Source organism: Protopterus annectens, chromosome 10.part0, assembly GCF_019279795.1.
Source record: "Protopterus annectens isolate FY-2018-M chromosome 10.part0, PAN1.0, whole genome shotgun sequence".
Classification (NCBI taxonomy): Eukaryota; Metazoa; Chordata; order Ceratodontiformes; family Protopteridae; genus Protopterus; species Protopterus annectens.
In genome coordinates this window covers 1,050,211,882-1,050,283,970 of record NC_056744.1, presented here as the reverse complement: position 1 = coordinate 1,050,283,970, position 72,089 = coordinate 1,050,211,882, and positions in this window count along the sequence as shown.

Genomic DNA, 72,089 nt, shown 5'->3' with positions numbered 1-72,089 from the left:
CTTCCATGCAGCCACCCCATCAGGAAATATCATCAATATAACCCCTCCAACTGTCACTAGGGAGCAGGTCCTTAATGCATTTTCCAAGGCCAGGAATACCACATTGATGGACCTCAATAATATCACAGGATGCCTTCTAAGTAGCATGAAACATGACCTATCTGGACCACTAGAGTCACTACTTAACATTAACCACAAGACAGGCATCATGCCACATGAATGGAGAACTGCAATAGTAATCCCTCTACACAGGGGTGGGCCATTTATGATCCCCAGTAAGTGCAGACCCATAATTTTGAACAATATCATATGAAAAGCCATGGAAAGAGTTATGATGGAAATGATTAACACTGATATAGGAAATTTTTATACATTAAATCCAGCCCAGTTTGGTTTTGTCTAGGGCAGAGAATGCCTCCTAACCCTGATGGACGCCTTTGAGAAGGTCACCAAAGCAATGGATGAGGGCAAAATGGTACATAATATATACCTTGACCTGGTAAAGGAACTTAATACTATACCTCACTCAGGAATTGTAAACAAACTTGTGGAATAAGATATAAACCCATCTGTCACTCTCTGGATAGCTAGGTGGCTCTCAGGATCCAAGATATTAGGATAGGGGAGTCCACCTTCACAAAGTGGCCAGTTGCTAGCGCATTCCTCAGGGTTCTGTGTTGGGTCCACTCCTTTTTGTCATCTACTTCTATGAAGTCAAGTCTAATGTCAAAAGATTCTGGCTGATCATGTTTGCAGATGATTGCAAATTACGTGAAGTCATAGAATCCCCTCAAGACACTAATACCATCTAAGAAGAGCTGACAAAATTTAACAACTGGTCCCAGAGACACAGTCTTAAACTCATTGCCAAGAACTGCATAATAGCATCCTTGGACAAGTTGGCTCCCACTGGAAACTCCATCACTGATGAGTCAACCTTACTAGTCAGGGATTTGGGCATGCATGTAGATAGAAATCTGGCCTTCAACCATCATGTGTCTATGATAGTAAGGAAATCACCCTATGTTGCATAACGTTTAAGAAGGAGTAAGTCACCCAGGTCCAAGGAAGTAATTGTTCCAGTGTACTCAGCCCTCATCCAACCAATCAATGAGTACAACATCCCCTGAGTAGGCACAAGCAACAACTGGAATGTCTACAGAGGTTTCTCACCAAAAGGATACAAAGAGTAAATAAGATGTCCTACTCAAATCACCTCAAAGCCATGTCCCTGTACTTGGTATCCTACATACTGCTAGGTGATCTATGCCTGGCACAAAAGGCATCTTTGGATTCTATTAAGATGGACATTCTGCATATCTGCAGAGCAAAGGGCCTCAGAATTACCTGATCAAGGGACTTAAAACATTTCTTTAGACAGAAAAAAGGCATGTTGGATGGACAGATATGTGTTTCAGGGACTATCATTTCTCTGAAACAGGCTTCCCATCCATTTGATGCAGAGTTCTTCCCTAACTCTATTCAAGCATAAAATGGAATACTGAATGGGGAACTGAAAATTCATGCTAGGTCTGATACCTATGTCCCCATTTGGAATAGTATCAGGAAATTTGGTTGCATAGTCCATAATAGCCAAAATATACTGAAACCCACTGCAGGATTTTATTAAAGAGCCAACATCCATTGCTGTTCATTCAAATCAGATGTTAATAACAGAAATGAAAATCAATTGCTTTTTGAAGCATGGCTAAAGGTCTGTCTCCTAGAATTTCCAGGCATCCAACACAGAAATGCTTGATATCTTTCATTATTCTTGGCCAGTAAAGCCTTGATAGGACCATTGCATCACTCTTGTCTGTTCTTAATGGTTTTATAACTAAAGCTCTCAATAGTTTGGGAACCAATAATTGATATGCTAATTCCTCTCTGTCTCTCTGTCTCTCTCTCTTTGCTTCCTCTAGCTATTACATCATTTTGTTATTAAAATTATGGGCAAGAAGTGAGAACATTTTGTCTGGCTTCTTCTACAAGTTTGACTACATTTTCCTTGCTTAGCTTATAGAGCGGACTTTCAAAAGTGCCCTTTTCTGAATTATATCTTGTTTTCCTGATGATTACTCAACCAGGGAGTTTCCTCTCCTACCAATAATGGCACTGAGACCTCAAAATCTAACTCTTTGGTGAAAGGCAGCTCATATTAATAGTCTTTGATGCTGGACTTTACCTCCCTGTTATTTATTGTTATTGCTCCTTTTCCTTGTAAACTTGTTAAATAGAATCCTTTTTCTTCAGTTTAATGCTCATGCATTTTCACTTAACGGAACGGTCATTAGGGTTGTATTCAGGTTTGTTTTGTGTCTCAGTATATGCTACCCTCTCCTTTTTATTTCTTTCTCTAGGCTACTGTCCTTTTGTCTTAATGCAAGTGTGCACCGCCCTTTCACTTTCTTTTCCTTATCTAGGTAGTTCCTCCACTTCATATAGTATTTTGTAAAAAACAAAGTGGCTTTCGGTTTTATTATTCATTTACTTTTAAATACATTTTACCTAATGTCTTCCTTTACCTGACTTCTCTGTTTCATATTAAGAGAAATGGATTTACAGTTCTGACTAGGTTCTATTTCTTTCACATTTTCTAAACTAGTAAGGGTTTTTTATTTATCTATTTCAGTACTCCCCCTTCAGAATTCCCCACTTTGAGGGCTTTCTGTTTTAGCTGGCCAGAATTCTGGTCAGATGTTGCATTTTCCAGAATGCCCTGCTTATTTTCTGTAGAATGCATTTCTTCCATGAAGATTTTTTTTTCTTCATTTCACCTAGTCATCTTTAGTCATGTCTTAAAATAATTTCAGAGTAAAACATTATGGTCTGTATCTTCCTTCTTGTAATCGGCACTCTTACTGCATGCATATACATATTTTCTCAGTGAATTCTCTTTCATGGCCCATCTCTGTTAGTGTCATAGGTACGGTAGCTCTCTGACAGGTCTAAGCACTCACAGCTATAGATTCCTTAGTCTATATCTGACATTTTTTACTGTGCAGTAAGTAGGTGTTGGTAGATCTTTTTAGATTGTTTTGGAAATGCATAGGTTCTTTCCTCTATAATCTTAACTAAATTTTAGTAACTGTGGGATTTTTAACACCACCCCTTTTCAAAGTGAGACAGAGCTGTATCTATGATGGGCTTATTAGTTTGCTGTTTTGCTTCGCTGCAAGGGTGCTCCAGTATGTGACATCATGAGATAAATTGATGCACAGCCCTACTTGCTTTGCCAAGGATGGCTTACACCTTCTAATCCAGGGCTTTTGCATACTGGCTACTGCCTTTCCTATCACTAGAGTATCTTTTCTTGAGGTGAATTCATCTAATGAATCTTCCAAACCAAAAAATATAACAAAGCAATATACCTGGCAGTATGAATATGGTAATAATCAAGACTAGGAGTCTAGATTCCCTGAGCTTAAAGCTTTTGTGCATTTGGAGCAGATTCATATGTGTGTGTATTATTAGTATTGAAACATTGTTTAAAAATGCATAAAGATCTCTAATCTATGCCAGGGTTCTGCATCTATCATGCCTTTAGATCTACTGGGAACTTTAGTTGAGTATCTGCATTTGTTAACATTACTAAGAGTTATATTTCTAGAGAACGACAAACCAAACTTATTTGAATTCAACTCACTCTAAATAAAACCAACTATCTGATAATGATATGTTACTGGGCCTCCTCAATGGCTCCTGAAAACCATGTCTATTTCTTAAATACATTGCATGAACTTCAAAATTACATTGTTCTGGGAGATTTTAACTATCCATTGATAAACTGGGAGACCTATACCTCAACTGTAGGCTATGCCCAAAAATTCCTCAATTTCATAAATAAGAATTTCCTGAGACAAATAATCAAACAGCCCACTAGGGGACAAACTGTTTGACCTGTTCATTTTAAATATAGCATCTACATGCAGTATTTGTGTCACATATAGTCATCAAGTCTGATAAAATGGTAAACATCTCTTTCAAAAATCTTTAAACAGCAGATGCAAATTTCACAGTACACAAAGACTTCAACTGTACAAATGCCCTGTTTTTCTATAATAAAGTCTCCAAGTTCAACTGTAATTAAAATAAGAACATACTGACATGTCTAGTTGTTATGCAAATAAAGTTTACACTCACTTAGAAAACTGTATAAATATGTCACTCCATACCAAAACTAAATAAAAAGGGAAGAAAGAGTAAGTAAGGAGCAAATCAGCCAGCAGGTCAACATGTGTAAAAGAACAAATACAATGAAGCAAAACTAAAGGCTGACAAATAAAAGCTATCTTCAAAAGGTTATCCAAGACACCAAAAAATCCCAGGAAAAGTTAGGCTTCCTATGAAATTTGGCTGATAACAGAAGCTAAGAATAATTACAGTTCCTTCTTTTCTTACACCAAGAAGTTACAACATAACAGTTACCAGCAGTGCTCTCTACTTATTCATAACGGCACTACCCACTCTAATCTAGTGGGTATTGCAACTATATTAGCAAGCAAATTCAGTGCAAAGTTCATTCCAGAAACATCCGTACAAAACCCACATATACCCAAGGATCTCAACCCCCCCTATTATTACAACAGAGCACTCTGTTAAAAGTGCTGTCTAAAACAAACAGATAAAAAAAGCATCCTCTATGGGACCTGCTAACACACCCTGCTGCCTGCTGACCAGCACTAAACATGTGGTGGTGGACCCCCTCCTACGATTATTCAACCTGAGCTTAATTACTGGCTTTTTCCAAGGCTTGCTTCATAGCAACCGTGATGACACTTCACAAGGATAGCCTCATTACTGACCGCAGGAATTACAGACCCATCAGTATGACAAGCCTAATTTGCAAGGCCATGTAACAGGTCATAAAAAACATGATAAACTATGATAAAAAAAAATTAAGACCGTAGTATGGCTTTGTTAAGGGTAGATTCTGTCTATGGAATCTGATGAATTTTTTTGAGATAGTAACAAAACCTGTGGACAGTGGTCATGATATCTATCCATACATCATGCCTTCACTATACCTAGGCATTTGATACCAAGCATGCCTCTCAACCTCTTAGCACAAAATATATGGACAAGACAAACAAAATGGGTGGACAAAGCCCCCCAAAATAGGGACAATTTTTAAATATTGCTCTCAAAGACTTGGAAAGTTGGTAGAATAAAAGGTTTTCGGTTACCTTGCATTTTCTGAAGGATATGAACTTTGAAACTCAAATTCCTGTCATTATTTAGTAAATTAATTCCTTACTGATTTGCTACAAAAATCCAGAAAATGACAATATTTTTGACAAACAGACCAAAAATATGAGGTGAAAATCTGGACAGTTGAGAGGTATGATACCAAGCTACATACCAGTATTATCAACAAGATAAATGTGCTCCAAACTGATCCCTATGTAGTTAGACGAATAGCTAGTTGGCTGAATGACAGTACTCAAACAGTGAGGGTATCAGGCACATTCACAGGCAGCATAAAAGTAACCCAGTGGGTACAGAAGGGATCCATGCTGGGACCTCTGTTATTTGGTATACATTTCTTTGATCTGTAACTCAAAAACAGGGAGCTCTGGTGAAAATAATTTGTTGATGATTGTAAACTTGTTATTATGCTTAAATCCCCTTCTGATATTGGAAGCTACAAAGTGAGCTTAGACTTGTTAATAGCTGGTGCTCAATGAGTTAAAACTAAATTCTAAAAACATGCAATATTATTGTATTTGCAAATAAACCATCCACCCAACTTATAGCATCCCACTCCTTAGAAAAGATATTGCGAGAGACCTTGGAAAATGGGTAGATAACTTCCTTTCCTTTGATCATGATGTTGGAGCAGAGGTCTGGAAATCCTTCTATCTGGCATAGTTAGTCACTAGATCCAAAGAAGTCCTTATCTCTCTGTATTTTGTACAGATCAAGCCCATCATCAAATACAGTGCCCCTTTTGGGATGTACTGTCCTAAACATATCCACTAGTTGGAAAGACCCCATCATTTCCTGACAAAATAGATCATGAACCTGAAGGACATGAGCTACAAAGAGAGACTGGGGACCTTATCCCTGTATTCAGTGTCCTAACGATGCATTAGTGAAATTTCTGCCTTGCCTTCTGGCACATTAGACATCTGTCAAACCAAGACCTCTTATTTCTTCACAATCAAACAGTCCAGCAAACACAAAAAACAGAGATCTGGGCCTTCTTCAGCAAATTAACAAATCGTCGTAGACATGCAGATTTGTCATGCAATGACTACTTCTTTGGAAGAAACTTCCTCCTCAGATAAAGCAATGTGAAACACTATCTTCCATTAAGAAGGAATTAAGCAAACTGGATAGATATTCAGAAATTCCACTCCCCCTGCAGTACGACTGCCTTTTTATTCAAAGAAAAAAGGATCAAAGTCTAAGCGTGGTTACTGGCAAGGTATTAATGACTACATGGCACAACTACTTTGTACATTCTATGATCCTATGATGCCATGTCACTTTAAATCCTTACCACATCATGTATTAACCTGGAAACTATAGTAACAGGATGAACTAATTTCTCAAGCAAAATTTCCATTTCCAAGTATGTAATAGAATATAGTTTCCTGTCTTTCTATACACAGACACTTCTATGTTTTATTACTGAATGGTTTCCTTTATAAACATGCTACAATTTTATATGCTGTTCCTATCCATCAATAAAAACATTACATTTAACTAACTTGGCTATAGGACAGCAGTGGAAAGCTGACTCTACTAAATTTACTACTCTTGCAGACAATTAATCACATCCTATAGATATAACATCATCATCAGTAGGCTTTTCTCTGGTTGCTTTTTTAATAGATGCAATAGTATTACCACTGCTAAGGCAAAATGTAGCTAAATGGGCTTCTTTTCCTTATTTAAAGCAGGGTATGTCTGTAGTTGATACCTGCAGATTGTTACCAGAATCTGATATACATTTTACTATAGGACTGGGTTGCTCAGCTTTAAACATTGCTTCATAACTTAGCAATCTTTCTATTAGTGCAACAAAATTTTCAACTTTCCCTCTGACACATTGCAACACCTGACTTTGCAAAGTACTAGCCAAAACTCATTTAATCTGTTTAATATCTTGTTTTCTATTATTCTGGCTTTAGAATGTTGACCATAAGGCTCTAACTACAACTTTGTACTATGTTTCTGCTCACTTAACTGAGACTTTATATTTTTTGAAAGAAACATGTCCAACTATAAAATTTCAGAGTTTGTGTTTCAAAAGTAGCAGCAGCTTGGGTTAATAATGCAGGCTGTCATAGTCTTTATAGTCAATCTCTTTCTTATCTATAAATGTTTTCTGCTGCTCATGAGTAAACTAGAAAGAATAAGTCTTTAACAGGTCACCTCTGTTTCATTCCTTCTGGAGAGCATATCACTCAAATTCCACTAGATATGTCTCAAACTTTGAAGCATGTAATGAAATGAAGTGATATTAAGTTCACATACAAATGCATGTTATATAGTAAGTAATAGTATAACATTCTTCCCAGTTATTCTGAACTTTAGGTTACATGATTAATCAAATGGTGTTAAATATTCCCTGTTAGATTTCACTGGGTTATAGAAGGTACTACACAAATGTATGGCCATTTGAATGCCCAAGACTCATAACTGTAAGTTCCAGAACAGTGAAACTGAGTGAATGTCTCAGTCTAGATAGGGTATGCATGAGCCTTGGAGTTTTACTCTATGAGTGAATGTCTCAGTCTAGATAGGGTATGTATGAGCCTTGGAGTTTTACTCTATCACCAAGGGGCAGCAGTCTCAGAGTTAGTATGTGTAAGTACTCATGGGGGATGTTGTGAAGTTATTGGCATTATGCAGATGGTAAGCTGCCAACATAAAACTGAATATTATGACCACCAAGCCGCTTGCCTAGAATTCATAAAATAATGTTTAACTGGATAACAAAGGTCACCTGACACATTCTAGATGTGTTTTGGACCTCACCACATATTACTGACTGCCTACATTATGAGCATTTCATTAGTTCTCTCTGTCAGCACAATTATCTCAGTTATGCACTATATCAAGTACTGCTGACATCACCAGCGATGTTCAGGACAAACGATGTCCAGTGAAAGGCGGTGATCTCCCTTTCCTTTAATGGTGACAACAGGTGAGCTGTATAATTTTATACTTTTTATTTTAGTACATGCACACACATTTAGGTTAGCCTATTCATTTTGCCTTTTTACTTTTTTTCTGATGTATACATACCTGGAGTCACCCACATTGCTTTTTATTTGGTAGGGGTCTCTTGGCTGAAATATGAGCAATATGAACCTTATCTCATGCTTGTTTACAGGAAGGGGAGATCCACTCTGAGATTTGTTGACATTGTCCTTCACTCCAAGGACTGGAAACAATGTTCTGACATAATTAGAGGACTCTGCAGCCATTGACATCTCACAGTCCACTGGAATACCAATATCCTCATAATGAAACACCAGTAAAGAAGATCTGAAATGGGATGAAGTTTTTTAATGGAAAACCCATTTCAGGATGCAGTACCTAACCTATAGCTAAAGGTCTAAACATCTTTGCATAAAGATTGAGCCCTGAGTAAAAAATCATGTATATGCACATTTTGAAAAGATACCAACCTGGATAATAGGGAAAAAAAACACGCTCCTCCTTGAGAGTAAACTGGCAAGTCATCCTAATAAATGCAGAACAATAACTTGTATTTTGACAATCTATAAATTATAGGTCGGTTAATACTATGCAACCAGTCTGCAGAATATTACATGCATAATCAATATCCAGACAGAGACCAAAGTGAGAATCAAACTCTGCACCTTGTGTCTGTTAAGTAAACACCTTGATCATTTAGTATATAGACTTGATGCTGACAGAATGCATAGTCACTTAGAAAAAAAAATGTCAATCATGGCAATATAACAAAAAGGTAACAGGCAATCATGGATCCCTTATCGTTAAACAAATTCCTAATAGAGAGCTCTAAAAATGGGATGAACCTAAGTACGGCACGAATGGGATTATAAAAAAGCATTTGGCTGCATCTCTCACTCATGGATTATGGAATGCCTTCTGATATATAAGATACTCCCCGCTCTGATTAATTGCATAGCAGTGACTATGAAACAGTGGCAAGCTACTTTACAACTTAGTCATGATAATGGACATATTATTATCCCAGGGATAAAATTCAAAGGGCAATATTCTAGGATGATTCTTTGTCACCACTGCTATTTTGTCCAGCTGTTTGCTTAATAGACTACAATATGGTTAGAGTTTAACTTCCAGAAATCAACCCTTTTTTTTAAGACATCTCATTTCCTTTTTGTAGATAATTTAAAATTGTATAGCTGGTCAGGTAAGCAACTGAAGCATAACTACAGTTAAAACTTTCTCAGATTAGATAAGCATGACCCTTGGGCTTGGCAAATGTACAATGCAGCATTTAAAGCTGGAAAACTGACTAATCAAGAAAATATCAACCTGAGATATGAATCTAATATAGAGGGCCAACCTTAGGTAAACTGGCACCCTAGGTGAAAAGGCTCCATGCCCCTCCCCACTCACACACTCACCATCTAATCCATCCAGATCTGCTCACACTATCTAGATTACTTTTTTCTTTTTCTCATAGTTTATCTTTTGCTTCAGTTTTTTTTTCTTATTCATTCATGCTTTCTATAGCTTCATTCAACATGTTCTATCAAGGCAAAACTGCTCACTGACATGTGGAGGAAACAACTGCATTAAGCTGGGGGGCAGGGGGGGGGGGTCCCATGAGATTTCTAGATGCCCTGAGAGGAATTTTACAGTTTATTATTTGAACAACTTTTTTATCCAATCATTTCTTGAACAAACACCGAGATCAAAGAAAGAAGTTTAGTCCTTCTCTTCAGCTTTGATTTTTCTTGCATACTTACAGGACATTTCTATCTAACAAAGATTACATTGTAATAACTGCAGTAGAAATAACAGTATTAAGCCATGAGGTTTCTAGATGTTCCAATATGTTGCTAGAATTTTTTAAGGCACATTTTCATCCAATGATTACCTGAACAAAAAAAAAAACATGATTATGAAAAGAATTTCAGTCTTAATCTTCAACTCTGTTGTTTCCTGCATCATTTTAGCACATACTAACTGACCAAGACTACCTTTTAATAACTAAATTAAGCAGGGGGCTGCTAGGCACCCAGAATCCAGAGGGTTATAGATGCTCTGAGGTGCATTTTAAAACTTTTTTCTAACCTTTTGATCCACTGATGGCCTGAACAAAAATCAAGCATATGGAAAAGAAACTCAATCCTATTTTTTTGTTTCAAGAAAAGAATAAGTTGTATCTAGTTTTTAATGCTCAAAGCTGACCAAGCACCACTTCACAATAAACTTAGGAAATGTTTGTGAGGATACAAATATCTTGGAATAGTACCTATCTCCTACTCCCACTTCAAAATAGATAGTCACCTTCTGTGTATACCCCTTGTGTTAAATTGGGATTAAAAGTAAGGCATAAATGTGCACAGTCATATTTTAAACTGCTGCTGTCATATCGATATGTAGATATCGATATAGGTATAGACATAGCGAATCATTTTAGTATCTCAATATACTGAAATTTCTAATTTCAGTATCTCGAGATGAAAGTGCCAAAAGTGCAGTTGAGTGAAAATGCACTTGATCAAATTTGAAATGTCAAATTCGCAGTTGTGGTTGTGTGGTACGTGGGATTTGCTGTGTTTGTAAGGTGAAGTGTGCTGTGGGATATAGTTTGCTTGCCATTGTGTGGATATATGTGGAGATTCAGGTAAGTGCTGTTTTTTTAGGGGTTTTGCGTAGGGATTTGAGTGTATGTGAATGTGCTGGGAAGTTTTAGGTGTAGGTCAGGGTAGGTAGGTAAGAGTGTGAGTAAGTGTTGAGAGTGGTGGTGTTTGTATGCATGTGGTGTGTGCTTGTCCAAGGGGAATATAGAGTATGCCGTGGTGGGTTTAGTGTCTTTGTCTTTTTAGTGCAAACTCAGAGTTAGTATATATAAGTACTGGGGGTGTGGAGTGCAGGGTAGGTGTGTGTATTTGTGTTGTTGTGTTTGTGTGTGTTTTCTTGGTTTGTTGTAGTGTGGGGAGGAAGGTGTATGTATGTTTGTTTGTGTGGTGGAGGGTGTATTTAAAAGACGCAATTTTGAATTTCGTGCTTTTGGGGTTTTGATATTGTGAATGTTCTGCTTTATAGTCTCGAGATACTGAAATTCGAGATTTCAGTATTTCAATATTATAAAGTGAATCCAGATATAGATATAGATATAGATGTAGACATATATATATATATATATATATATATATATATATATATATATATATATATATATATATATATAGATATAGATACAGCATGCATCCTCTTTCCCTATGTAAAAAAGACAGCCATTTTCTATGTATCCTTCTGTTGTCAGAGTGGAACAAAACTAGATAAACAAACAGAACACAACATATTTGTTGTCAAACATGTATAAATAACATGCTTATTCACTCTGCCCCAAAGGATAAACACCTTTATATGCACCAGATGCTTGCCTGTGAAGAAAGTAAACAAAAAAAAAAAAAAAAACTAAGCCCATGTCAAAATCCACTTATACTGCCTTGGTGTGTGGGGGCCTCCAGGAGTAATGAAGGTCTGGGTATTCTAAAATACATTTATTCCTTTTCTGATGGGTGAGTGTTCAAAAATGAGCAATTGACAACAAGGTCAGATACTTTCATCTATGCAACTCTCATCAGCACTTATAGCCATGTTTATGAACAATTCAGGCATAAGATCATGATAAAAGAGGATGACCATGCATTTCACCTCTGTTACAAACAGTTGCTACACATTAAAATATTGCAGGTTGCATCACTTGATCACATTAGTTCTACAAAACCAAAATAATAAGCAAAGAGCAGCAGGCAGCTAGTCCTTTCCCTCCAAAGATGACAGCCACAGCAATTTTGCCTTGTCCGTCTATGCATATCAGCTGTCCAGTTAATAGATCATCTGATTTCTCACAAATGCACTTCAGCCCTGATAAGTCAGAAAGTGACTGTTCAAACTGAGCAACAAGAAGATTGGGTCCATAATATTGAAAAAACAGAGTACACCAACACTTACAATATTCCAGCACAGCTATATAATGGAACATATTACTCTTGTCCTACTATGCGCCCCCCACACCCCCTGCAACTTAAATATATCAACTCTGAGATCGCACTCCACAGAACAAAATGGCAAACATACCATTACGTGCTTCATGACTGCCTGTTGTAACCTTAGTCATGTTCCCTTTTAATTTGCTATACAACATAACTCATTTTTGTGTAGTAAAGTGTGATCTGTGAGTTGATATATTTAAATAGCAGGGTGTGTGTGGGGGGGGGGCAAGGGGGCTTGCCCTCCACTAATAGTTGGAGTAAACTAATATGCTTTGTCTTTTATTTGTTTCTCTATGTACTTTTGGTGGAGTATAGTAATTGTAAGTATCCTGTAGTTTTTTTCAATATTATGAAATTCAGTATTTTGAGTTTTCAGTATTTTGAACTTTCAATATTTTGGACTCAGTATTTTGCATTTCGAGATGAGTTTTCAAGATTTAGAAGTGGACCCAGAAGATTAGTTAATTTCATCCATCCAAGCCCACCCCGCACCCAGCAGTTACAGCTATGACATTGGATGGCATAGCTCTCAACTGTCCCTGATTTCTACTCAAATTTTAGCTTTGTCCCTCTTAATTCCTCCCAAAAAATGGTGTTTTTTTGGAGAAGAGTTGGTGAATTACTCTTAATAAATAATGACAATAATTAGAGTTAGTGATGTCTTTTACTTAAGACGTGTATTATTTCACACTTTTGTATTCTGTCAATATGTTAGATTAATAATTCTAATATTTTAAAATATCCCTGATTATTTCTGAAATTCACTCCTGTTATGTTGAGATTTGTCCCTGATTTGTTGAAAACTACGTCTGATGGCTGTGCTAATATTTCATGTCTAGAATCCATACAAACATGTTAGCACACATTAAAGCATGCAAATCCAAGTTGCACCACATAAATCACAAAACCAGGGAAATACTGCTCAAAATATTTGGTCGATCACTATTGATAGCCCCATAAAAAATAACATTTATCTCACAACTGTCCACACAAATCACAAAGTCTGAAATATTGGCAAAATATACGGTTGATCACTGCCAACAATATTGTAAAAATACTGTCTACACAAAGCCAAACTATTATCAAAAAGTATCAATTTGATCACTAAAAATATAAAAAAAAATAAATAAATAATAGTAACACTATCTCACCATGCCACTCTTTGAAGTTATGTCCATTTATTTCAAGTAGTAAAAATAAAATAAAATAAAAAAATTATTTCCCTTCGGGTGCACCTTCACACCTACACCTACATTTGAATGCTGCAAGGTCTGTACTCCTATGACTTTGCAACATTTAAAACTTGACCTACACTATAAGTACAGCTAATCACAGCCTCCTGGACTGCTTGATATTCACAAGTACATTTTCTTCTTTTTATCAGGTGTGGTACTTATTTATTTTTAGAACAAAGAAGCATTGCTCTGAAAAAATAAATACATAAACATGGAAATTGCACCCCTGCAAGAGCGGTAGGCATTTCACCCTAGTCAATTGCCTAGTTCTCCTTTGCAAAAGGTCAGGAACTTCATTAGGATGGTGTGTATAAATATTTGGAAAGCGATGAAGAGCTGGCAATAAAACAAGAAAAAACAAGAAGAAAGCTTACTAAGGAGTACTTTAGAAGACTAAAAGCTAATATTAACTTTAAGGTTGGTCCCATGCATGTGGAAAAAGTCCTACTTTGTCCCACTCCAAAAAGGAGGAAATTCATCTTATCTATCCAGCTGCTGTCCCATTGCTATCCTATCATCTTTGTACAAAGTACTTGGAAAATGTATCCATATACAACTTATTAACTACCTTGTCCATAACATACTGCTGTCCCCAACACAGCATGGCTTCAGACCACATCAGAGCACATTAACCACTTTCTTATCCTCCATGGATACCATAAATTATGCTAGAAATTCTAGTCAACTTGTCTCTGCACTGTTTCTAGACCTCCGTAAGGCATTTGATACAGTCTCACACGCAGAGCTATTATACAAACTTTCCACTCTTGGTCTCATATCACCCTCCCTTGCATGGCTTAAAAGTTATCTCATAGACAGTCGGTCAGTTAAGTGTCACGGCTCTCTTTCTCCATTCCTACCAAACATCACAAGAGGTCCCCAAGGCTCCATCCTTGTGCCCCTTCTGTTCAACATCTTTATAAATAATCTTCATTTATCTTCTAAGAAATCCAAATTAATCATATATGCTGATGACTGAACTATTATTTGCAGATCAAATAACCTAAATGACCTTCAACTCATGACCCAAGAAGCTTTTCATCTATTGAGCTTTAGTTAAACAACTCACAATGCTACTTAATACCAATAAAACTAAACTCCTGTTTGTTTCTCCATAAAGGCAAAGTAGAAAATAAACCACATTTTAAAATTCATTCCTTAAATAATACTCTGATTGAAGCAGTCCCATGCACTAATCTGCTAGGCAAAATCATTGAAGAAAACCTAAAGTTTGATCCCCACATCCAAACTGACGTCAACAAAAAAAAAAAAAAAAAAAAAAAAAAAAAAAACACCGTAAATTGGGCATGCTCTACAGACATTCTGTTTTTCTTACCCAATCCACCAGAATCACTCTTGCTAGCATATACGTATTACCTTCCCTGCTATATAGTGCAAATACCCCTACCAATCTCCAGATCTCCCTTATCTAAACATGAAGATTGCTACAATAAAATAGCAAAATTTGCCACATTATCTCCTTATTCTACTCACCACTGCACCTCTCCAATCATTAAGATGGCTAGAGCTATGTCAACATCTCACCTTCAAACAACTCTTAACATCCCACATTATACATTAACCCACTACTTGCCCTGTTCTAACATCCGTTCTTCCTAGCTACCTTCCCACCAGATTTCTAAGATTCAAAGACAACTTCTATCAGTTCATAAGCCCAATAAAAATGTTTGAAAATGCCTCTACTCACATTACATTGCCAAAATCTGGAATGATCTTCCATGAAATATTAGAAAAAACTCCAACTTTCTCTCATTTAAATACGCACTGAAAGAATTCTTAAGCACAGCACAAAGTTCCTGTTCTAAGCCCATTTAATAATATATCCCTTCCACCGTAACTACTTTTACAACAATCTTTGTACCTTTAACTACCTCCTCAACAACCTCTGCCCCTCACTATACTTTCACTGCATGCTATTCCTCCTACGTCTATTTTCATTTATACATACATATTGACTACATCTCTGTTGCCCCTTCACTCCTCTCCTCTCTTCCCATCTTCCCACATCAGCTACTCTTATAGCACAAACTATCTCCCTTCTTCACGTTCTCATCTACTCCTATGCTTCTCCTAATGCTGTCTTTTCTTCCTTTTTCTATTTCAAATAATGAATCAATATTGAAATAAAATTCTTCCATTTTACCTTGTAATAACTGACATATTGCTTCCATTGCAATTTTTGACATATATATTTTACTTATATAAGAATTCTACTGTAAAATATTATTAATTATCATGTACCTTGGAGCTTTTCTCCCCGGGCCTCTGCTGAATATGGGATCCTAGGAACCCAGTCAGACTTTCCTGGTAAACAAATGTCAAATAAATAAATAAATAAATAAATACATAAACTTGACATACTTGGGTGTGTATGTTGGAGGACGGGTGAGGGTCCTTTGACTGGACCACAGTAGCCATTCATTCAAGTACTGGAATTCTTAAAGTTCATTCTCCTATCTGACTTCCACTACAATGGCTAGGACCTTGGTAAACAATCTTATTGCAAAGGAAAGACTGAACAGCAGTACTTTGTGGTGAAATCATTGCCTATTCAAGAGAGACCAAAGGAACCTTCTACGTGATCCAAAGACATTGATGTGCAAGGTGATGTCCATTGTCATTAATGCACCTTATAAGGTCACCATCTGGAATATGACACAACAAAAATGTTCATTCATATTAGAAAAGTCCAGGATGAGAAAGGCATGTTTCAGCCACCTACAGAATTAAGAAGGTGCAGTATTAATAACTCAGAACCATAATGAGTTTGGGTGACTGCCCCAAATGCAACTATTAGCGGACATGATTGGCAGGTGCTTATACAACCGTACTGTTGTCCTGACATTCATTTATGAAGCTGCAAAGATATTGGGTCTTCATAAAGGAATTACAATGTTAGATTTATGTTTGCATTGAAGCTCAGTGTGACAGTAATGGCAGCAAAGTTCTTGTTACAGTTGTATTAAACATTTTGCTGCAGTTAGAAAAATCCAGAAGACATTTTTTGTCCTCAGCTCTTCGAGGAGGACTTTTTTTGGTCTTCAACTTTAGGTTGGGGGTTCCACTCTGGGGTATAACCCAGGTATGAGAGATGAGCTAACTGCTGTACTCTAATGATCATAATCTTTTCCCCCAATCAAAGCAGCTTTTATGGCACCTTTAAGGTACACAAAGCAGATTCCAGCTTTGATCTTAACTATGACACTACCTTTGATGGAAGTGAGGACTGTAAGATCTGTACAGTTGATGTCATTATGTTGAAACCCAATTAGTCTTTTCTAACTGACTGCAGAGCCACACCAAACTCAGGGAATAGCCATGTTTGGCTAACTAGATTATAGCTAAGACTACTGTTGCTGCACTGATAGGTTCATCCTCCTGATATAATTTAGTTGCCACCATTAGAAGATCAGATGGTGGTTGAGGGCCCTAGTTAACATCTTCTTCTTCGGTGGTTGGCTTGCTCTAGAAAAAGAAAAAGAAAATGTGTGCAGGTTGTCATAAAAGCCCTCAGAGACAAAAAGAAATTGCTTCTTTCTTTGTTAATTAGCTACCATTTTCTATGAGGGCTGACAGAAGAGGACCTCTGCCAGAAGGAGAAATACAGGATGGATTACCAAATCTCTTCTCCTTATGTCAGGAGGGCTTCAGGCATGGCATCTGGTGCAGACACATGGCAGAGGCTGTTGTCTGTGCAATGGTGTCACTGTAGTCAGAGTTATAGTTAGCCACATAATAGGCTTCTGTGGAAGTCACAGAATTTTTGCAAGCTCCTCCTTGATCTCAGACTCAGGAAGGGCTGAAGATTTCCATATGGCTGAGCTAGTAAAGAGGGCTGAAACCAGGATAAGTAAAACTAATAACTGAGGCATACATTCCCCAAGAGAACATTCCTGCACACACATTGGCAAGTGCATTACATTTTTTGTTGCACAGTAAGATTATAATGTGCCAAAGTTTCAAATACATCAGGAGGGACTCTGGTTAAGATCTAACACCATTCGAACAGGGGGCCTTCAGACAATATCTATCTTATCTGTAGCTAACAAAGAAGCATGCAGGTGCTTCCAGACTGCAGTGGAGGCATGTTTGACAAATGTTTTTTTGATAAAACTCGACTAATGCATGGAGACATGTCTGCTATAAATATTGTAGAGACTTTAACAACTTGCGCTGGGCCAAGTGCTGACATCAGGCCATGTTTCTTAAACATATGTAATCACACTCATGAAGACTGGTCCTACATGCATTCTGTAGGTGTAAGACTACTGCACAATAAGTGTGTGTGGATACTCTTTACATTGGGGGAGAACTGCGGGGAAGAATCCTTGACCCTGCATAAGAGAACCAAACTCCTTGGTACTAATCCCCAAGAACACGTCAGTCATGAGTTTTTTTTTTTTTTTGGCCATTTATCACAGCACAGGGAGGTGATTATGCTCCAGGATGTAGCCTTCAAGGTGGTTACTGGCAGCTTGAATTTTCTGGGATCCTTGCTGTTTATAAAAGCAGAAGACTGAGGCAAACCCAAGCCCTTTGCTGTCATGTGGGATACCATAAAACATCTTTTTGGACACAGAAATACCTCACTGATAGTGAGACCAATGTTTGATGTCAATTTTTTAGCCTTTAGTAAAAGGTCATGGGCTATGAGTGGGACCTAATGATACATAATCATCTCTGAATAGCATGGTCAGCCAAGAACATCTCCCTCCTGTATCTTCAGGTGGCTGGGTTGAGCTTATGACACTTTGTGTCTCATATTGTGCTCTTCTGACAATCACTTGAAGCAATTCTGGTTTGGGTCTTTGATCAGCAAACATTAGCTTCTCCACAGCACGTCAGGTCAGAGATATGGGCAAAATAGGAAATTAGCTTAGGAGCTAAGCATTCTCCCCTACTACAGCAAGCGACATCATAACACGAGCTGGTGGTGGGGTTAGGTGACCCTAAATGTGGGAGCTTCAAAGAAAAATAGATGAAAGAGAAAGGAAGGATAATCCCAATGGGTTACTGACTGGGGAGGGTAAGTGATATTAGACTGACACTTACACGTGTCAGCTATAAGTCTAAGAAAACTGACTGGTAGCTCAGAGTTTGAGAAATATATTTTCACATAGTACATACCCATTAGAGTTCATATAAATACCCATATTTATTATGTATGTATGCATGTATGTATGTATGTATGTATGTATGTATGTATGCATTATTGCTTCTAATAAATCTGAAGTGCTCTTGATTCATTCTCATTGGTAGCCTGACAAAGATCTTTATCCTGCCAATATCTATCTTTTTTGACTTACTCAGGAGCACCACATGCCTTCCAATAAACATTCATCTCCTTCAGTGTCTCTGGGGCCATTTTCACCCCTCATGTTCTCATTTGAGAAAATCAATTTCTAGAATGAATTTAATCACAAGGTCCATCATTTCTTTTTGACTGTGGCAGATGTAAACTAAATCTCTTCTATGAGTTTGGTGGATTAGTTTCTCAGCCACTGATGACTAGTAAGTCTTACTTTTCTGCAAACCCAGTCAGTGATGTGTATGAATGAAGTCTTGATTCTTAAAGGCTGCCATTTAATTTGTATTTTAAGTCAGAATAGCCTCATTCCTCTTCACCTTATTTCTTACATAGTAAATGTCAGTAGTATGTATTACCTATGAATGATCTCTCTCTATGCAGAATAGCAGGCACAAAAGAAACAGAATTTTGTTTTTATGTTAGCTGCAGTATATTAGTTTATATAATGAAAATCCATAATAGTTTGTTTGCTTCCAAAAGGTACAAATAAGGACCATTACTTCATCAAGAAATATGCATGAAAAAATGTAAATATTAAGCATAAGAACATTTCTGGTAAGGGGCCAGCAGTGCACATAATGTGTTGAAGTCAATATTTTAAAAATCATTTTCAATTAGAATTTTACCTGTTGAGTGCACATTACTAAGCTAAGTAAATCTGCATTCCATACATGTACAAGACACAAGTAAATGAAATAAAAACTGCTTAGTGTAGCTTCTTGCTGATCACTCCCTTTAGCCTTTATTAACTCTAATTATAGTACAAGTTCAAGATCCACTTCATACTCCAAAGGTTAAAATACTGATTGAGTAGATTGATAAGATCTTTGCTGCCCTAATTAACAAGAGTACATGGCTGGGTGACATTCACAAACATAAAAACCATCATTTATTAAATGCTTTTCTCTCTTCTAGATTCTGAGAGTGTGCATTTTTTTAACATCAAACACAACTGGCATGATCTGGAAATGCACTGCATTTCAGTTTTACTTGAAGCAGTTTAAAAGACCTTAGTGCAACACAGCATTGTGAAATTAATCACTGTCGACCAAAATAATTGCAAATGTGCCAGTTTTGATTTTCCTTGTATATCCAGTTACATCTACAATATTATTCTGCTATGCCTGGCATACAAGGCATCCTAGGAACTATCCCTGACAGACCTTCTATACAGTAACAAAACAAACATCATCAGAACCACTATATCCAAGGATTTAAATTTTGCTTGCAACATAAATAAGACATGTTGGCAAGGCAGATTGTGTCATAGCAGACTCCATGCAGTGGAACAGGCTCCCCATCCATGTGAAGTACAGTCCATCCCTAACTCTATTTAAGTGTAACATTGATCAGTGGATGGGAAATCAGAAGGTCACCCCAGGTCTGGCCCCACAGCTTTAATAGACAGAGACAAACAGTAATGCCAAAATTCTTATACCCTTCTCTCCCACATAGCCTCTAGTATTTCCCTAACATACCCCCTCATAATAAATGCCCATGAGACTTAGGGACAGAATTGGGTTAGATTGCACAGCTAGCCTTATAAACCCATGGTGGCCATTACCCTAGTATATACCTGTTAACATATAAACAATAAAAGTGATGATATTTATCTTCAGAATAACATATTGCAAAATAATGTCTATATAATGTGATTACTAAAATAAATATTTTTAGTGTTTAAATGATAAAAAGCCGGATTCATAAAGGTTGCCACAGAATCTACACTTTGCTTATACTTTGAGTGAATAGACAGCACAAGCATTGTGTAGGGATGCTCTTGAATTTAGAAAGTGTACACTTTGTGGTAACCTTTATAATTCCTATCTATAATATTTTAGTTTGCAACAATTTTATATTGCATAGATGGCCATTAGTGACAGGTGCCACTGCTGTGGGCAAGCACCTTTGAGAATGACGGCAGATCCACATTCTCATTGTTTGTCACTTAGGCTGCCATTTCTTGTAGTCCATGTATATATTTTGAGAGCATTAGAGAAGTAATTCTTGGTGGAATCTCTGTTGCAGAGCTCATTGTTGCACTAAGTACAAAGAATTATATTTAAGATCCTCTTGTTATGTTGGTATGTGTAGCACTATGCAAGCAGTGGCCTACTAGTCTTCATTTCCTTTGCTCAGACTGTAACGTATCATCTAGCTCTGCATAATATGCTGCGTTGTTTCTATATTTTACAAATGATCTTTTGTAAAGATCTAATAGAATGTCAAATTCCTGCATTTTATATGTGCTGATACTAAAACATATATACAGCTTTAATTGCATTACTGTTCATTGCACAGACCTTAATGAAATTTCCTCTAACTGCAGACATAAATTTCGTGGCTTTGGTGTGTTTATGGTCATTGGCCGTAGACCTGCCTATCGTTGTGTCTCTGTCGTATAGTCATTTTAGAGATTAAAAAAGAAATGAGGGCAGTAAACACATATTGAAGCATGCTGAATGTTTCATAGTGATACCATATGTGATTGGCAAAGACTGAGAACCATAAGGGCAATAATTTTAGTTGATAGGACATGCACAGCTGCCCAAATGCATGCAGCATGTATGTTATGATCTTCAAGCGCTACCATATGTGGCAGAGGAGAGTTGTGCCCTTACCATACATACCTCCCAACTGTACAGATTTTCAAAGAATGTCCAGATTTTTGCCTTACATTTTTTGGTCTGTTTCTTATAAAACTGTGGTTTTCTTGCAGATCATTAACAAATCATTGAGGGATGAAGTCAGAAAATAATTACAGATTTTTAAGTTTCAGACTTCATACTTGTCAGAAAATTCATGCAAAACCTGCTATGCTATCAATGTTCTAAGTTTGTAAGAGCAGTATTTAAAAATTGTCCCTGTTTTTGGGCCTTTGACCCCCAATTATTTATGGCTTTGTCCAGATTTCTTGCTGTAAGAGTTTGAGAGGTATGCCATACTTTTAACTGGTGGCCTTCTTTTGGGAGGATAATTTTGATTTTTACATTGCCATTATACTTTTTTCCTTGTCATATAGCATCACTGAGCCATTGCTGCTGCTTACATCCCATTTGCTGCAGTGCACTGCCTAGTATGTGCATGTAACACTTTTCTCCTCCTTTGCTCCATATGCTTACTTCATGGAATACTATACAGTACATACCTTATAAGGAAATCCTTGAGAATGCCTACACTCCATGTTTCCAATCAGAAAGAGCAATACCAGTAAAATATCTCAACTTAGGGTCTGGTATCAGAGCTCCCTAGCAGATACTCGTTCAGATACAAGACATCCTACCTTTCATGCAGTAACACTGTCACCAGCACAGCGTGACCATTCTGGAGTCAGTCATCCACTTTGGTGATCTTTGCTCCTCGGTTTCCATCATAAATGCATAATCCTGTTCTTTTACATTGCTTGTCTGTAAGTGACATTATGGGCTAACTATAAATGGATCAGAACAGCAGGCAAAGGGAAGCATTGATATCCTAAAATGTCACCCAAACCACACCCCTGTGGAGAATCATGGGAAAAGGGACTGAATCCCCTGGACAGCAAAGAATCCGAGGGCCATTTTCAAGAACAGTATGTCATATAGAGGAGATCTGGTTTACAATGGAACTATATAGCAAAGTTCTTTGTCATTTATAAACACAGTTAAACATTGGGCAAGTCACTGTACATGGTGTTACCCCATTCAGAAACCACAGTGCTCTGAGGTAAGCAAAAAAAAATAGCAGGTTTGCTTAAGATAAGAATAAAAATAAAAACAGATATCTCTTGTTAGAAAATCACCAGTTATGGTATCCCCATAGCACAAACAAACCTGCTACAACAAGAACACTTGTTCCCACCCAAGCAGTGAAGTATTGGTGCTAAAGCCAATGGCAGTACACTCTGGACATACTCTCTAGATTATCGCAATATGCTAATATGCTCTTCTTCATGGTCACAGCAATTAAGACTGAAAATGTTAAAAATCAGTCCCAGTCCTGACTTACAGCAGAGAGCAGTTCTGGTACACCATCAATCGCATTATTTGGCATTCCATCCATTCTAGTATTCTGTTCTATGTTTGGCTTAATTACAGAGATTACATTTTATATATATTACTGTCATTATTATCTGAAGGAGGAGTCATAATTTACCATCTTAAAACAACATCAACCAGTTCACCTAACATCAGAGAGAAAGTGCAGCTGTGCCTTCAGTAAGATCATGTACTGTTCCTTGAAGGTGTTGTACATGATGGTGCTTGTCTGGGGTGCTGACATTAATTTGATTCAGTTTTAGATCTAGGAAGATCAGGTCTTGAGAAGGAGTCAAAACAGGTGTCTTCAGGTTCAAGGTGTACCCTAGACTATGTGGAAGGTTCTTTGTGAAACTGAGATCCTTAGGGAGATTTTCCTGAGGAGGAGCCTGGAGAAGTAGATTATATGAACAAGAGAATATTTGGATTCCCTGATGTCTGCAGATGATAATGACATGAGCTTGACACTTTGTGAATACTCTTGGGGCAGGAGAAAGGCCAAAGAGTAAAGCAAAAATCTGAAAACGAACATCATTTAGAGGTAGTTAGTTACATTACTGTTGAAACTGGCAGTAATGAGTTTGGGGATCTGCAAGAAAAAAAAATCTGCAGATTTATTATCAGCTTTTATTTGCCATGTGTTTGAGCTGGATTGCAAGGTTGTAAGGTGCGCATGTTTAGTGACTGGGTTCAGTTTTTCTTCTGTTCCAAAGCAGGCAGTATTATAATCAGTAAGAAACTAAAGGAGATGATATATAAGATCAGCTGCAGCCACATATCTGGCTGTCTATGAACCAATATCCCAAGATGATTCTTACATGTGTGAGTACATTTAAAAGTCTAATTGCTATCTAGTAAATGCACTTTTAGAGGCATCATCTCATGGAGTATCTTTATATATATTTATCATTATGAGAACATAAATTCATAGTTTGCAGACTTTTCAGTATAAGCTTTGGTACTATTCCATTAGTGACAGATATGTAGGGTATTGACTAGCCCTCCTTCTTATATAGAAATGCCCTTTTAACCCAAGGTGGGGAAAAACCTCACTATGCCCCCCACAACTATACCTTCTTTTCCCCAAGCTCATTCCCAAACTCTAATCACAAGTGGTCTTGTCTGACATTTTGAGCCTGTGCCAACAGTCTAGTTTTTGTCTAGAACCAGTTTTGTTTCATTCAGTACATTCCTCTTTAGCAAGTAACTGCTACATGATTGCAGTCTGTTCCTTTTTTTTTTTTTTTTTTGTGGCTATCAGTGTAGGTGAACTTGCTGTTAATATCCTTAGCCTTGTATAATGCAACCGGGTTTCATTGAAATGTATGCTGTTGATATTACGAGGTGTTTGCCTGAGGTACAATGGTTCACTGGTATGAAGATGTTCCTGTCTTAGATTTTTGTTTCACTCTCTCACATTCGGTAATGATGTCCTTCGTGGTTCACTGTTGCAGTCATCACTGTAGGGTTCTTCCTGCCAGCAGCAGCCCCCGATCGGCCAGAATCCCAAAGTCTGGATCGAGCGCCAGCTGAGGTCGCATTTATCCTGACATCAATGCACCGGAAGGTATAAATACCTCAGCTGACGCCATTTCTCCAGTCTTTCTTGCCGCGCGGTGCCCTTTGCAGTCCACTGATGCCAGTCAGCCTGTTCCTGTTTGTTTTTGGATCTAATCCCAGGATTTTTGTTTTTTACAGATAAGTACCCCATTGAGGAGGTCTTTTTCTTGTTCCAGTCAGATGTCAGAAAAAGTTAATAATTGTATTTCTGGTGGGAAGCAAATACCTCATAGGGATTTTCATGCTTACTGTATTCCCTGCCTGGGTCCTGACAACGACATTGCTAATTGTGTGTTTTGTGCTAGATTTAATCAGTGTACTATTAGGCATAGATATAACTTTGCCTTTTACTATTTTGGAAAAAGGTTTAATTATAACATGTCTTCAGATTCTTTTCCGGCTTCTGGGGTGTGTAAGAGGCGCAGGGATGCAGACAGGCCTCTGAGGTCCACAACAAAGGATGTTACTCAGTTATTGCCAGTTGCTGGTTCATCGGTCATCAGTGAGGCACCTTTGCAGCTCCTGTCATCTGCCTCTTTTGAACCAATTGCCTGTACCAACTCTGGTGTTGAGCTGATGGGGTCTTCAGATTTGTCAGGGACTGGACCTTCAGATACTGTTCCCTCAGTTAGGTCCGGAGCCGGTAGGCAAGTACCGGCTTCTGAGGGAGTTCTCAGGCCTTCACAGCTTCCTGTAAATGTGGATTTGGGTTTACATGCTAAGTCAAAGTCTAAGGCTCCAGCTAAAGTGAAATGGCTAGCACAGGCACCTTTTGATCAGGGTCCTGGGCCTCAGAGGCAGATGCTTAGGATGGTTGAAGATCTCTTAACTATGATCAGGGGTTCTCATCCCCCTCCTGACAAGAAGCCTAGATTACAGTCCGATTATGTTTCTTCAGACCAAATTTCTGTTTCTTCTGCTTCTTCCCTTGAGCAGGATTATTCTTTTCCTCTTTATGAGGATTCTGATGCTGAAGATTCCTTTCCTTCTGCCTCTCCTCCTGAGGATTATTCTTTTGGTGAAACTTTGCATGATATGAGGGTGCATTTTCACTGGGAAGGGCAGGAATTCTCTGAAACCAAGAAAAGGCTTAGGGATTTTCTTCTTCTCCCACAGCATAAGCCTCTGGCTATTCCCCCTGTACTGGACATTGTTGATGATGTTTTTTCGGAAGCTTCAATCTCTCTTCTGATTCTTTTCCCCCTACTCCGGCCAAACTGGATAGGTATTATAGGGTTCCAGATTCTCATAAATTTCTTTTTAAAAATCTTTCGCCTGATCCGGAAACAATTTCTCAGGGTCCTAAGGGTGTTAAAGTGGCCTCTGCTAAAAATCCTATTCCTTTTGACCGAGAGTCCAGGGCTTTGGAGAGATGGGGTAAAAAGGTTTATACTTCTGCTACATTGTCTATTAGGGCTTTGAACTGTCAATTTCATATGCTTAAGTATCAGCAATACCTTTTGTCTGTATTTCAACAAAAGATGTCAGCTGTGTCTATTGGTGTGGGTAATCAGGAGTTACAGTTTTTATTGCATGCTATTGAACAAGTGGGTAAACATACCCTGCATTGTGGTTTTGATTCTTTGGAAGCTTCTTGTAGGGCTGCAACAACTGGCGCTGTTATTAGAAGACATGCTTAGTTAAGGGATCAAAGCTTTCCAGATCAGATTAAAGACAAACTTTTGGATGCCCCTTTGCAACACGATGTTCTGTTTGGGTCCAAAGCTGAAGAGGTATTGAAGAAAATGAAAGACAAAGACAAATCTTTGCAGATGGTTAGGGATTTTCTACAGGTGCAACCTCCTAGATTTAGCAGACACTGGCCAACTAAACCTTGGTCCTTTCCGGGCTCGGACAGGTCTCAGAGAGGCAGATTCAGGCATTCCAGAGGTAGGGGACAGTCACAGTCCCATTTTAGGAATAGGCAGTGGAGTGCCCCCTCTCCCAAGGGAGGTGAAGATAAGTCTCAACCCTACTGAAAACAGTCTTTATGACTCTCCCTTTCTGGTTCCAGGGGCTCATCTCCTGGAAGCTCCTTTGGGGGGAAGGATTTCTCTTTTTTATCAAAATTGGAACCACATAACCCAGGACAAATGGGTTCTGGACATAGTCTCAAGAGGTTACAGATTTCATTTCCACACTTTGCCAAAACCGAACGGTTGGCCAGACCTGCTAAATCATCAGTGGGCAGAGGCACAACGGCAGGTTCAGTCCCTCCTGGCTATGAGAGCCATAGAATTGGTGTGAAATGTAAAAATAGGGCAAGGTTTTTATTCCAGACCTTTCCTGGTTCCCAGGAAGGAAAATTCGTGGAGACCAATCCTGGACCTCTCTGTACTAAACACCTTCCTAGATATACCAAAATTCGAGATGCTCACTCTGCAGCAGCTGCTGCCTATGTTGGGCAAGACCGCTTGGATGGTGACTTTGGACTTAAAAGAAGCTTACCTGCATATTCCTATAAGGCAGGAGTGCAGAAGGTATCTGCGTTTCAAAGCGGGCTCAAAACATTACCAGTTCTCTGTGCTGGCCTTTGGCTTATCTACTGCGCCCATGGTCTTTACGAAGTGCCTGGCACCAGTAATGGTGTTTTGCAGACAGAAGGGGATTCAAATTTATCCTTATCTGGACGACTGTCTTCTTCAAGCAGACGACAAAGACACTCTACTTCTGCATCTAGCCTTTGTGCAGCATCTTCTTCAGTGCCTCGGTTTCACAGTGAATCTAAAGAAATCAAACCTGGTACCCACACAACAGATTACTTTCCTAGTTGCTCTTCTGAGTACTTCAACCCGGATGGCTTCCTTGACACCCAACAGAAAAGTGCAACTGGCTTCTTTTTTCCGACATCTGGCTTCAATGAAACAGTTGACTGCAAGAAAAATTCTGCAGGCTTTGGGTTACATGGCCTCCTGCATTCTGCTAATACCATATGCAAGGCTGCATATGAGGAAACTGCAGTGGTACCTCAAGAGTGTCTGGTCTCAGCATTACCACAGTTTGGAAACAGTGGTCACGATTTTGCCTTGTCTCCAGCGAGAGTTTCTTTGGTGGGCCGAAGCCTGTCTATAGAACAAGGGGAAGCCTTTTTGTCCTCCGCTGACCAACCAAGTTCTGACAACGGATGCTACAGATTATACATGGGGAGCCCACATGCACGGGAGATGTCTTCAGGGTGTTTGGACAAAGGAGCAAACACACCTGCACATAAATTTGAAGGAGATGCTAGCTGTACAGAATGCCCTGATAGCCTTCAGGGACCTTCTTCTACCAGGACAATTGTTCATAAGGACAGACAACACTACAATGATGTGGTACATCAACAAGCAGGGGGGCTCTCACTCTTACCCCCTGTGCAGATTAGCCATGAATCTCTGGTACACTGCTCTGACCTGCAGTGTCAACTTACAGGCGCAATTCCTGCCAGGGAAAGACAACACTCTGGCAGACACATTGAGCAGATGCATTTCAGATCCACACGAATGGATGTTGGATGTTCGGATATTCAGGATGATTATACAGGCTTGGGGATGTCCGGACATAGATCTCTTTGCATCCCCTCAGAATCATCAACTTCCAACATTCTGCACAAGGACCTACCACAAACTAACATGGAAAGTGGATGCCCTCTCATTCAGTTGGAAAGACCTCTCAGTATATGCTTTTCCTCCCTTTCCTCTTCTACCTCGGATACTTCTGAAGATAAAACAGGACAGACGGCACATGATTCTACTGGCTCCCAATTGGCCTCGGCAATTCTGGTATTCCACTCTGATGAACTTGGTTCAGGAGCCTCCCTGGATTCTGCCTCAAATCCCTCATCTACTGTTTCAATGGGATGGCCGGATACTGCACAGTCATGTCAAGACTCTGCATCTAGCTGCCTGGCGGATCCAGGGTCTGTAAACACCTCTGCCCTTTCCAAACAGGTATTGGATGTAATCCTTGAAGCTAGACGGCCCAGCACTAGAAAATCTTATGCAGGAAAATGGAAAAGATTTTGCTCCTGGAGTCAAGTCCAGGGTGGTGATTCTTCTGTTCCGAACATTCCTCTGATTTTACAGTATCTGACAGAGTTATTACATACGGGCCTATCCTTTTCATCTGTTAAGCTTCATGCTTCTGCTATTTCTGCACATTACGATACGGATCCTCCGATTTTTTTCTCATCCATTACTTAAACAATTTCTTAGAAGGGCTAAGAATATTCGGCCCCCTATAAGGGCTCCTGTTCCCACTTGGGATCTTAACTATGTTTTGGAGAAATTAACTTTGTCTCCTTTTGAACCTGCAGCTTCCACGGATTTAAAATTTTTGTCTTGGAAAACTGCTTTTCTTTTAGCTATTACCTCTGCTAGAAGAATTTTGGAATTACAAGCACTCATGGCTGTGGAACCCTTTCTTATTTTTCATCAGGACAGGGTATCTCTATGGACTAATCCCACATTTATGCCCAAGGTGGTTTCGGCAGTGGCCTTGAATCAGTCTATTCATTTGCCTACCTTTTATCCTAATCCTCAAAGTGAGGAAGAAAGTATTTTGCACTCTCTAGACGTGCACAGACAGCTTTGTCTATACCTGGACAGGACCAAGATATTCCGGATATCTGATCAGTTGTTTGTCGCTTATGCTCCTACTGTTCAGGGGAAAGCAATCACTAAGCAAACTATTTCCAAGTGGATTGCCCATTGCATCATGTTCTGTTACTCTTATCATGGCAATCCGGTTCCTGTTAATGTTAGGACTCATTCTACCCGGGCTACTGTTACTTCAGCAGCTTTTCTTTGTGGGGTTCCTACCAAGGATATTTTGGAAGCTGCTACTTGGAGTTCTGTGCATACTTTTTCTAAGCATTACAACCTCCCACTCTATTCTAAATCCAGGGCAGGTTTTGCTTCTGCGCTTTTGCAAGGTTTTGTGACCACTCCCTCTGTTTCTCCTCCAGCCACCCTTTCTTAGCTTTGGGACTCAACCCTACAGTGATGACTGCAACAGTGAACCACGAAGGACATAGTACAGTTGTGTACTCTTACCATAAATGTAGATGTTCGAGTGTGTTCACTGTTGCAGTCCGGGTTACCCTCCCTCCAACCCATCTTTTGTTTTTTCCTTGAGTATTGTCTGTTATGAGGTATTTTGGCTGCTGAGGTTTTGGGCATGGTTTCTTTTTTAGCCTTTTCTTTCTGGGCACCTGACATCTGGGGCAAGCAAAACTGGGGAAATGGCATCAGCTGAGGTCTTTATACCTTCTGGCGCATTGACGTCAGGATAAATGCGACTTCAGCTGGCGCCCGATCCAGACTTTGGGATTCTGGCCGATCGGGGGCTGCTGCTGGCAGGAAGAACCCTACAGTGATGACTGCAACAGTGAACACACTCGAACATCTACATTTATGGTAAGAGTACACAACTGTACTTTATTCTGGCATGCAGATTTGAGTCTGAGTGGCTGCACAACTGATCTGTCTTGATTTTTTGGTCTTTTATTATACTTTCCTTACTATGTGCACAGTCTATCTGGGGCAAATGAGAAATTTGCAAGATATTTATTTTTAAATTGTGTGCCTACTTTTGTATTTGTTATTATGTGACTATTAGAAACTTGATGGGCACATTTTACATCAGACTTTCATGGCTAAACTGGAACTGTTACATCACTGTATTGCATCTTCACTGCAACTCATTCCTGTTTGAAGGTAGCTTGCTTCATCCCCGTATCAACTGTAATTTTGTTGGTCTTTGTCTTTCTTTGATTGGTATGGTCTGCCTGTACTTGCAAAGAAAGTTGTTGGATCTTTGTTAAGCTTTACTACTCCAATTATGTGAGTATTTGTGGATTTGGCTCATTCAGACTTGTTGACCAAAACTGTGGTTTTCTTGCAGATCATTAACAAATCATTGAGGGATGAAGTCAGAAAATAATTACAGATTTTTAAGTTTCAGACTTCATACTTGTCAGAAAATTCATGCAAAACCTGCTATGCTATCAATGTTCTAAGTTTGTAAGAGCAGTATTTAAAAATTGTCCCTGTTTTTGGGCCTTTGACCCCCAATTATTTATGGCTTTGTCCAGATTTCTTGCTGTAAGAGTTTGAGAGGTATGCCATACTTTTAACTGGTGGCCTTCTTTTGGGAGGATAATTTTGATTTTTACATTGCCATTATACTTTTTTCCTTGTCATATAGCATCACTGAGCCATTGCTGCTGCTCACATCCCATTTGCTGCAGTGCACTGCCTAGTATGTGCATGTAACACTTTTCTCCTCCTTTGCTCCATATGCTTACTTCATGGAATACTATACAGTACATACCTTATAAGGAAATCCTTGAGAATGCCTACACTCCATGTTTCCAATCAGAAGAGCAATACCAGTAAAATATCTCAACTTAGGGTCTGGTATCAGAGCTCCTAGCAGATACTCGTTCAGATACAAGACATCCTACCTTTCATGCAGTAACACTGTCACCAGCACAGCGTGACCATTCTGGAGTCAGTCATCCACTTTGGTGATCTTTGCTCCTCGGTTTCCATCATAAATGCATAATCCTGTTCTTTTACATTGCTTGTCTGTAAAGTGACATTATGGGCTAACTATAAATGGATCAGAACAGCAGGCAAAGGGAAGCATTGATATCCTAAAATGTCACCCAAACCACACCCCTGTGGAGAATCATGGGAAAAGGGACTGAATCCCCTGGACAGCAAAGAATCGAGGGCCATTTTCAAGAACAGTATGTCATATAGAGGAGATCTGGTTTACAATGGAACTATATAGCAAAGTTCTTTGTCATTTATAAACACAGTTAAACATTGGGCAAGTCACTGTACATGGTGTTACCCCATTCAGAAACCACAGTGCTCTGAGGTAAGCAAAAAAAAATAGCAGGTTTGCTTAAGATAAGAATAAAAATAAAAACAGATATCTCTTGTTAGAAAATCACCAGTTATGGTATCCCCATAGCACAAACAAACCTGCTACAACAAGAACACTTGTTCCCACCCAAGCAGTGAAGTATTGGTGCTAAAGCCAATGGCAGTACACTCTGGACATACTCTCTAGATTATCGTAATATGCTAATATGCTCTTCTTCATGGTCACAGCAATTAAGACTGAAAATGTTAAAAATCAGTCCCAGTCCTGACTTACAGCAGAGAGCAGTTCTGGTACACCATCAATCGCATTATTTGGCATTCCATCCATTCTAGTATTCTGTTCTATGTTTGGCTTAATTACAGAGATTACATTTTATATATATTACTGTCATTATTATCTGAAGGAGGAGTCATAATATACCATCTTAAAACAACATCAACCAGTTCATCTAACATCAGAGAGAAAGTGCAGCTGTGCCTTCAGTAAGATCATGTACTGTTCCTTGAAGGTGTTGTACATGATGGTGCTTGTCTGGGGTGCTGACATTAATTTGATTCAGTTTTAGATCTAGGAAGATCAGGTCTTGAGAAGGAGTCAAAACAGGTGTCTTCAGGTTCAAGATGTACCCTAGACTATGTGGAAGGTTCTTTGTGAAACTGAGATCCTTAGGGAGATTTTCCTGAGGAGGAGCCTGGAGAAGTAGATTATATGAACAAGAGAATATTTGGATTCCCTGATGTCTGCAGATGATAATGACATGAGCTTGACACTTTGTGAATACTCTTGGGGCAGGAGAAAGGCCAAAGAGTAAAGCAAAAATCTGAAAACGAACATCATTTAGAGGTAGTTAGTTACATTACTGTTGAAACTGGCAGTAATGAGTTTGGGGATCTGCAAGAAAAAAAAATCTGCAGATTTATTATCAGCTTTTATTTGCCATGTGTTTGAGCTGGATTGCAAGGTTGTAAGGTGCGCATGTTTAGTGACTGGGTTCAGTTTTTCTTCTGTTCCAAAGCAGGCAGTATTATAATCAGTAAGAAACTAAAGGAGATGATATATAAGATCAGCTGCAGCCACATATCTGGCTGTCTATGAACCAATATCCCAAGATGATTCTTACATGTGTGAGTACATTTAAAAGTCTAATTGCTATCTAGTAAATGCACTTTTAGAGGCATCATCTCATGGAGTATCTTTATATATATTTATCATTATGAGAACATAAATTCATAGTTTGCAGACTTTTCAGTATAAGCTTTGGTACTATTCCATTAGTGACAGATATGTAGGGTATTGACTAGCCCTCCTTCTTATATAGAAATGCCCTTTTAACCCCCCCCCCCAAGGTGGGGAAAAACCTCACTATGCCCCCCACAACTATACCTTCTTTTCCCCAAGCTCATTCCCAAACTCTAATCACAAGTGGTCTTGTCTGACATTTTGAGCCTGTGCCAACAGTCTAGTTTTTGTCTAGAACCAGTTTTGTTTCATTCAGTACATTCCTCTTTAGCAAGTAACTGCTACATGATTGCAGTCTGTTCCTTTTTTTTTTTTTTTTTTGTGGCTATCAGTGTAGGTGAACTTGCTGTTAATATCCTTAGCCTTGTATAATGCATCCGGGTTTCATTGAAATGTATGCTGTTGATATTACGAGGTGTTTGCCTGAGGTACAATGGTTCACTGGTATGAAGATGTTCCTGTCTTAGATTTTTGTTTCACTCTCTCACATTCGGTAATGATGTCCTTCGTGGTTCACTGTTGCAGTCATCACTGTAGGGTTCTTCCTGCCAGCAGCAGCCCCCGATCGGCCAGAATCCCAAAGTCTGGATCGAGCGCCAGCTGAGGTCGCATTTATCCTGACATTAATGCACCGGAAGGTATAAAGACCTCAGCTGATGCCATTTCCCCAGTTTTGCTTGCCCCAGATGTCAGGTGCCCAGAAAGAAAAGGCTAAAAAAGAAACCATGCCCAAAACCTCAGCAGCCAAAATACCTCATAACAGACAATACTCAAGGAAAAAACAAAAGATGGGTTGGAGGGAGGGTAACCCGGACTGCAACAGTGAACACACTCGAACATCTACATTTATGGTAAGAGTACACAACTGTGTACACATTGAGCAGATGCATTCATTCTCAAGTCATGCAATACTGAGATTGGGAGGCTGGCCTAATGGTTAAGGTGTTTGCCTTACAAACACAAGGTGCAGGGTTTGAGTCTCACAAGGGATAATTGGCTAGGCTTAAAAAAGCTTGCAAGGGCAGTTAGTTTAGTATGAACCTATGAACACATATAATCTGCTCCCTCCACCCAACATGGCTTTTGCCCAGACCACAGCACAAATACTGCTCTTCTCTCTTTCACAAATCAAGTTAATCACTATAGGAGCAATAAGAATTTCATATCTGCTATCTTCTTGGGCCTCGTCAAAGCATTTGACATGGTCTCACACCCAAAATAGATGCTGTTACCTCCTCCTTTGCCCCCTCTACCATATCCTGGTTTAACAGTTATCTAAGTGAAAGACAGCAATCTGTCCAATGACAAGATGTACTATCTCCTCTATTTTCCCATTCTGTAGGCATACCTCAAGGCTCATTACTGGGCCCACTTCTCTTCTCTATTGTCACAAATAACCCACATACCTCCATCAACAAGCCACTCTTGTACAGTACGCTGATGACTTGTAACTCAATCTGGGCAGCCCCATCTCTTTCCACCCTACAGCAGCTGGCCCAAGAATCATTCTCTGCTGTAGAAAGTTGGATCACTGATATCCATCTCACTCTTAACCCCAACAAAACTAAATTACTCTTGTTCACTACAAACAAATCCAAATCTACTCCCCTAACTTTTTCTGTCTCATCTAAATATGGCACTCTGATCACTCCTTCAACTCATACCAAACTCCTCGGGGTACAAATAGAGAAAAATCTCTATTTTGATATTCACATAGCTCAAACTGTCCAAAAGGTTCACAAAAAATTGGTGTACTTTATAGACACAATAATTTTCTCACTGATAAAGCAAGAATCACTTTAACCCAAACTCACCTTCTGTCCACACTTATGTATGCAGCTCCAATATTAACCCATATTAGAAAAACTGATCTTGACAAAATTGAATCATGTTACAACAAAATTGCTACATTTGCTAACAATTCTACCTTCAAAACCCATCATTGCCAGGTACTAAGAAATATTAAATGGCTAGAATGACCCCAATTACTCACCTACCAACAGCTAACTACTGCATTTAATATCCTGTACTACCCTGAAAAAACACCAGCACTAAAACAGCTGCTCTCCCACAACTCTACCAGTCGTCCTCTCTGTTCTACCACTAAATCTCTTCTCTGTACCACCAGGGCAAACAACACTGCAGGAAAATCTCTTTACTCTCATAGCATAGCTAAAACCTGGAATAACCTCCCCCCATAACATTCTCCACAAATCTTACACAAAACCTGGATCTGCCCATGTATAACTTAACTTACTTCATCCCGGCACATTCCTTTACCAACTACAATTGAACTAGCTCACAATGCAGACCTTGACTTACTTACAACTAACAAGTAATCCTGCTTCAGATCCATGCATCTATCTATGTTTCCTTTTAACTTACTATCTCATTTTTGATTTGTCCTCTCATAGCAACTATTGTTATGCATCTCAACAGTTGTATTCTACTTTGATAATGTGTTTGTTTTTTGTATTTTGTATTATTACAACATATTATTACATACATAAAAAACTGAGTTATTTTGCAGTCGAGTCTCCTGCATCCGTTTTTGTGGTTTGGTATTATTACAACATTGTTACTGTTATCTTTTTTTTTTTTTTTGCGGAGCTTTTCTCCCCAGACCTCCAATGAAAATGGACCCAGTCCAGTTGGATTTTCCTGGTTAAGAAAAGTAAAATAAAATAAAATAAATAAATGTGTAATAATGGAGCAGTAATCTGACAACTCTGGCTATGATTAGTTCTTCTGTATGCTTTTTAAATCTGGCTACCCACTTCATCCTGTGTGTGGTTATATCTTGTGTATCACAGTCTGTTTCGGATATAAGCAGACTCAGTATCTCCATAGCCATATTTTTATTTTCTCTGTGCTTAACTGTAAACTTTACTGGTCTAGTCTTGCAATGTCATATGGCTTTCTTAATTCTTCACCCCTCCCTTAGTGACAGTCTTTTAGATACATAAATCAAACATTTGCTAGCCACTGATGTTTCCTCTTGTGTGTGCTCTTCTATATGAGATTTTATTTTGCATAAAGAAAATACATTTGCACTGAAATAAAAAAAGCAAGTTATCATTTTCTCTAAATCTCAAGTGTACCTCATTACAAGGAACGTACCTCATTTGAGATCTTAAAAAGCTTGTCTCCACGAAGATCCACATCAAAAGGGTCTGTCACACATTCAGTGTTAGGAATTTTTTTGATTGATATCCATGTTAAATATAAATTAATCACGTTAATTCATTTAAAGATTTTTTTTTATAAGTAAAACCAGCATATTTTGACCATACTATGACCTTCCTAGTTGAAGTTGTTAGTAAGCCATTAGTATGTGTTCCACGTTTTGCCCATTTGTTTCACATTATGAGGGCTAGTGTTCCTCATTTTGGAGATGGATGGTTGAGAGCTGTATCTCTAATGAATAGCATATTTTACCTTATCTCCCATTTCTGAGCAGCCAAGTCTGTGGGCCTGGTGGTAGAATAGTCATTGTATTGCAGTAAATTTGGTTCAAGAAGGCAGGTCCACATACAGTGAATATAACAGAATTCTTTTTGCAACGCATTGTGGGTATTATGTAAAGCAAAGCTTATCTATATAGGGATATAAAGGAATACCTTACACAAGGACTGATTCAACAAGCTTAGTCTACTTTATTAGATGAGCAACACTGCAACACTCAAAAACACATCTACTCACAAGGCCAATCTAATATCAACTGATAAGATATTTTTAATTGCAATTTCTTTTGAACAGGGGTTTAGATTCCCATGGATAACATCAGAATCATGTACAAGTCATTAACAGCCACGTAGTTCTGCGATGAATAAGTCATGGAACTCCCTGAACTTGATTTTCTTTCTGAGCTGTCTATGACCTCTTGTCATCTTACACTTATGCTTCTGTCATCACAAGTCACTACTCCATTTCGATGTGAATAATCACCCATCACGATAGCAACACCTCCCCTTTTCTGTACCACAAATTGTTGCTTGGCATTAAAGCTTATTATGGGAAAGTCCTACTTGTGAATATCATCTGTCAGATGATTTTCTAAATTGTTTCTTAAAAAAATTAATAAACTGCAAAGGTGAGATCGTTTTATGTGAATAATGGGCAAATTGAGAGATACCTGGAACTTTACTCAGGTACCTAACTTCAAATTTGAACACAAATTAGAAATACTTCTTAAAGTTTCTTCTTAGTCCATGCACAAATCAGACGTCCTTTTTGTATTATCTATTTAGTGCGTATTTTATGCTGCATGTGCCTCTCTTAAACTAGAAATGCGGTTGCCCATCAAAAGATAATCATTGCTCATGTTTTCATTACCAGGTTTGTTTTGCCAACTTTACTATGAATTTATTACACATATTAATTTATTGATATCTGATTAAAGTTAAAAGTAACTAGCAATTAAGTGAAAGCACTTACAACAAAAAATCAGCATTTTACACAGTCCTCAAAAGCATTCCAAAGCCTAGCATTTATGTCAGTGATCTGCAATTCTTGGCCCAATGAAAGTTATGAGCAGAAACACGCACACACTTTAAGGGGAATATTTTCTGTACTTTAAAACTTCTTATCAATGCATGCCATAGTAATTTATTCACTTTTTATTATCAGAAATTTGGCAGCAAATTAATACATCAGTAGATGCTAAGTCTTATTTGCCTCAAAGTTTGAAAACACTGTAGTAGATATGCACTTAGTTACAGTCACAGGAAGGAACATCTTCCCACCATTGGTTAATGTCTCCAGGGCCAATGTTAGCATTCTGGGGGACCACAGCAAATGTCATGTTTGTGGCCCCCGGGACACTTCCAGTTTAAGTAACACCCTGTCACTGCCACCCCTCCTGAGAAACCTTTTAGTTCATTTTGCTAGGAGTAGTTTGCACAGACTGAACTATAGCTACAATGCTCTTACATTGCAACAGGACTATGCACCACACTATGTTGGCCCATCTATCAGAGGGGTATTCACAGCTACTGGCATTTAATTGCAACAATAATAAATACATTTGGTCAAATGGTGCCCCAGGCACTGCCTACTTTATCCCCTCCTTATACACCAATGCTGCCCCCCCATCCTGTGCTTCTCCATAACATGCATATTGCATTTTTCTTCCCTTTCTCACATTTTGCCTTACTATTCAGTTTTTTCAAGAAGCCATGACTTTCCATATACTCATAAGTGTATTTTAAAGTTTTTTTACACAACCTTTTGATACCATGATGGCTTGAACAGAAATTTTGATTAAGAGAATAAATTCAGTATTGCTATTCAACTTTAGTTTTCTTTCCATCCATACAATACACCTTTCCTGACAAAGGCAGCACAGTAATATTTATTTAGGAAATAACTCACTTAAGCCAAGGTCCCCTAGCCATAAGGTTATAGATGTCTGCGATACATTTACAGCATTTTACAAACCTTTTAATATAATGGATAGCCTAGACTAAAAACAACATGATTCCAAGGAAGATAGAAGTTAATTCAAAGCTGACAAAATCGTAGCTCACAATAAACAAATATGACAATTATTGTGAGGACCCACAAATCGGATCTAAGAATACTGCTTGCCTCCTTAACACCCCATTCCCCAAAAAATTCAGTCACTGCCTGTGCATCTCTCTGGTGTTAGATTGAAATGAGTTCCTGTACACACCTCTAAGGTTTGATTCTGATGAAAATTAAAGTACTGGGCACACCATCTCCAACCCCACGCAAAATGCAGCAACCTTCCTTATTCACCTATGAGCAGGGATGGTTTTGGAATGGGAGCAACTGAGGACAAAAGCCACCACTAAATCCAAGTCAAAATCCATTTATACAGTCCTAGATTTGGGGCCATCAGACTCCAAGAAGCTCTATATGTCTGAATGTTCTGTGATACATTTTGTGCCTTACTTTTGAAATGCAATTACTTGTTATATGCATTTTTTTACTGTTACCCAGAAGAGTTTAGTATGTGCCAAGGATTATTGCAGCTATGTGTGCAGATAAAAATGAGATGTTACACAGACACACACACACACACACACACACACACACACACACATATAAAAAACTACATCATTCATCTTCAAGGAAAATAGAAGAATTCCATTTAACCTGCCGCATGTTTTTGAGGTGGTGGAGTTAACCAGCGTACATGGATAGATGCACACAAAAACAGAGAGGGTATGAAGACTCCACACAGGAAAAAAAAATAGCCAAGAACTCAACCAGAGTAAAGCACTTTGAAATGGCAATGATACTCACTGCACCACAGTGGTGATGAACAGTTGTTTTTGCACAGATCCTCTTTGTGCCAAACCACCAAAGATGGCCACCTATCATGTGTAAGGTCTAAGGTCTATATTTGCTATGGTAAGTGAAAGAAAATATTTGTTAGTCTTAAATACACTGTGAACATACCTCCCTCATACACACACACACACACACACGCACACACACGCACACACACACACACACACACACACACACACACACACACACACACACACACACACACACACACACACACACACACACACACACACACACACACACACACACACACACGTAATGGCAATGCTGATGATGTTTGTGCGAGAATGCCAAATAAATCATAGTCAGTTTGTTACTGTTACACTGCAACATGCAACACACACAAATTTTGGACTGAGTACAGCAGCTAGGAATGCATTGCGTAACATTCGTACTGCCACATCAGATCAGTAACTGTTGTTTAGCAGTTGACAAACAGCAGGGATAAGCCACTTTTATTTACATCCCTTATTTCACAGAATATCCCTGATTTTCCCTCATAATTTTGATCTGTCCCTTTAAAAAAGTTTGACTTGATGGTAAATGGTTTAGGGTTACAGTCAGTCAGTAAATCCAGACAGAGTTTCATACTTCATATTGTCAAAAAAAAGATATATATACATGTTGATGCAAAACTTTTAAGGTGAACTGGTGTAATATTTTAAAAATGTACCATTTTTGAGTATTTATTCTGCTATTATTTTGGCTTTGCACAGAATTCCTGAGCAAAGAAGTTCAGAGTTACAGTATATAGTGTTCTGCCCATATTTATAAATCTCCCTAAAAGAAAAATACTATCCCTGTAGATCAAAAGCATCAGATCTTCTTAAAATCCATGGTAAGCACTGAGATTGGTCACGCTGGGCTGCTAATCTCTAATGCTTACCTTGCTCTTATTCATTATCAGATTACTAGCTTTATCTTAACAGGCTAATATCACAGCCTTGTTTTGGATAAGAGCATAATCAGAAAATGAATAGCCTGTTTTTTCTCCTCCTTTTTCTCAACCAGCAGCAGCTTTTGTGGGGCCACAACGCAATCAAGGATGACTGGGAGGGGGAGGGGTGCTGCAGCCAGGGCTACATACCTCTCAAACTCTTAACTCAAAAATTTGGACAAAGCCTAAAATAATGGGGAGAAAAAGTGCAAAAAATAAGGACAGATTTTAAATACTGCTCGAATAAAATCAGAAAGTTGCTATAATAAAATGATTTATGTTAGCATGCATTTCCTGAAGGATATGAACTCTGAAACTCAAATATTAGTCTTTCCCCAGGATTTAATAAAATCTGTGTAGGCACCGTGTAGAGCCTACACGGAATGTATCCATGAACATGGACACAGCCCCCCCACCCCACACTCAGCAGCATGCCATGCATATTAATGAAGGTGCGTTGCCGAGGGAGAGCTTAGGAACAGGTATACTGAATCCATGTAGGGAGAAGTGTAGATATTAAACATGGTTGTGGGTATGTACAGGGTGATGCTCCCTGTACTGCACCCCACTACTGTTGAAATGCTGTGAACTGGGTCAAATGCGTAATATTTAATTTTAATTTTTTTCCCCATTTTTTGTATGTTTGCGAAGTGCAGCGCGGAGTGCAGGAATGCCAAGCTTTGCTCACATGTAGACAGCTGACACCTGCCAGACATCTAAAAATAGAAACCAGATGGCATTAATTATCTTAATTACCTATTTGTCTTTGTTCTTTGGGGAGGGGTTTAACCTCAGTTGTACTCTCATACTCAGAAAGTAACCAATACAACAAATGACACAGTAGCTACTGTAAATGTGAAACATATGGATGTATTACCTTGTTGTGCTGCAGCATGCATTGGTACTGACATTACCTCACCCTCAACTTTTCACAGGTCCATCAGGTATTGGCCAAGGCTGTGGTCCTGCTCCTGGTAAGCATGACACTCTCCCGGATTCACGAATCCTCCATGTAAGACTAAATAAGTCTTACTCGGAGGCTGCAGTTGAACGGTATGTCATCAGCATGCCATGAATATTCATGAGGGAACACTGACTCAACCCCAAGTCTAACATGGACCGTGCAGGCAAGCAGGGGGCGTGTCCGACTGCCGAGCAGTGTAAAGGTCCACGCCCCTGCAAGTTTGTGAAATGCAAAATGTCAACACACAAGAGCGAGTCCGCTCAAATGTCCATGTACCCAACACAACACTCCCTGACATTGTAAACCCCCAGCACAGTTATAAAAAGTAAAACATTTTTTTTTCTAATTCCCAATATAGCTGCCCGTATTTGCGCGTGTGTGCAGGTGTGCCCATTGCTTAGCTGCAGTTAGCAATCCCGACATGAAAGAGCATAATAAGGATGTGTATGCAAATTATACCAAATAGTAATAGCGTAGTGGTAGAGTGTTCGCACAAAGAGGAAGCATTCATGGTTCGAGTCCCACCACTCCCCTTCCTATTTTATGTTCAAAATGAGTATATGAAATAAGTCCTGACAGATATGATAAAACTTTTCCTAAAAAGCATTGAAATGGTCTATGTATGAGTGAACAAAATGTAAAGTTATAAAGGAACCTGACATATAATTGTCTGCAGTTAAGCAGTGCTTTACCCAGCGCAATGCAGTTGCCCATAGCTAAATCGCGCTTTACCCAGCACGATGTAGTTGCCCATAGCTAAATCGCGCTTTACCCAGCGCAATCGGTTTGCACGGAGGTGCTCACCATGCCAACCCACGCACTGTTGGGCAATGTGGAGCAATGTAGAGCAAAGTTGCTTAAACACAGCCACGCCCACTAACCTGTCTGGACAGTAGCAAAATAAAAAGCAATGATAAGGTTTGAACCCAGGACAATGTGCACCATAATCAAAGTACTGAACCACTAAGCCACAACAGCTTAGGATAAGCATCCACTGTTAACATATACATAGTAATAAATGTTAGATTAACCATTGCTAAGCAGGTCTGCAGTCAGCCGAGAATATTCAAAAATGGCCAATTACAGAAAAGTGTGGGAAATGCGGCATATTTAAGCTGCATAGGTGGGAATACTCACCATAACTGATTGTAGCTCCCATCTGCAGTTAGAATGTCTGGTGCTGGAGAGGGTACACGCTTTAGAGCACAACGCTGGGGCATCGAGGAGTCAAGATACATGGTTCGGCTCCTAGTCCATCGGTATGAGACTCGGCTCCTGCAGGGCCAGTTCCAAGGAACAGAATATAAGGCAGAGGCTTGGAACCGGTTGGCTCATGAACTCACCAGTACCACAGGCGTCCATCAGACTGGTGAGCAGGTCCGTCACCACCATGCAGACCTGAAGAGATGGAAGCAGGACCTTCTGAACCAGTGGATCCAGGAGGCCCATCATATGCATGATGCCTCACTACTAAGTAGGTAGTCATGGAATGCAGTATGTAAGACAAGCTAATATAGTCTAAATAATGGATAGGTATGTCTCAATATCCCTTCATTTACTCCACAGCTGCAGGTGTTCGTGCTATGAATCAGCAAGCTTATGCAGATAGGCTGCTAAGGCTGCACCACCAGGCAGGTTAGCAAATATTCTGAATGTATTGTTACATGATATATGTGAGTGAGCATGACAAAAGTGTTTTAGCCCAATAATACAGCAATAAAATGTCCTGAATAAATCCTCTGCATGCACTGTTATATAACAAACGTCATTGAGCCAGAAATAGAGTGTACTAACCCAGCAATCTAGGTAAAATAAGTGTGGAATACTATCTCTGCATGTACTGTCATAACATATAAGTGAGCAGGCCTGAAAAAGAGTGTTGTAACCTATCAAGAAAGGTATAATTTTCCTGAATATGTCTTCCGTATGCACTGTAATATCAAATAATGGAGAGAGCCTGTAGAAAAGAGTGTTCAATGTAATTAATAAAGGTATAAAACTTGGAGTGTGTCTGTGTCACTTACTTTGAAATGTTGTTGTACCCTTGCAATAAATAAATAGTACTGTTGTATTAGGTGCTGTCAACCCACAGTTGTGCAGTCCCATAAGAAGTGGATGAAGGAAGTGGCAGTAGCTGTGAAGCATAAAACATTTATTCCCTGAATAAATCCTCTGCATGTACTGTTACATATCATAAGTCAGATAGCCAGGAATAGAGTGCAGTAACCCATGAATAAAGCAAAAATATGTCTGGAATACTATTTCTGCATGCAATGTCATAGAAAATAAGTGCATGAGCCTGAAAAACAGTGTTGTAACCTATCAATGAAGGTATAATATGTCCCGAATGGGTCTACTGTATGCAGTGTAATATCAAAATAAAGGAGAGAGCCTGTAGAAAATAGTTTTAATGTAAATAAGAAAGGTATAATACTTGCAGTGTGTATGTGCCAGTTACTCAGAAATGTTGTTGTACCCTTGCATTAAAGAAATATTACTGTTGTATTAAGTGCTGACAACCCACAGTTGTGCAGTCCCATATAAAGTGGATGAAGGAAGTGCCAGTAGCGGTGAAGAATGTAACAGTCCTCAACAGTTGTTAAATGGCTGACATGCATAGGTAAATCTGGCACACGAGTAGCCTATCAAGGTGTTCCCCAGAAATGTTAGTGCACTAACTGAAAAGTAGGGTTGTGTAGAAAATCAAGTGAAAATGTCACGTGAACACATCCAGATGTGCAGATACATAAAAATATAAATAAAATACAAGTATGTAGCAGTAACATCTGCATCTTGGACAGTTACTATGTCAGATATAGTCAGGTATATAATGAAGTAGCCAAACCCATAACGCAATCAAATGCATGTTGCCTAGTGTAATAATACATGTAGGGGATATATACCTGCAGTCAATAGGAATGTAGTGTACAGTTAAAGTACTAATAAGATGTTAATGGAGGTTTCTTTTTGCACCCTACTCCATGTACATAAACAATGCTATTCCACACCTCAATGGGTATGTCTAATCTCATAACATTTGTTGGGACATATGTCCTATTGTTATATAAAATCTGCATTTACTTTGATGCATGTCCTCTGTTAAAACACCACAATCTTGGTGGCCTGTTGCTATCAATCATCCCTGCATGCTCTTGTAATGTCCACTGTCATTCAATATATGCATGTGTTATGCTTGTTGTTCAACTGTTGTAACCCTGGCGTGTTGGGTTAATGGGAATGTTACTGCATGCTGTTACAACTAACTTGGAATGCTGTTGTCTATGTTGTAATTAAACACACCTAATCACAGAACATATGGGAAGGCCAGTCCCAGTGGACCCACCTGTCCCTCCTCAGCTGGCAGTTGCACCTGGCACCAGCAGGTCTGGTGCCCAGCCCAGGCTACCCTCCTCTGTTGGTCCTGTGCCACCTTCAGGTGGAAGCACTGCAGGGGATGGGGCTCGTCCCCCCCCTGCAAGCGTGGGTGGAGAAGGGCCTCCTGTCACCCTCCGAAGGGCCTGGGTTGTGGTGCGTAGGGAGATCCAGCGTTTAGTCGCTGATCCCCTACACCAGCTCAAGGTGAGAGTGTCATGACTCGCGGGTGAGCCTGCGCCTCCTACGCAGCCCCCAGCACAGCGACCCTTGGGTCTGTGAAGGTTCAGTGGTGACTGCCCATGGTTGGGGATCTCAGTCCCACTGTTACCATCTGTGGGCCCATGGGCTTGCGATTTCCAAACATCCGTCCCCATCAATTGTGTTCACCCACCCCATGTGTCATACTCCGCCCCTGTATGCGTCTTGTTTGTCTTGTCTGTTTACCTCCCCAAATATACCTATTTCCTCTACCTCACTTTCCACTCTCCCCTGAAAAAAAAAAAAGGGCAATCTGTACCCGCAAAAAAATTATGCCCCATACATAGCTGCCCATTTTGCACACATGTCCGCTGGACATTTAAACTGATAATTATAATTGGCAGTACAACATACTTTGTTGTCCTCACCGCACTCTCAGGGGTGGAAGGTTTCAAATTTCACTCCAAATTTGCTACACATGTACGGCTGTTGCTGGTAAAGAAATGGGCAGCTATGGACCTTCCCTACACCCATTTGGCACATCTCGAGCTTGTGTACCTACTGTCTTTCCCTCTTTGTGACCCTTTTTTCACCACTTTCCTGTCTCCTCGTTTTCTTTTCTTTCAAAGAAATTAGCGCCGGGGTTAGCGGGAGTAAGTACTTTTAAGCAGTAGTAAGCAGGTTTAAGCGTGTGCGCGCATCTGTGCACTTAGCAAAGCATCGCTAAGTGTCACGCAAACCTGTGCAAACCCGCTTACATCTGCTTAAAAGTGCCTTAGTCACTCTATGTCAGGGCCCTTGTCCTGCTCAGCAGCAAAATATAATGCCTCTGTCAGTCTCGAACCACAGACCTTGGACACATTAGACTCCATGAAGTACCACTAAGCCACAACAGATATACAATAACTTGGTGCTGTAAAAAATATATCATGCATTACAATGAGTGAATGTAAATGAAAAATAGGAAGGCCATATTACAAAGCATGTTATGTGGATCTTTACCAGCAATTGTTGTGAGATTGCATTACATGAGTGCGATGTGAGAAGCAGCAAATCAAGCAGAAAATAATGTTACAGAGGCACTTTACAACCCCCACACAGTATCATAGCAGTACAAACACTGGCATATCTGAGTAGGGCAGAGGCCATACCTCCTAACTCAGTCAACTTTCCAGGGATGTCCCTGATTGTGAAACATAATTTAGCTGTGTCCCTCTTAATCCCTCAGAATAGTACTGACGACAGTCAGAAAGGTGGACTATTACACAATGAATACTGACAATAATAACAGTAGACACCGCTTGTATGTCATGAAAGGAGTACTAATCCATATGCACTGCTTCACTGAAGACTACACCTACTGTCCCTATTATGTGTAAGGTGTACCTCACTTTCAACTACCTATCCCTGACTCCATGCAAAGATGTATCTGAGTGTTCCATAGGCCTGGCAGAGGCATAAACACACAGGCATATAGGCTATACTGCTGTTACACACTCTGCAAATAGCTTTGTTAGGACCTCCCCAAGCATACCCTAATGTAGGAGTATAACACAGAAATACCAATGGATGTAGCCATGTACTTGTAGCAACTGACTGCAACAATGCCTTTGTAACAGTGCTGAAAACACCTGTGAGTTGCACAGACAAAGAATGACAGTGAAACCTCTGGCTACCATCTAGGTAGGTTCACAGTTGGGAACTATGCAGACAGATGACCTGCCCTGATAAACTCACAGGTACACACCAATCCTGCAAGTCCAGTAAGATAATATTCACACAGTAATGCATAATGATCTCTGTATGTAGGCATCCCCCCCAATTAAAAGATACGTGTGCGTTTAGGGTCTACCAAGTGTGCAGGTAGGCATACTCAGTACAGGAATTGTCCAGTTGTCCTGTGAACCCTGTGCTAATGTCAACACTAAAAAGCACAAACCCTGCAGAAGTCAGTACAGTAATATTCCCAGTATAACAGTTCACAAACAGTTCATGTGCCAAGAGAATATCTCTCAATAACTACATTTGTATGGCAGTTAATTATATGAGTAGAAAATAAACTACCTAGTCACATAAATGTTGAGTAAGCATTTGTAGTGGTGAGTACAACTCTACACTGATAGCTCAGTACTGGAAGTGGCAACAGTCAGATCTGAGTACAACATGTATATCACTGTCTACACCTCTAGCTTCATTTATAAGACGTATACCAACCTTCTGACTTACACAACAGTGTCCACAGCAAACAAGCATGGGCCCTACTCTGAAAATCTGAAAGAGCTATGCCTACATACCTTAGCAATTTATAGCATTGGGTTGCTATGACAGTGAGTACTGCAATCACCACTCAGCAGGCTGTATGCATTTACCAAATGCTGGGCAACAATTGGTGCAGAGGGCATCAGATGCGCATGTGCAAATACCTATAAAAGCAGATAGTACTTGCTATCCCCACATGCAATCATTACATTGCACGTTCCAGATAGTGAACAACTCCAAGCAGGGGAAAAAAAAAAACAAACAAACAACAGTACGTTTCTGTACTTAATAAAATCAAAAACATCAAAGCATACACAGACGGACCTGACGGGGACATACAGGTATGTAGCAGTTTGTAGTTACCATCAAGTAGTAGATGTTTATGGTTAGTACTGTAAATCCTCTGAAACATGCATATGTGGCAGCAGTAGGTATGTATGCACTGATGCCATGCATAAGTATTGCCATGGAGAAATTGTTGTGTAGCTGTGTGCAGTGGGACATAAATGTGACATGTGTAGCTCAGCAGCACATGTCAAACATCTAAACATATTATCGATGGTCTGTACAGTACTGCGTTTAATGGCAGTTTGGGGGAGTACTGCAAACACCTGTATAAACTTGGATGTCACAGAGTAAGACACGCAAGATAGTCACATAATGTGTAGCTTAGCATTGGTAACCACTGTAGCAGGATAGCATAGTAATGTATCATTTGCAGCTATGTACACCCTTGTACTATTACTGTATGCACACATGTGACAACTGTCCATGTTGTAACAAGGCCCAACAAGTCATCCGTGAGGTGTATGGACTTACAACAGTGTGGGCCTTGTGTCTTTATGGTGCACACATATATCGAGATACATGTGTGTCTGATTTATAAGCATCTGAACATGTGCATAGAGCAAGGGACATACTGCAACTGTTTGTGAAGGGCGGACATTTATATGTTGGTGCAGGTTGTTATGTGCATATATATATAAGTAGGTTGTAGTGTGTGTCAAACAAGACAGCATACAGTGCTGGCATATGACATGTGTTGTTCAAACACCATGGGTATGATTTGTTAGGTATATAGTCTTCCAGATAGGGGGTCCTGCTAAACATATATGGGCTGAGAACACCTTCCATGCATTCTGCACAAGACTGTGCAATATCATTACATAACTGTATCCCCTTCAACCTTTGCATAATTGATATTCCCACCATGAAAGGTGGACTGTATATATGCCGATATGCATATCTATGTGTACACCAGTGGATGTTCAAATGTTTGCTCCAGCTGAATGTTGTACATGTATTGCCATCCCTGTTGTTAAAAGCCCTGTACCCATGAACTAACACATAGGTGATAGTGTACTCAACACCGAAGGTGTGATAAGAGACTATGGGACACAGGTGGACAGTAGTGTCCCTAATGATGATCACTGTGCCACACTAGTCATGCAAACCTAGTACAGTCCACATGTCATCAGTAAATGTGTGTCATCCATGGAAACAGAGGTCAGTGTTCCATTCCACTCATCAGTCATAACACCCATCATAGAGTACAATGTCCCTGTTGGTATGTACCTCAGAAGACATCCACAGCAACAGTAGATGCCAGACACATACCTCACAAAGAGTATTACCGGACTCCAACAGATGCCCTATGCTGACTGTCTTACAAAACCACAGCTACACTGTGTCGCATACCACCTACCCAGAGGCTACCCCTGCCTAACATACAAAGCTATGGAAAACTCACGGGTGTTGGACGTGCTCCATGAAAACAGATGGAACAACAGACAACATACACACTCTACTGATCTACACCTTGTAATGTAAAAAGCAGAACATGCTCGACTGGCACATTATCAGCACAGACACATACCATACTGTGGAACCAACTACCTATCAACAGCATATGATGGTCCTCATTAGCAGTTGCCATGAATAACCATGATGATTGCATGTGAGATAGGAAACACAACCCGGTAATCACCCCTGTGGCTCTGCATGACAGGGGCACATGAACCTACATTACATGGGTGTTGTAGTGCAGGCTACCATATGTATAGGCTTCCACAGGCCCTATGGATAACAACCTATCAGCTACCTAGGACACAACACACATATGCATGTACCTGTTGCATCACATGCTATGTGAGGTTGACTGTGTGTGATGGAGAATGTGTATGTAGATGTGTCAATGATGTGTATATGTGTGATAGCCTAGTGGGAATCTGTGTATGCCATGGTATGTAGTGTTGTAGCTCTAATCCCATCAAAAGGTCCGTATGCTATTGCCAGGCAGGAAAAGCAGTATGGCATACATTGTGACTTAGTCCCATGGTGTTGACTGGAGTGTGCCATTGTAGGCTAAAGCAGTACATGTATGCTTATTGATTGTTAACACTAGTGAATACAAGTCACGTATGGACTGTAGTACTACCTGAAGCTGTGTGCCTCAACTGCACAGTATGGTTTATATCCACATGGCTTGGTAACACACTTTTGTTTGTTACCTGGAGTCCTCACACATTACATACCTCGGCATGGGGTTATGTAGGTGCTGACACACAGTAATGTATGGTACACAGGTAAATGTAATCTGGGTTGCCATACATTTGTGTCTTGTAGGTATGTCTGGTGTGTGTGTGGGTATGCCTGTAACATGGCCTCTGTGGTATGTCTGTCAAAGGATATAGGCGCGTATCTAGCAACATGTATAGTGTAGTACAGCAGTATGCCACCTATAGTGATGAATGTGCACATATGTTACTGAGGGGTTTGCTGTCAACAAGTAGTGTGGTGTACTGGTAGTACTGTAACCATGCTGCACATTGATTTCAATGGATGACAAATGTCTGTATGCATTAGCTTCATATACACCTCCTGTGGCTAGGTGTTGCATTGTGTCACATACAGTGTGCCATGCACTGTTGTTATGTCTTACATACTTTTTTCACTTTGTGGCTGTGCAGAACATGGTTTGGTATATAGTATGCGCCAGACACTGTCAGGCAGTAGTGGGCTTAGCAGTCATATGTGGTATTAAAAGTGTGTATCTACTGACAGCCAATAGGTTGCTATATATGGCATATCATTGATGTCTGTACATTAGAATATTGAGTGTGCCACATGACTTGCTCACAATTACTGTTTAATTGTCTTCCAGGGTTATGTCACACAACAGAAAGCCAGCCTATTCCCCTGAGGAGGAGGAAGTTATCTCAGATGCACTCATCCAACATTATAACCTTTTGTTCTCAAGATCCTGCCAGGACCAGCACGGTCACACTGCACTGTGGCAGGATGTTGTCCGTCAGGTGAATGATGTAGGCATGCATAACTGGACTTATGAGCAGGTACGCCATCACTGCAGTGATTTAATCAGACATGTCCAGCAGCATGGGTGGGTGTTTTAATCTCCACTGCTGTATTTGTGGGATACTGACATCATCAGACTTGGCAAAGAGGTGTTCACAAAAGGGATTCATACACACAGCAATTGCAGGATTCAAACCCCTACCTAACTATGTTATGACACTAGGGAAAATACACATTAACATGACGTGCTATATGCTTTACTGGGAGGATTTCTTTCCAAAGCTGTATTTGTGGGTTACTGACATCATCACACTTGGCAAAGAGGAATTCACCTCTTCTAATGTGTTTTCACAGTCTTCAAAAAGGCCACGCCTCTCAAAGAGAATCACACACATACACTCAGCAATTGCAGGATTCAACCCCTTACCTAACTATGTTATGACACTAGTGAGATACGCATTAACACGACACTCTACATGCTTTACTGTGTGGTTTTTGTTCTCCTGCCATATTTGTAGGATGCTGACATCATCAGACTGGACATGGTAATGTGTGTGCACTTAGTTTTATGCAATCCCAGGAATGAACCTTGTGGGTCAGCAGGTGTGAACAGCTTGAACAGAAATCCACAATTCATAGCTTGTGTGATCTATCTGTGGACAAATTGCCATTCCTTCATATGACAATACATATTTATGCACAGATTGTTGGTTTTGTGGATACAACTTATGCGTCTGTGATGTTGATAAAGGGCTATTTAAAGTCTATGTGGGACGTGTGTTGCTTCTTTCAGTGATGTATGTCCTGGGTGGCTGCCTTGAAAACAATCTAGCAGGTTTGGGGAACATGATCTGATCATTAACATACCACAGACGTTTGGGTGGTGTGTTTGTCAGATTACAATAGCTCTATTCCTGACTGCAATCATGATGGACTCCATGGCCTAGCAGTTCAGACTTCATAGGCTTATAGGACTATAGTTCCCATGGTCTGTTGTGCACCAACACTTGTGAGGTGTGCCACATGTTGCTGTAACACATTCAACAGTGTAAGATCCTGTAAAGAGTATGAGGCTCAACAGACTGTTCATACGTTCATAGGTTCATAGATTAGTACTAGGCTAACTGCCCTTGTGAGCCATTTTAAGCCTAGCCAATTATCCCTTGTGAGACTCCAACCCTGCACCTTGTGTTTGTAAGGCAAACACCTTAAGCATTAGGCCACCCTCCCAACCCAGGTTCAGGGTCGGTTTGTTCTGTTGTTCACTTATGACACATATGGGTAAACAATGTTATCCATGTGATGGGATTCATTTGGCTTTGGGAGGAGCAGTTTACACATTCTACATGTGATATCTCCTGGTATGATGATAGGGCCTTTTGTCACTGGGAGGTGGGCATGTATGTATGGGCCTGTCTGACAGGATGTCAACATTGTCAGTCAGGTACAGATGACCCTGACTCAGAACATATATGAGTGTACATTGCTATTTCTGACATAGCTGAAGGAGGTGTAATGGTTCTGTCTGTACTCCTTCACAGATAATCTTTCCAAAGCAACGACAAACCTGAACACTAAACCCCTGTTATACTCTTTTACACACTTAACACACTACTGATCCTTTGTGATCAGTCAACAGTGTATGTCATCATTATATCCTGGCATGTCCAAAGGTCGGTTTCGTGTGTACTCTCCAGTCCAGCTGGTGCATATTGGAATTTTGACGCATTGTTACAACTGTCTTGTGTACACAGAGAACCCTGTCCTCCTACCAACAAACTCAGATATATGTGAAAGATGCAACTGTATAGACAAACAGGAGGCTGAGCTCTCCCAAGCCATGACTGGCACAGTCTATCAGGTGGTGAAGGTAACCACACACACCACAAATCCAGTCTCACATGGACCTATGACGACAGCAAACCAAATACATTACCATACAAACACATACTCGGAGCCTCTAAATATACTCTGCCTAAGCAGCAGAGACATCCAAAGCAGACACACAAACAACTGCTAACCCACAACTATACACACATATCACATAGTTCACAAAGTCAGTGTGCCACACAGTCACTGCCCTTAGGCCTACACAACACACCTAATACACTTGTAATAGGTGACTGTAATTGTCAGTCACACTGACATCACACTCACCAGGCTGAACAAGGAGAAGGTCACTTTGTGCAGTCTGCCACATGACACATGCACTCATGTCAGTGCACTGCAAGTAAAAATATGGCTCCATCATTGACCATGCTGGTGTGTAAACCCTCAGACTTTCCTCCCAGAACTACATGTCAAGAGACATAGAGGAGCTCTCTGACCATGTAGCCCAGGCCAGTATGACCCTGACCTTGTGTAGCATCTTACCCGCACCAAGAATTATGTCACAGTATATAGACAAACTGATCACTTTTAACAGTTGGCTAACATATTGGTGTCATTCAAAGGGGATCCAGTGTCTGTCAGCCTGGGATTACATGCTCGACATGCCACGTAGATTCACTATGGACACCATGCACCTGTCACCCCTAGGCTTTCACTGACTGGCTAAGGCTCTTGCCATACCCATAATGGCTGCTTGAAGCGAGGCTTAGAAGAAAAAAACACCTCCATAGACATTACAGGGTAAAGGAAATGGAGAGTAATGCTGCTCAACAACAGATGTGTAACCCTCAGAATGCATGCACTCAGGACTCACATCAGTATGGAGACTGTCAATGTATGTGCAGTGACAGACACCTGGTTCAGGCTCCCAAAAGCACACCAGCACTACCAGGTTTTACTTCATACCATGCTTTTTGGACACAAGACTCGGACCAGCCAACAACAATAGGAGGGTATCCATATACATCATACATACATACACACACCTCCGGGTTGGTAGCACTGCACAAAGCATCGGAGAATGTACATGTGCAACTGACAGTGGGCCAAACTGCATTTCAGTTTGTAGACTGCTACAGACCACACTCCCAAACTCGGGGACAACACTCGGTATTCCTGGGAACACTGGAGAATGTGAAGGTCTCTCCAAACACCATTATATTGTGTGACTTCAAATACACAAACATTGACTGGCAATACTACTCAAGCACCGACACCCTCGCACAACAGTTGCTAGTATCTTTAGACTCAAATGCTATGGCAGAACTGGTCACCACAACCACAGGGGGGTAAAACATGTGGCACCTGATCATCACCAACATGGAGAATATGTTCCACACCAGAGGTATACCCCTCATTGTTAAGGTCAGAACATACATTCTTCTCACTGAACATACATTTCCCATACACACACACAACCTAGGTGATCTCAGTGAAGTACCTCTCATAAGCAAACGTCACACTTATACAAACCGAGGTGGTATCTGTCAAAGACCCTGAGACAGTGTTAATTACGACTCAGACCACTTAATCCTTTACAAACCCATTCTATGGACAACTACTGGAATGCATGGCTCGTGCTATCCCAGATAACTACATGATGCACTCCTCCAAAGGCAGGGGACCTGTCTGGTGGACCACGGCCATTAATGAGCTATACAAGGACAGGAGGAGGCTACTGCATGATAGAGCACAATCCCAATCAGGAAGGCATCTCTGATCAGTTCTGTGGAATAGCTACAATCACTTGTTGATTCATCTAAGGACCACTTCTAATGGACACTTGCAACAGACACTATGGACAATCACAAGGCCTTCTTTAGTTATGTCAGGGACCTGGGTGGGAACTCACGGATATGCTGTGAGTTACTGCATAATGACAAAACATACAGTGAACCCACTGACATTGCAAACATCCTGGCAAACAGCTTCAGTGGAAATGTTTCCCCCCTATCCCCCCTGCGGTGCACATGTCCATCCCAACAGGGTGTAGCCTTCCTGATATCACAGATGAACAGGTGAGTGCTGCCCTCTCCATAGCAGACAACACAGCATCAATGGGACCAGACGGTGTCCTGGCCTGCGGCTTACACGAGAGTCATGACGAACTTCACACTCACATTATGTCACTGTTCAATATCAGAGTTACTACAGGATATGTACCCAAGGAATGGCGTACAGCAACAGTTTTCCCGCTCCACAGTGGTGGTGTCACAAGGGACCCTGGGCAATATTGCACTATATGCCTAACTTTCCTGGTCTGCTAAGCTATGGAGCGTATCATCATGGAACACATACACATAGACATTGTGAACCTACAGACACTGGATCCTACACAATTTGGCTTTGTTGTTGGCAGATCTTGCCTCTTGCACCTGTTTGATGTCTTTAAACAGTTAACAGGTCCATAGACGTACAGAGAGTTGTCCACACAGTCTACCTGGAGCTCGCACAACAATTCAACACAATGCCCTACTCGGCCATTATACATAAGCTCACCAGCTTCAATATCTACACATATGTCACAAGATGGATTGCTAACTGGATCATGGATAACACCCACATGGTCAGTATTGCAGGTGCCATGTCTGACTATACACCAGTTACACGTGGCATCCCACAGGGCTCAGTCCTGGGACCTCTCTTGTTCCGTATATATTTCTCAGATGTACTGGCTAACACAGGAGGAATATGGCTGACCATGTTCACAGATGACTGCAAACTGTGTGCCATAATCGACTCCCCAGCTGGCACAAGCATCCTCAAAAAGGGTCTCACAGAGACGGATAACTGGTGCCAGAGCCATGGCCTACAGCTACCTTCCATTAGATGCATAGTCATCATCTTTGGTAATAACAATGTGCCCACACATTACCACATAGGTGATGATACATCACGTACGGTGTGTGTGATTTGTGATTTGGGAGCATGAATAGTTAGTACTGTTGCCTTTGACATTCACGTTGCCAGTGTTGTTGGACACACCGTCTATATAGCCCACCTTATCCCATAGGGTTTTACATCTAGATCAGGTGGGGTCATTGTGTCCCTATACTCATCAGGCCCATGCTTGGACACAATGCCCCATTTCAGATGTACCTTACCCAACAACTGCAGCAACTGTAATGCCCACAAATGTACCTAACCAAGTGGATCTAGGGACTCACACAGATGACATGCACAGTTTGGCTATGGTGACCCCAGCTCTCCTCAGTTGCTTACTGCCTACTTGGATGCAATCTGTGCCTGTTGTTTGAAGCCATGTCCATCACAGCATTGATGGACAGGCTCCACCTCAGGATATCAAAGTCCCTTACAGCTACACACTGTAGGGACAGGAATGTCAGCACTGATGTTAATAGGACATGCTGGAGGGGCAGATTCCCATCCCAGAGGCTCCACTCACTCGGGAATGAGATCACAGTCCCACATACGCAGAGACCCACACTGACCACCTATAGGTGGCATCTTGACAGGTGGATGGGTGATCGTATGTTTAGCCCTGGGATATGTTTTGGGTCCCTGCTAGACAGAGGCAGAATAAAATTAACATATGTGGGATATCTTGTGTGACCTACTATTCACAGGCACAGTCTACTAATCTATCAGGGTTGCAAACACCAAACACACTGTGGCTAGGCTTATACATGCCCTAGGCCAGATAGCCTAGTGTCAACCTCTGAACCTATGATATTGTTTGGGATGCACATTGTTCATTGATGGTACTGATTGCAGGTTTTGTTTCTTCTTTGTTTTCCCACTTTCTATGAACAAGCTAAGTATCTGCATAACATATTTGATTATGACAGGGTTTCACTATATTATATATGTGTCTGTTGTCATATAACTGTGTGCACATGTCAGATTGGTGAATAGTGCGAGGTTCCTGGGTTGACACATGCAACTGACGGATATGCGTGACCCACTGCTGTACTCAGACATGCCCTAAGTGTGTGAGCATGCCCAATTCAGACTTTCGGTGTTTTGTTGCCTGACATTTGTCTCATATATTCAAGTGTGTGAGCATGCCCAGTGTGACCTTGCTGTAAGTTGCTGTCTGAGGTACACTACATTTGTTGATGTGTGTGAACATTACCAATATTAACATTTATACTATGTGTGTGTTGAATATCAGGTTCTATTCTTACTGCAGGCCTCACCTTTGTGTCTTAACTCGACAGAGATTATGCTATGCCTGCAAGGTTTCCATGAGATACTTTGCATAGACCTATCAACATTTTTTCATACAAGCTGACCATTGACATACTGTCATGGTTTAGTGGTTCTGTACTATGACTATAATGCACTGTATCATGGGTTCGAGGACTGTCACTGCTTCATATTTTCATACATGGCAGAACAGACTGCTTCAAGAAAAGTGAAGCAAATATGAACATGTTTACCTGCTTTTGCTGAACTATGCCCAAATTTGACCAGACTTGCACAGCATTGCTCAATGTTGACCAACATTGCTGAACAGTTCCCAATATTGCTCAACATTGCCTGTAGTTGTGCAACTTAGTGTGTGCAATTTTGTTTACATATACTAAATAGTGGTGAGAGCTGTTTAGCATTGCTTTGTATTGCTTAACACATAGCAATCATGCCTGAGGTGGTGCTGCAGGGCTGCCTATGTTGGATGCAGATTTTATACTCCCTATACATGTTTGTTAACAGGTAGTGTCAAGTTAGGCATCCCTTTTACTATATGTGCAAGTCGGAGAGAGGTATCATTTCCAGGGTTCCTACTGAGCCAGTGTATATGCTATGTGTTGCCTCTTTGCCAAGGCCAAAGCATACTGGGCACGCCTCCTTCTGCCTACTGGGGCAGGCTCAGGTTGTTCCTCCTCTGAGTCATGCTCTGCCTGTGATGGCCTTGGCAATGGTGGGGGCTGTTGTGCCCGGCCCTATGCTGCTCCTGCTGCAGCTGTTTTTGCAGGATCATATTGTGTAGCATAGCACATACCATGACTATTTGGGTACATGTAGTTGGTGAGTACTGCAAGGCTCCACCAGATGTGTCCAGGCACCGGAACCATGACTTGAGCAGCCCAAACACACGCTCGATTACATTTCATGTTTGTGCGTGTGCCTCATTATGGAGTTCCTGCTCAGGTGTGTGTGCATTTCTGATGGGTGTCATCAGCCACGGCTCAAGTGCATATCCAGCATCGCCCACTAGGTGACCATGAGAGATGTCCCCATTGGCAAATGTCTGGTACAGCTGTGTCAGATGCCAGATATGGGAGTCATGGTAGCTTCCAGGGCAGCCAGCACACACATTCATTATTATGCCCTGGGCATCACACATGACCTGGCAGTTGATGGAGGGGTAACCCTTGTGGTTATAGTAGACCCTACCCCGCTCACCAGCTGGTGCTTTGATGCGAATATGCGTGCAGTCTATTGCACCCACTACCTCAGGGTATTCCGCTATTTGCTGGAAGAGATGCATATTGCTGGCCAATACCTCACGGGAATTGGGGAAATATACATGATCACCGACGTGTGCGGACATGGCATTCAGGAACTGGTGCAGTACCCTGGATGCTGATGCCTGTGAAATCCCCATTATATCGCCAGTTGGTCTCTGGAAGGTACCCATTGCTAGTATTCTTAGGCCAACACATACCTTGGTTTCCACTGGGATGGGTTTCCCTCTGTTGGTTCTGTGTGTGAGGCATGGCCTGCACAGCTCAACAATTTGCTGCATGAGGTATCTGTCCACTCTATAGCTCTCCACTATCTCCAGCTCATGTAGCCCCTGGTAGGTTACCTTGGGCCTGTACACTCTTCTCCGTCTCCTCACTGTGGGTTGCTCAGCAGCGTTTGCATTGTCACCACCCTCAGCATGTTGCATATGTTACCTTACAACAGCAATGGCAGCCCCTAACATTTCTTTGTCTCAGTAAAGCTTTTTCAGTTTTCACTTCTATTAGCTTACTGCAGTGTTGCAGTGTCTCTGAGAAAAACATACTGGAAAGTTGTTTGCTGAGTTTTAAGTGCTGGGCTGGGCTGGGCTAGTCTACTGCCTGTGTAATTGCCTGATTCTGATTGTTTTCACCTGCTAGCTCTGCTAGTACTCACTGGTTAACTTTCTACTATTTGTTGTGCTTCCTTTTCCCTTTCTGTTTCCTCAGGGGGGCAGCGCCACGCACACAAGCGTAAACACGCACACATGCTTACATGGGCTACAACTTGCTAATTCTTGCTAACACGCATGCACACAGGCGCAAACGTGCTTACACAGGTTTCAGCATCCTTACACTTGCTTACTCTGGCTTAAATGCGCGCACACGCGCGCACACAGGCTTACTTGGTTTTACAGGCGCGCACACTCGCGCATACACGTTGTAGGCATTTCTACAAGAAACTTTGGTGTTGTTCACGGCATACCCCTTCAATTTCTTGCCTTTAGCTAGGGTACCTATTGACACACCTCTTCCAGTGATTAGTATCTCACAGCAGACACATGCCACTCTACTCCAATGAGCTTCACTTCTTTCAGACATACCCCTCCTTATGATGTCACTTATCTTCTACTCTGTTACACCCCTTATCCTACTCCTACACTCCACTGACTGTGCTCTTTTGCTATGTAAACTTGTGATTCATTATCCTTACCCTCATTTGCATAGGATTGCCTACTAATGCTTGGTTACATCTCTTAGACTGAGCTTCCCCCCTTAGCAACCTCTACTCGGTAGCCATGTTGTCTTTGGACTGCCATTCCCTTGCATTGTATATTAGGGATTACTGTAAAATTCACATGTATGCATTTTAATTATTGGTTTTCTGGTTTTTAGAGCGCAGCGCGTTTGCGCGGCGCTGTGCTATGCTTAAACATTGGCAATCGGGAAAAAAAATTATTTTATTTTAAATTTGCATCAGTGGACATTGCCAATGGCCAAATTTTTGGCCACTGGCATGCTTCCTCGACTGGATGCATCCTTTTTTGGAGCTGTCATGGCTCTGTTTTGCTATTTGCAGAACCGTACTCAGTTATCAACAGAGTACATTTCTGCAAATAACACTACTCTTACTCGGACAGGTTAGGGTTTCCTGAATCACACGTTTACCTCATTTGCATGCCTTTCAGCAGCAAATGAGGTAATTTGCATATCCTAGCCCTGTCCGTGTAAGAAGAGTTTTAGGAGCTCTCTTACATGCCCCTGCCAGCTGTTCCTAGATTGCTCGGAAGACATGTTGGCTGCATGGAGTATTTCTCTACTCCTAGACTCCGTGCAAGCCTTCATGAATCCGACCCACTGTTTTGTTAAGGAACATTTATATTCTATTAAAGTTAAGGGCCAGAATAATGTCCTATTTAAACATACTTTTGTGTGTAAACAGAGTAGAATGTTTTTATTTTCCAGTCTGGAACAGGTACCTAAGGATCTTATAGCAGGTAATCACAGGACTGTAGTTGAAAAAAAATTAAACACTTTGGCAGTGACAGTTAAGAGCAGATAAGCCTCCTGGAGAAAATGAGGCAATTTCTCTAAAATACCTTTTAAAAAACAAAAGGGCGAAAGGACAATAAATTAGGCAGTAAAATGTGTATTTCAATGTATTTGTTAAGATAGATGTATTGGATGTTTATGTGTTGTTTTATCAAGTATAGTTTAATATTGATTAATTAAAAGGTAAATTTGACTGGTTATGTTTTACTTGATTGACATGATTGTAATAAAGGTCTTGAGTTGAGTGTGTATTTTGTTCTGAGGCAGTCTGTTTTTGAAAAAAGCAGAGAAGAAAAATGTTTGACTGCTAATCCAGTTGTAGGTCTTTGTTAGTATGAGTATCGGTGGATTTTTCATATATGATAGTGTAGGCATTTATGTACTGCTTTTTTCTTTCTTATCACAGGTGACCGGAGGGGTTGGTATCTGTTCCCTACACAACCTGATGCAGTGTCTCTTCAGACTCTAATGATGATGGTGGCCATATTGTGGCAAAGGTAGGGGTGTTGGAGGCTGAATCTGTCCCAGAGGTAGGCATCCCTCTTCTGCCTCCATTGTCACTGCACACAGTCAATATGTCTACACATACCAAGTCCACAGAGTCCACAGATATTGGACAGTCAGAGGGTGGGGACATTGAACAGGAAAGTATGGCAACTGTGGCTCCAGTGAGTGTAGATATTGGCCATAGCCAGAGACCTGGTGACATCCCACACAGGCGGATTGACAGAGGTGCTTGTAGGAGAGCTGCTGACAATCCACCACCTGTTGCAGGTGTCACATCATGGGTCACTTGGTGCATGTTTCGGGCTGTCATGGAGGTACAGGCATGTTCTAAATGGAACACCAGACATATGCTTAGGGTTATGGATGCAGCACAGTCTGACATCCATGACTGCCTTCACCGAATTGGGGACACCCTGGATTGATTGACTGATGCAGTGGACAGGAGGTGAGCTGAGTCAGTGTCTGTCTTGGACTGCACATTGTCTGTGCTCTAATGTGTGGTTGGAGTAGTGTCAGCTTCTGGATGTAGGTCAGCAACCCCATCTGCTGAGAGTCCACATGGCCATGCACAATCATGCTCCCACAGTGCCAGTACATCCAGTACTACAGAGGAGAATATATTGTCCACACCATGGCATGGCAGGCCATGGGCTTGTTGTCCTGGGTGTTCTGTGGGGGACACAGTTCCAGCAGACAACAGTCACCGTCAGGTACTAGCATCGCTTCTGACCTTGGGCAGGGAGGTGCTAGTGCAACTCCTGGCAGAGCCAGTTCCTGTGTTAGGGGCCGGAGATAGTGAACTGTCAACTCTACCATGTACAGTCAAAAGCTGTCCAACACACACACATGTAGGGTTAGCATGACTGTGTACACACACACACTCACACACTATGGTCAAATGCAGGTCACCTACAGGTACACACAACACATTTCCATAGTCCATCTTACCTGCCAGGAGACACACAGAATGAACCACATATATGGCAGGTGCACGGATCAAAAATCAGGAAGCTCAAACACAAAACGTCCAGCACCAGGTTGGTGAAAATAATGAAATTTTATTGTGGCAGCTCCAGCAAATGGTGTATTAAAACACTATATAATACCATCTTATCTGCCACCATTCCTGACTCACACACATGCTGCCAACCTTTTGGGTCAGTCTAGGCCTCATGCACCCCCACACAACATCTTGTACAAGTAATGATACCTTTGCCAAATCCCTGTCGTCCTCACCATCAATACAGGGAAATGAGGGTATGTGTTGGCTGCACATGGTGACTATATTAGTCAACATGTACTTGTGTAATGCAGTGCTGCTTTACCATGCCACATATAGTGGTTAACAACAGATACTGTATGCTGGCATTTGTCATACTTTTGTGTACTTTATGTTGTATGATATTGTAATGGCTGTATAGTTACACAAGTACAGGTGTGTCATAGATCTGTTTATATTTCTATTTCAGGAGTCTGTTGGGATAACCTATGGATGCACAGCGACAATAAAGCAGCACAGGATGACATGTCAGCACAGCACAACTATGTCTTCAGCAAGGCACATCACTATAAGTGCATAGCTCCATATGTGTAGAGCAGGCTAACAAAGACAATGGTGGCATTTAGGTTAGCCAACTGGTTGAGGCAACAAACTAGATTTGTTTTTAAAGCTAGCAAACATTTCAAAACTATCCTAGAAGCAGGTAGGAGTTAAGACAATGTTTCTACCAAAGGCTGGGGCATGAAGTGGTGCAGAACCTGCAGACAGTGTAGATTTATTTTTGAAGGCAGTAGTTTTTCTGTGGAAGTTTTTCCTAGATTGATTACAGTCAAGGGCAGATATGACTACAATACTAAGGATGTTGTATATATAGCCTTCTGTTTATCGTGTCCAGCATTCTATGTAGGAAAGACTATTGGACCTTTGCGGACAAGAATCTATCAGCACATGTATGCAATTCATAAAGCCAGCCATTTTAATGCACTTTACAAGCATTCTTTAGTATGCAAGGATTTTTGGCTTTACCATTTTAGAGAAGGTGGAATGCCCGGAACGAGGTGGTGATTAGGAAACATTTGTTGAGAAGAAGGAGCTTCACTGGCAGCTTTTATTAAATGCCACTGCCCCACCAGGTATTAATGACGTAATATCTATCAAGCTTATTTTGAAGATTAAGTCTGACTGCCTGTCATAGGACTTACTTTTCTAAAATGTTTTTAAACAATTTAATTGATCATATAAGCTATTTTACATATTTACTGTTTACTAATTTCTACTGCGTCTACTATTATTTTTTTAAACAATATTTACTTTTATATAATTTTTTTTATATTTAATGGTATTGGTGTTTAACATGCATACATATTTGATGCAGGAAGTTTGGGAATAGTATTTGATTTTTTAATGTGTGCATACCGTTAAATTGTTGCCAGTGTTTTTTTTTGGCACCGTTTTCAAGTGTATAAAAGGAACGAAGTAGAGATCACATTGTTTCTGATGAAGTTCCTTTTCAATTGGAACAAAAGAACTGAAAACTTTGTGTAATTAAAGACTCTTTTGTGTTCTAGTGTGGCATTTTTTTTTTATTTTCCTTTATTCTATTCAGTAACTCCACCTCATTTGCAATGGGATCCATGCTCACAGCCTAGAAACTACATGCTTCAAAGCCCTACCACATTAGCAAAAGCACCAATGCATCCCTGCAGATACTCCACGCAGGGTCCTGCAATACATTTCTGTCACATAATATTAATTTTGTTTTTTCCAATTTTTTTTTTTATTTTTTTTTTTATTAAGCATGTTTGCACACTGGGGTGTGCCGCACAAACATGCCCAGATTATTAAAAAAATAAATACATTTAGTTTAACTTATTTCCTTTAGTTCTTCAAACACATGGAGGATAGTTTTGTTCATATCTGTATGTGGTATCTGGTATGTCATTTCTGTCCATCTAGCTACATTTTTACAGCCCCTTTTTTCTGTCTACATTCCTGTACACGGAATTTTTCTGTATACACTATGAACACTGACACAGGGTGTGCAGAGCTGCCTATCTACTTGCTGGATCACTCTACCTGCCACATTTGCATGAGATTGACCTGCCTATGAGGTGATTTGCAAGCCATGGAGGTTTCCATGTTGGCTTGCTTGTTTGTGCCATTCAGCAGCGCTTATTGAATCTAAAAATGTTCACGGCCATGTTAGCAGTGCGGTGTGATGCCTACACAGAAAAAAACATGTAGGTTTTATTACATTTTTCCCCCTTTATTTAGTGACTAAAACCCCCAATGTTTTGCCAGCAAACCACAAATTTTATGAAGAACTGTCCAAAAAAGAGGCAAAAAATCTGGACATTCTATGAAAATCTGGACAGCTGAGAGGTATGCGCACATATTGCAGGTGAATAAAGCTGGCTACAATGATAGTGTTATTGTTGAGAATGGCCATTAGCAGAATTAACTATCCCCTGGATTCACGAATCCTCCATGTAAGACTTAATAAGTCTTACTCGGAGGCTGCAGTTGAACGGTATGATGTCAGCGTGCCATGAATATGCATGAGGGCATGCTGACTAAACCGTAAGTCTTACACGGACTGTGTAAGGAAGCAGGGGGTGTGTCTGACTGCCGAGCAGTCTAAATGCCCACGCCCCTGCAAGTGTTCAACATAAAAGCAAATAAGAGCGAGTCTGCTCAAATGTCCCTGCACCCAACACCTCACTGTCTGATATTGTAAACCCCCATCACAGTTCTAAAACGCATAACATTAATTTTTTTTAAATTCCCAAAAGAGCTGCCCGTATTTGTGCGTGTGTGCGCAGGTGTGCCCATTGCTTAGCTACAGTTAGCAATTCTGACATGGAAGAGCATAAGAAAGAATGTTTATGCAAATCACACCAAATAGCAATAGCATAATGGTAGAGCGTTCACACCAAGAAGAGGCATTCACGGTTCGAGTCCCACCACTCCCTTTTGTATTTATTTTTTAAATCAGTATATGGAATAATACCTAACAAATATGTTTAAACATAACAAAAAAGCAGTAAAATGGCCAATGTATCAGTGAAAAAAATAAATATTTTAAAGGATCCCAATATAAAATTGCCTGCAGTTAAGCAGCGCTTCACTCAGCGCAATAGAGTTGCCCATAGTTCAATAGCATTTCACCCAGCGCAATAGAGTTGCCCATAGTTTAATAGTGCTTTACCCAGCGCAATGTGTTTGCATGGACGTGCGCGCCGTGCCAACCATGGCACCGTAGGGCACCGAGGAGCAATGTAGAGCAAAGTTGCTTAAATGCAGCCACACCCCCTAGCTTGTCTTGACAGTATGAAAATAAAATGAATTACAAGGTTCAAACCCAGGACTCTGTGCATCACAAGCAAAGTACAGAACCACTAAGTCATGACAACATAGGGGAAGCAGCCACTGTTAACATTCATATACTTACTAATGTTAGTTTAACCATTACTAAGCAGGTCTGCAGTCAGCCGAGAATTTTACAAAATGGCCAATCACAAAAACGTGCGGGAAATGCGGCATATTTAAGCCCCACAGGTGGGAATACACGCGATAACTGATTGTAGCTCACATCTGCAGTTAGAATGTCTGGTGTCGGAGAGGGAACACGCTTCCGAGCGCAACGTTGGGGCATCGAGGAGTCCAAATACATGGTTTGGCTCCTTGTCCACCGTCATGAGTCAAGACTCCTGCAGGGCCAGTTTCAAGGGACGGAGTACAAGGCAGAGGCTTGGAACCGGTTAGCTCGTGACCTCACCAGTGCCACAGGCATTCCTCGGACTGGTAAGCAGGTCTTTCACCACCATGCAGACCTGAAGAGATAAAAGCAGGACCGCCTGAACCAACGGATACAAGAGGCCCGTGGGATGTGGGATGCCCCACAACTGAGTATGTAGCCATAGAATGCAGTATGTAATAATTGATAATGGAGTATGTATAATGGATAGGTATGTCTCAATATCCCTTCATTTACTTCTCAGCTGCAGGTGACCGTGCTGCGAGTCAGCAAGCCTATGCTGATAGGCTGCCAAAGCTGCACCACCAGGCAGGTTAGTGATTATTCTGCATGTATTGTTATATAAAATATGGGAGAGAGCATGAAAAAAATTGTTGTAGTCCAATAATACAGCCATAAAATTGCCTGAATAATTCCTTTGCATGTATTGTCAGATGAAAATGTCAGAGAGGCAGAAAAAGAGTGTAGTAACCCATTAAGACAGGTAACATATGTCTGGAATAATATCTCTGCAGGCACTGTCATATAAAATAAGTGAGTGAGCCTGAAAAAAGAGTGTTCTAACCTATTAATAAAGGTATAATATGTCTTGAACATGTCCACCATATACACCGTTAAAACAAATAAAGGAGTGAGCCTGTGGAAAAGTGTGTAATGTCATTAATAAAGGTCTAAAACCTGGAGTGTGTCTGTGTCACAGAGTTTGAAATGTTGTTGTACCCTTGCATTATACAAACAGTGCTGTTTGAAAAGGTGCTGGCAACCTAGAGTTGTGCATTCCCATATAAAGTGGGTGACGGAAGTGCTAGTAGCTGTGAAACATATATACAGTCCACAACAGTCAGTTACTGGCTGACATGAATAAGCAAATCTGTCACACGTGTAGCATGTTATTTTTTCCCAGAAATGAGAGTGTGTGTCAAGAAATGCAGGGTTCTGTACAAATCGAAGTGAAAATGTCATGTGAAAACATCCCAGATATGTAGATAAAGAAATATAAATGCAATCAAGAAATATGTAGCAGTAACATCTGCATCCTGGACAGTTAGTATGTCAGATATAGGTCAGGCATATATTGAACTAGCCAAACCCATTACACAACCTAATGTATGGTGGCAAGTGTAATAATACACGTAGGGGATATACACTTGCAGTCACTAGGAATGTAGTGTAGACAAAAAGATAATTATAAGATGTTAACCAAGGTTTTTTCTGCACCCTACTGTATGTGCATAAACCATGCAATTCCACACCTCAAAGGGTATGTGTAATCTTAAATATTTGTTGGGACATATGTCCTATAGTTCTATCAATATTTGCATTCACATTGATGCATGTGCCCTGTTTAAACATCACAATCATGGTGGCCTGTTGCTACCAAACATCCCTGCATGCTGTTGGAATATCCACTGTGGTTCAATATATGCATGTGTTATGCTTACTGTTCAAATGTTGTAACCTTGGTGTGTTGGGTTAATGGGAATATTACTGCATGCTGTTATAACTAATCTGGAATGCTGTTTTGCTTATGTTGTAATTAAACACACCTAATCACAGAACGTATGGGAAGGCCAGTCCCAGCGGACCCACCTGTCCCTCTTCAGCTGGCGAGTGCACCTGGCACCAGCAGGTCCAGTGCCCAGCCCGGGCTCCCCTCCTCCATTGGTCCTGTGCCACCTTTGGGTGGAAGCGCTGCAGGGGATGGTGCTCATCCCCCCATGCAAGCGTGGGTGGAGAAGGGCCACCTGTCACCCTTTGAAGGGTCCGGATTGTGGTGCATAGGGAGATCCAGTGTTCAGTCGCTGATACCCTACGCCAGCTCGAGGCGAGAGTGGCATGTCTCATGGGTGAGCCTGCCCATCCTACTCAGCCCCCAGCACAGCCACACTTGGGGCTGTGAAGGTTCAGTGGTGACTGCCCATGGGTGGGGATCTCAGTTCCATTGTTACCATCTGTGGGCACATGGGCTTGCGATTTCCATACATCCGACCCCGTCAATTGTGTTCACCCACCCTATGTGTCATACACCACCCCTGTATGCGTCTTGTCTGTCTTGTGTGTTTATCTTCCCAACCTACCTCCCCGGACATACCTACTTCCTCTACCTCACTTCCCACTCTCACCTGAAAAAAAAAAAAGGGCAATCTGTACCCACAAAAAAATTACGCTCCATACATAGCTTCCCATTTTGCATACATGTCCATGGGACATGTAAGCTGATAATTAGAATTGGCAGTACAACATACTTTGTTGTCCTCACTCCTCTCCCAGGGGTGGAAGGTTTCAAATTTCACTCCAAATTCATTGCATATGCACAGCTGTTGCTGGTAAAGAAATGCGCAGCTATGCACCTTCTCTACACCCGTCCTGCACATCCCGAGCTTGTTTACCTACTGTCTGTCCCTCTTTGTGCCCCCATTTTCACCACTTTCCTATCTCCCCATTTTCTTTTCTTTAAAAGAAATTAGCGTGGGGGTTGGCGGGAGTAAGCACTTTTAAGCAATAGTAAGCGGGTTTAAGCGAGTGTGCGCTTAGCTAAGCGTCACTAAGCATCGCACAAACCCGTGCAAACCCACTTACAACTGCTTAAAAGTGCCTTAGTCACTCTATGGCAGGGCCCTTGTTCTGCTGAGCAGCAAAAGACAAAACCTCTGCCAGTCTCGAACCCCAGACCATTGACACAATAGACTGCATGATTTGCCACTAAGGCACAGCAGACATACAAATAACTTGGTTCTGAAATAAATATATCATGCATTACAATGATGGAATGTAAATGGAAATTAGGAATGGTATAACACAAATCTTTTGTCTGTGGGTCTTTACCAGCAGTGGTTGTGGAATTGCATGACATGACTGTGAAAGGAGAACCAGCCATCCTAGCAGGGAATAATGTTACAGTAGCACCTTACAAACACCACACAGTATCAGACCAGGATAAATACTGGCCACAGGAATACAGTGCAATAACCACATTTGTATGGCAGTTAATTGTGTTAGAAAAAAGTACATACTCCCATGTATCCTGTGTTAGCATTTGGAGGGGTGCGTACATGTCTAAACTGAGATGTGTGTACTGGAAGCAGGAACATTCAGGTTTGAGTACAACATGCATATAACTGGCTACAACCCTAGCATCAGATAAGAGACATATACCAACCATCAGACTGACACAATGGTGTCCAGAGAAAACAAGCATGGGCCCCACCTTGGAAATCTGAAAGGTCTACGCCTACCTAACCTAGCATTTTATAGCAGTCAGCTGCAATCACAGTGAGTAATGCAATCACCAAACAGCAGGCTGCATGCAATTACTGAATGGTGGGCAGCAATTGGTGCAGAGGCTGTCACACGCACAAGTGCAGATACCTAGAAAAGCAGGCTGTAACTGCAGTCCACACATACAATTATATCATTGCAGGTGCTGTGAGATAGAGAGTGAAAGAGAGAGAGACACGGACACAGACACAGACTGAGACAGAGACAGAACTGAGTGAGAAACGGAGACAGACAGTTAAATAGAGGGCGAAAACCCAAAACAAACCACCAATAAAAAAAAAAACTACAAAACCATAACACATGGAGCAGGGAAATACAAAGGTAAGGTATGTAACTCACATGTATGTGTTGGCATGTTGTATATGTTCCTGAAGAGTACTCTACACACTGCAAATCATCCATGTGTGGCAGCAGTATGTATCTATCTGTATCTGCACATGTGCACAGGGCAAGGGACATACTGCAACTGTTAGTGAAGGGTGGACAGATATCTGTCATTGAAGGTTGATATGTGCATATATCCATGTAGGTCATAGTGTGTGGCCTAGAAAACAGCATGCAGTGCTCAGGAGCGGCCTTAGGTCAACTGGTACCCTAGGCAAAAGGGCTCTACGGTGCCCCCTACCACACTTCCTGGTGCCCCCATCCTTGTCTTACTACACCACATAAATAGTGGAAAAGCTCCTCTGCTAGAGCAGCTCCCTAGGCGGCCGCCCAGTTGGCCTATGCCTAAGGCCAACTATGGTAGTGTTGATATATGTCATGTGGTAGTTAAATGCTGTGGGACAGATTTGTCAGGTCTGCTGTGTTACAGCCAGTAAGGCCTGCTAATGCTACAAGGGCTGAGGACACCCACATGCATTCTGCACAACACTGTTCAATTTAATCACATACCTGTACATCCCACAACTGTCACATAAGTGATATCCCCACCATGAAAGGTGGACTGTACATGTGCCTATATGTACATCCATGTGTACAGCAATGGATGTGTACATGTATGTGTATAGATATGTTTATATATATATATATATATATATATATATATATATATATATATATATATATATATATATATATATATATGTATATATATACATACAGAGTGAGAGACAGAGAGACATGGGGACATATGTACCGCAACAGGTGTGTGGTGATCAAGTCATGGACTGTAGACAAGTGTTGATACTGCAGTGCCATTCCACCTTCCCAAAACAGTGTACCCATTAACTACCACATAGGTAGAGATCTACCTAACAGTGAAGGTGTGATAAGGGAACATGGCACACAGGTGGACAGTAGCCTCCACTTTGATGAAGACAGTGCCACACTGCACATGTAATCTGTCTGTCTGGTATGTGTCATGACAACAGGTGTGTCATCTATGGAAGTATAGAGTAGAGTTCCCTTCTGCTCATCACAATGCCCTGTGTGGTATGTACTTGATATGACAACTACAGCAGGTGAACAGGCCACAGACAGACCTCCCACAGGGTAATACTGGCCGCAAACGGATGCCCTATGCAGACTGACTCACAAAACCACAACTACACTGTATTGCATACTGGCCACACAGAGGTGACCTCTGCTGGACATACAGAGGTATGTCACACCCATAGCTGGGTGACAACCACCATGGCAACATATCACAATCCCTCCGGGATATACGCTCTAGGGCCCTAAACCTTGTCAGCTCACTAAACAGCACATGCTGGAGGGATAGGTTCCCATCTCAGAGATATGCCATACACTGGAATAGACCACATAGCAATAGCAAACAAGGCTCCTCCTTAGCAGTTGTTATAAATACCCCTGATGATTGTGTGGGAGATTGGTAATACACCCCAGGAAACACCTCTGTGGTTCTGGTTGGCAGGGGCAAGTGAAATCAAAGTACATGTGTGTCAAAGGCCAGAGTAGCATATGGCTAGGCTGCCGTAGGCCCTAGGGCCAATAGCATATTACTTACCTATGACACTATGCACTCACACATGTACTTAATGCAATAGCTGTTATGTGAGGTTGAATAAGTGTAACACTGAATGTGTGCAAGGTCTGTAAAGGTGTGAGAGCTTAGTGTGACATTGTATCTGACATGGTAGTGCCTATCCTAGCTGTGAGGCCAGCAACTGATGTGTAATGCACTGTTAGGCAGACATAGCAGTATGGCATATGATGTGACGTAGTTCTCCGTTGATGAATGTGGTGTCTCATTGTAGGCTAAAGCAATACATGTATGGTTAGTGAGTGGTACTGCTGGTGAATCCATCACCAATATGAACTGTAGTACTACCTGAAGCTGTAGGCCTAAACAGCACAGTATGGTGTGTGTTCACATTGTTTGGAAACACTGTCATGTGTGTTTCCTGTAGTCTGCACAGAGGACAGAATGCAGGCATAAGGGTGTGTAAGTAGTGGCGCACAGTACCGTATGGTACACAGGTAATGCTCTTCTGAGTTGGCATACAGTGGTGCGTTGTATGTTTGTCTGATGTGTGTGTGATTATGCCTGTTCAATGGCTGCAATCATATGTGTGTTACAGGGTAAACGTGTCTATCCAGCAACATATATACTCTATTATAGCAGTATGCCACCTATAGTAACAACTGTATACATCTGTTAGGCAGGGCTATGGTATCAATGACTAGGGTGGTTGATTGGTACTACTGTACCTGTACTTTACATCCATTGCAATGGATGACATCTCTGTTTGTGCATTGGTGTGATATACACCCCTGTCTTGAGGTTGTGCAATGTGTCACAAACAGTGTGTCGGGTACTGTTGTATAGTGGTGTGATATATAGAGTGTGTCAGGCAGTGTTAGTTCATTGTGGCCTGAGAACCAATAAGTGGTATTGAACGTGTGTAACCTCTGACAGACAATAGGATGGTATATATGTCAGTAAAGTGATATCTGTGGGTAAAGGTGTAAATTGTGCCACAGGACTCTCTCACACATATTGTTCATATCTTTTTCAGCCAGATGGCCCATCAACGCAACCCAGCGTACACAGCAGATGAGGAAGAGGTGAAACTGCAAAGCCTACTGCAGTGGTACACAATGCTGTTCTCCAGAAGCAGCCAGCACCAGCAGGAGCAGACTGCACTGTGGCAGGAACTTGTTCGTCGGGTAAATGACATAGGCATGCATAACTGGACATATGAGCAGGTACGCCATCACTGCAGTGATTTAATTAGACAAGTCTGGTGGCATGCGTCTGATATCCAAAGACAGCAGCTTGCCACAGGTGGTGGGATGGCCATTCACCCCCCCCTCACCAGAGTGGAGGAGCTGCTCCTAAGCATGGTGGCTCCTAGACAACAGCTACATCAACCTCTGACATGTGTTGTAATGGAGGCCGGAGCTACCCAGCACATTCACCTGGAGCAACCAGGTAACATGCCCTATCTGTAGACTACAGTTAACTGTATTGTTAGATTATGTCTACGTGAGATGTGTACTGTGTGTTTAGCAGTTCCGCTGCCTAGTGTTGTGCAATACGGATAGTTTGAATAATATCTCTACACCTGTGACTGTTGACTGTTGTTGTACTGCAGTTTAGCATACCCACTGTAGCAATGCCACAGTTGTGGCCACTGACGAACTCTCTCATATTCTCATAGGTCCCTCTGTTATGATGGCAGGGCAGCTGATCCATGCTGGTGAGTGTGTTATACCTGCAATGTTGGTAATGAAATATGCATGTCATAGGTGAGGTGTAGGCCATGTACACGTAACACACCTACACATAATGCATGCCATGCATGTTTGCTGTGAGACGTTGCACAGCTCAGTAATGTCAGTAGCTGCCTCAATGACATGCAATACACAGAGCATGACACACAGTTGTGGCAACCCCGTACTGCACATTGGATAGGCATAGTTGCAACACCTGTACACAACATAACACATTTATCACATGCAGTACACAAAGTCATGCTACATATGGCGTAACCACACACCTGCTGTAAGGTCACACTTCAGTATCCCACATGTCATCCACACACACATGATGTACCTCAGGGGTAGAGGCCTATCATTGGGCTGTGCAACACTCATCAACACATAACACAGTCATGTTAGGCAATGCTTCCTATTGGGCACCTCATACACCCATGTATAAAGTGGCTGTGTAGTAGTAAACATAGCCACGGCACTGCAGTTCAGGTACAGCATGCTAGGCAGTGGTCTGTCACACAGTAGTAGCTGTGAGTGACCACAAGATGCATGATGATGATGATGGCACATGGTACTACACCCCATCCTGTTACAGTGACCACAGTACTACACATAGTGGTCTTTGCTGTGCACCTCATTGTTCTGTGTGTGCAAACATATGCACCTATACACACTGTGCATAGCATGT